At 43.9% G+C, this 72,089-nt stretch overlaps 2 pseudogenes; one reads left to right on the top strand and one right to left on the bottom strand.

Annotated features, from left to right (window-relative positions):
- Positions 1-9,720: 9,720 nt before the first annotated feature.
- LOC132897524 (somatostatin receptor type 2-like) lies at positions 9,721-10,914 on the bottom strand (annotated as a pseudogene).
- A 17,288-nt stretch (positions 10,915-28,202) lies between these two features.
- Positions 28,203-49,148, top strand: LOC132897576 (cytosolic phospholipase A2 gamma-like; annotated as a pseudogene).
- The last annotated feature ends 22,941 nt before the right edge of the window (positions 49,149-72,089 follow it).

Here is a 72,089-nt window from a genome sequence, read left to right on the forward strand (position 1 = left end):
ATATAAACAACTTTTGGGCTTTTCCACACCATTTTCTGGCCCAACTTATTCAGATTTGATAAATGTTTTTCTGTTTACAGTTTGTACATCATATTTGTACATCATCCAAAAAATAGTTTATTAGTTGATGCCATCCAGGACTTACTGAAGAATTAATTTGTTAAACTATTTCTTTTTAGTAGTATTTTTCTTCTCTGCATTGAAATATAGTATGATTTCAATCCTCTTACTAAGGCTCACAATGTAAAACACTCATATTTCTTAAATTCTGCCACATATACACCTGCTTTGGCCAGTCAATTTAGCAAATACATGGAATAGCTGGACTACCTCTGAGAACAAAACCCATGTTCCCCTATCTATTTCACATGATCTTACATCAATAACTTACAATTAATTCCTGTTACTGATTGCTGCTTGCTGATTGTTGGTACGTTAACAAAATATTACACGAGGTGTTATTCTATTATTTGTTCAGTTGGCACTAGAACTTTCTTGTCTAGAAGTTCAGCACTTCTCGTACCTGACTTTTGCACTTGTACATCACTCTGGATAAGAGCGTCTGCTAAATGCCTGTAATGTAATGTAATGTTACTTAGAAACAGGCTTAAGATATTTGCACAATCATACATACAAATTCAATGCTTGTATGATTTATATCCAGCCATTATTTCACAGGCATGTTAATGAATTATTGTTGTTAAAGTCCTTTGATTTACCACAAGCACACAAGCTATTTGTGAGCACTTTTCCCACTGTGAGTTTCTGCATCTTCTTCAGAATTCATGTACAATATTTTCTATACTGGAAAAGTATTTAATGGTATGTCTAATTTGATGGCTTATCCAGTATACTTTTCTAAAGGAGAAATTACATGTCCAATGCTCACTTAAGCATCCTTTAGCTGTGGCCTATTCATCATGATGAATGAATTCATCATTCAAATTTTATCTATTTAAACTATGTAATTTTTTGGATGGGCGGCACGGTGGTGTAGTGGTTAGCGCTGTCGCCTCACAGCAAGAAGGTCCTGGGTTCGAGCCCCAGGGCCGGCGAGGGCCTTTCTGTGTGGAGTTTGCATGTTCTCCCTGTGTCCGCGTGGGTTTTCTCCGGGTGCTCCGGTTTCCCCCACAGTCCAAAGACATGCAGGTTAGGTTAACTGGTGACTCTAAATTGACCGTAGGTGTGAATGGTTGTCTGTGTCTATGTGTCAGCCCTGTGATGACCTGGCGACTTGTCCAGGGTGTACCCCGCCTTTCGCCCGTAGTCAGCTGGGATAGGCTCCAGCTTGCCTGCGACCCTGTAGAAGGATAAAGCGGCTAGAGATAATGAGATGAGAATGAATTTTTTGGATGTCATCAATTTTGCATAAATTCAGGACATACATTTAAGGGTAGCATTTTCTCTTGAATATTGCAGTCAGAGACTGATAAAGTATATGCTCAATTGTCTTTAGGCCACAGCCTCTGTCTTCTTCCCCAATTCCATCTCTACTTAAGTCCTCTTCTTCTTCTTCTTGTCTTTTGGCTGTTCCTCTTAGGGGTCGCAACAGGGGTTAATGTCCCTCCATCTCCTCCTGTCCTCCGTATCTTTTTGTGGAGCACCAACCATCCTCATGTCCTCCTTCACCACATCCATAAATCTCATCTTTGGTCTTCCTTTTTTCTTTCTACCTGGCAACTCCGTCTCCAGCATTCTTTTCCCCATATGTCCTGGATCTTTCCTTTGTACGTGTCCAAACCATATCAATCTTGCCTCTCTCACTTTGTGTCCAAGCCATCCTACATGTGCTGTCCCTCTAATATTCTCATTGCTAATCCTGTACAACTTTGTCACTCCCAATGAAAATCTCAGCATCTTCAGCTCTGCTCCCTCCAGTTCAGCCTCCTGTCTTTTTATCAATGCCACAGTCTCCAAACCATACAACATAGCTGGTCTTACTACTATCTTGTATACTTTCCCTTTCACTCTTGCCGGTACCCTTCTGTCACAAATCACTCCTGATACTCTCCTCCATCCAGTCCAACCTGCTTGCACTCTCTTATTCATTTCTCTTCTGCACTCACCAGTTGAGCCCGGATATTTGAACTCATCTGCTTTGACAATCTCTATTCCTTGTATATTCCGATATTATTCCACTGTCCTCACTCTCATTCATGCACATCTACTCCTTCTTACTTCTACTGACTTTCATTCCCTTTCTCTCTTGTGCATACATCCATGGCTTCAAGTTTTCTTCCTCTTGCTCCCTGTTCTCACTACAGATCACAATATAATCTGCAAACATGATTGTGCATGGGGCCTCTTGCCTGATGTCATCTGTCAACCTGTCCATTATCATTAAAAACAAGAAAGGGCTTAGGGCTGAGCCCTGGTGCAATCCAAAATCCACCTTAAATGCCTCCGTCATTCCCACTGCACATCTCACTGCTTTCACTCTGTCCTTATACATATCCTGCACCAATCTCACATACTTCTATACCACTCCTGATTTCCTCATGCAGTAGCACAACTCCTCTCTTGGCACCCTATCATATGCTTTCTCTAACCATCTGGGGTCTGAGGGTACTTTCTGGCACTAATGATTTTGGCATGCTCTGATGTTGTCAATTTCAACAAATCTAAGCAGTATTTTCAAAGTCATATGACTTTTTTTATATTCAGCACAAGTTCAGCTACAATAATATCAATGTAGTATGGATGTCATGATTATACTTTTATAAAAAAAAATAACAGCGAAATGAAGATGTAAAAAGCATTTTTCGAACTGTGTTGGAATGTATGAAAAAAACATTACTTTATCCATTGTGACAAACCATTTTGATCACTTGAGGTGATTCTGTTCAGTCTTAGGAATGTATCAAGCACAAAAACTTAAATCTGGTCCATTGATTTGGACAATTAACTGGCCATCAAAAAATGTATGTCCTATTGTTTTGGGATAAAGGGTTGGCAGTGGGAGGGGTATTCAATGAGAAGAGTAAAAAAATTCATTCCATTCAATGAGAAGAGTGACTACCCATCCCACTGTTATCTCTTAAGCCCATCAGGGCAAGTGATCAAAACGGTTCATCACAATGGGTAAGGTAATGTTTTTTTCACACATTCCAACACAGTTCTAAAACGGTTTTTTACATGTTCATTTGTCTGTTATTTTTTAAAGTACAATCATGATATACAGTGTAAATGAGTACACCCCCTTTGAAAAGTAACATTTTAAACAATATCTCAATGAACACAAACAATTTCCAAAATGTTGACAAGACAAAATGTAATATAAAATCTGTTTAACTTGTAACAGGAAAGTAAGGTTAATAATATAACTTAGATGACACTTGTTTTTCAGTTTTACTCAAATTAGGGTGGTGCAAAAATGAGTACACCCTACAACAAAAACTACTGCATCTAGTACTTTGTATGGCCTCCATGATTTTTAATGACAGCACCAAGTCTTCTAGGCATGGAATGAACAAGTTGGCGACATTTTGCAACATCAATCTTTTTCCATTCTTCAACAATGGCCTCTTTTAGTGACTGGATGCTGGATGGAGAGTGATGCTCAACTTGTCTCTTCAGGATTCTCCAAAGAAAATAATTTCTTTACACCACAAAGGTGAAGGCTACAAGAAGATCAACAAAGCTTTAGTTATCAGTCAGAATACTGTCACAAAAGTGGTACAAAAATTTAAGAAAAATGGAACTGCAATCATCTCACAGAGACGTCCAGGTCATCCACGGAAGTTAACACCTCAACAGGAGCGTCTTCTGATCAGAAGGGTTGAAGAAAATCGGCATGCAACTTCATTGCAGTTATCTAAAGAAGTAGAAAGCCAAACTGGTGTGACTATTTCCTGTGACAAAATATGGTGTACACTGCAGAGGAATGGCATGCATGGATGCTGTCCATGAAAGAAGCCTCTCCTAAAGCCCAGGCACAAAAAAGTCTGCCTAGAGTTTGCCAGGGTCCATGCTGACAAAGATGAAGACTACTGGGACTCTATACTCTGGAGTGATGAGACCAAGATAAATGTTTTTGGAACTGATGGCTTCAAAACTGTATGGCATCACAAAGGTGAGGAATACAAAGAAAAATGCATGGTGCCTACAGTGAAACATGGTGGTGACAGTGTCCTTATGTGGGGCTGCATGAGTGCTGCTGGTGTCGGGGAGCTACATTTCATTGATGGCATCATGAATTCACAGATGTATTGCTCTATACTCTGTGCCCTTGGTTGTTGTGGACTTTTCCAACATGACTAAACACACATCTAAGTCCACTGTTGGATTTCTGAAGAAGAACAGGGTGAAAGTGATTCAGTGGCCAAGTATGTCTCCTGATCTGAACCCAATCGAACAGCTACAGTATGGGGAATTCTGAAGAGACAAGTTGAGCATCACTCTCCATCCAGCATCCAGTAACTAAAAGAGGTCATTGTTGAAGAATGGAAAAAGATCGATGTTGCAAAATGTTGCCAACTTGTTCATTCCATGCCTAGAAGACTTGGTGCTGTCATTAAAAATCATGGAGGCCATACAAAGTACTAGATGTAGTAGTTTTTGTTGTGGGGTGTACTCATTTTTGCACCACCCTAATTTGAGTAAAACTGAAAAATGTGTAATCTAAGTAATATTATTAACCTTACTTTTTCCCATTATAAGTTAAACAGATGTTATATTAAACTTTGTCTTGTCAACATTTTGTAAATTGTTTGTGTTCATTGAGATATTGTTTAAAATGTTACTTTTCAAATGGGGTGTACTCATTTACACTGAGCACTGTATACTTTATAGATATTATTGTAGCTGAACTTGTGCTGAATACAAAAAAGTCATATGACTGAAAATACTGCCTAAAATTGTTGAAACTGACAACATCAGAACATGCCAAAATCATTAGCGTGCCAGAAAAAGACAAAAAGAGAGCAAACAAGTGGCAGTGTGTGTTTTATATACTCAAGAAGCATGCAAAGATTATGCACTACAGCGCACACATGTCAACCGATATGCTCATAAGAGATCTCATCTCATCTCATTATCTCTAGCTGCTTTATCCTGTTCTACAGGGTCGCAGACAAGCTGGAGCCTATCCCAGCTGACTACGGGCGAAAGGCGGGGTACACCCTGGACAAGTCGCCAGGTCATCACAGGGCTGACACATAGACACAGACAACCATTCACACTCACATTCACACCTACGGTCAATTTAGAGTCACCAGTTAACCTAACCTGCATGTCTTTGGACTGTGGGGGAAACCGGAGCACCCAGAGGAAACCCACGCGGACATGGGGAGAACATGCAAACTCCACACAGAAAGGCCCTCGCCGGCCACGGGGCTCGAACCCGGACCTTCTTGCTGTGAGGCGACGGCGCTAACCACTACACCACCGTGCCGCCCCCTCATAAGAGATAGAAGAAATATTTACATTTACTCGAGTTGATCTTCGGCTGGATCGAGTCGAAGTTCAAAATGACACTACTCATCAATAGTGTCACAATTCTCAAGATTGAATTCAATTGCTGTCCTGAATCATGAATTGAATCATGAATTGAATCACTGTCCTGAAATTGAATTGCTGCCCTGAATCATCCGATGCATCTCCTGAGCATCAAATCACCGTGCCATCTCACAACAAGTTTTTCCTCCAAACAGGTAGTCTAAACAATGGCTGACATATTTTATCCTGTTTACAGTGGCCGTTCTCACAGCAAAAGAGAAACCAATTGAAACCAAAACAGTGAAAGTGATTACCATACCTTGACCATGTGAATAGTCTTTTATGAATGCATAAGTTGGCACTCAGTGCTCCAACTCAAGTGACAAGTTTTATGTTTCTTCTAATTTAGATAATTTTAAAAACATAATATTACTTGGCAGTGGTCACATAGGAAAGTGTAAAGTATAAAGTTTCTGTCAATATGTTTATCATGCTTGTATGATAAAAACTTGCAAAGATATTTATCTAAATACATGACCTACTCACTCTAAACCTGCCGAGTTTGTCAGCAAAGCTCTCAACCCCAGCGGGCTAAATCCACAAAAACACAATGCAGCTCCTTCTGGCCTTCTCAATACTTTTCCATCAACATTCTCAGGGCAAATATTGCATCTGTAGTACTCTTTCCAGGCATGAAACCATATTGCTGCTCACATATTTCCAACTCTCCTCTTTGCCCAGCTTCCACTACTGTTTCTCATAACTTCATGCTGTGGCTGGCCAACTTTTTTTTGCCTCTATAGTTACTGCAGAACTGAACATCGCCCTTGTTTGTGAATATTGGTACCAGTATACCATACGACTTCTCCACTACTCAGGCATCCTCCCACTTTCCAAGATCTTGTTAAACAATCTGTTCAAAAAGTCAATTGCCATCTCTCCTAAGCATCTCCATGCCTTCACTGGTATATCATCTGGGCTGACTGCCTTACCACTTTTCATTCTCTTCATAGCTCTCTTTACTTCCTCCTTGCTAATCTGCTGTACTTCCTGATTCACTATCTCCACCTTGGCCAACCTTCTCTCGCTTTTATTTTCTTCATTCATCAGCTTCTCAAAATACTCCATCCACCTTCTCAACACACTTTCTTCACTTGTCAGCACATTTCCATCTGCATCCTTTATCAGCCTAATCTGCTGCACATCCTTCCTGGCTTGATCTTGTTGTCTTGCTAATAGGTATAGGTCCTTTTCTCTATCCTTAGTTTCTAACCTTTCATAAAGTTCATTATATGCCTTTTCCTTTGCCACTGCTCTCTTTGCTTTTCTTCACATCTCCTTGTATTCTTGTCTGCTCTCTTCATCTCTCTTTTTATCTAAGTTTTGTTTGGCCAACTTCTTCCTCCATTATACTCTCCTGGACTTCCTCATTCCACCACCAAGTCTTCTTGTCTTCCTTTCTTTGTCCTGATGTCACTCCTAGCTGTTTCCCTCACCAATTTTGCCATAGCTGTCCAATCATCTAATCCCTCTTCACCCAATGTCTGTTTCACCATATCCCTAAATTCTGACTTACAGTCTTCCTCCTTCAAATTCCACCATCTGATTTTTGGTTTAGCTTTCTCTTTCTTCCTCTTTTTTACCTCCAAGATCATCCTCCCAACCACCATCCGATGCTGCTTAGCTACGCTCTCCCCTGCTATCACTTTGCATTCTCCAATCTCCTTCAGACTGCATCTCATCTCATCTCATCTCATTATCTCTAGCCGCTTTATCCTTCTACAGGGTCGCAGGCAAGCTGGAGCCTATCCCAGCTGACTACGGGCGAAAGGCGGGGTACACCCTGGACAAGTCGCCAGGTCATCACAGGGCTGACACATAGACACAGACAACCATTCACACTCACACCTACGGTCAATTTAGAGTCACCAGTTAACCTAACCTGCATGTCTTTGGACTGTGGGGGAAACCGGAGCACCCGGAGGAAACCCACGCGGACACGGGGAGAACATGCAAACTCCACACAGAAAGGCCCTCGCCGGCCCCGGGGCTCGAACCCAGGACCTTCTTGCTGTGAGGCGACAGCGCTAACCACTACACCACCGTGCCACCCCAGACTGCATCTCCGACATAAAATATCGTCCACCTGAGAACACTTTCCTCCACTCTTATACATATGTTACTCCATGCTCTTCTTTCTTCTTCAAGTATGTATTCACCACAGCCATTTCCATCCTCTTTGTGAAATCCACCTCCATCTCTACTTAAGTATGGCTCAAAAAGGTGGCCAAGTGTCTGAAGACATTTACAGGACATGTAATCTATTTGACTCATTGGTCACAAGTTATCTGCCATGTTCAAAAACTATCAAGTAGCTTGCTAAATAAAAACATCATGGAAATTGTCTTTTTCTGCATCACTGATCACCCAAATATCAATCATTTTCTCTCTTTTATTGTCTCTAATTCAGGAAACCCTGACTACACAAACAACATATCAGCATCTAGACACTAATGACTGAGAGAGATTTTAAAAGTACCGTACATAAAATGTAAAATAAATATAACTGAAACTCACAACCATGTGTTGTCAGAAAATGATTTGCCATATACACTCACTAGCCACTTTATTAGGTACACTCATACACCAGCTGTTTTATGCAGTAATCTAGTCAGCCAATCCCTTGACAGCAGCATAATGCATAAAATCATGCAGTTAGAAATCAAGAGTTTCAGTTAATGATCACCTCAAACATCAGAATGGGAAAAATTGTGATCTCTGTGACTTTCACTGTGGCATGGGTGTTGGTGGCAGATGGACTGGTTTGAATATTTCAGAAACTGCTGATCTCAGGTTTTCACACACAACAGTCTCTAGAGTTTACACAGAATGGTGCAAAAAAAAAACCTTGAGTGAGCAACAGTTCTGTGGGTGGAAACACCTTGTTGATAATAAGAGAGATCAGAGGAAAATGTCCAGATTGGTTTGAGCTGCCAAGAATGATATAGCAACTCATAGCAACTCTTGACAACTGTGATGAGCAGAAAAGCACCTCTGCATGCAACAGCAGAAGACCACATTGGGTTCCACTCCTCCAGCCAAGAACAGGAATCTTAGAATCCAGAACAAGTTCCTATTAAGGTGGCCAGTGAGTGTAATATACACATGAAAAATTGTTTGATAAAAAACTAATATTATTTTGCCTATTGGCTGTTTTGCTACTGCAGTCTTTAAATTTTCATGAGTTCTATAATTTATTGGTGCCTTTTGCCAAATGTTTGTTATAATGAGCTCATCTCATCTCATCTCATCTCATCTCATTATCTCTAGCCGCTTTATCCTGTTCTACAGGGTCGCAGGCAAGCTGGAGCCTATCCCAGCTGACTACGGGTGAAAGGTGGGATATACCCTGGACAATTCGCCAGGACATCACAGGGCTGACACATAGACACAGACAACCATTCACACTCACATTTGCACCTACGGTCAATTTAGAGTCACCAGTTAACCTAACCTGCATGTCTTTGGACTGTGGGGGAAACCCTGAGGAAACCCATGCAGACACAGGGAGAATGTTATAATGAGCTGAGAAGAGTAATAGATTTTTCATTTTATTATTCAGGCTTATTACACATTATTAAGATTACATGTGTAATTATGAAACATATTACATATGTTTCAACAACATTATTCTTGATTTTAGACTTCTGTCTCTTTGGTGTTCCTTCTATCGTGAAGTATTAACATCATAACTAAGAGTTTTTGTCAGCCAAAATTGTGCCCATTTAAAGCTAATTTCTGGTTACCTTATGAGAATAATGACCTTTTTCAGCAATAGATATGAATAAACAGTAACAGTTATGGATGTTTTGCACAGAAATACAATACATACAAATGTGGTTACCTACAGTGGTTGAGTGGCATTCTAAATGTATCTTCATGATTGTAATTTAAAACTCAGTCTCACAACCTAAACTAGTCACTTCTCTGAGACCTAGAACATTCAGGTCTCATCAAAATATGTTCACAAATATGTTCAGAAAAAGAGTAGCAGTCCTTTTCAAACTGAATATCATCCCTCTTCATAGTCAATATTGTAAATGGATTTTGGGCATTTGAACAGATTTAAACATGTTACTTATGGGTTAACCATTCCTGTACATTTTATTGGGTCTCTCGAAATCAAGTACGGTGAAATTTCTGAGACTGAAGTATTGTGATCTTCTATCCTTTATAGTAGTCATGGTTATCATTTGGATGTAACTCCAGATCTCCTGACCATTCCTAGATGCCTGTCTGCAGATCACCATTAAGCAGGGCAGCATTTTGAGTCTCTGTGATGATAATAATAATAATAAGTTCAACTTATATAGCGCCTTTCAAGAAACCCAAGGATGTCATTGACCATCCGTGTCCTGTCCTGCCAGCTGTCACTATGTTCAATTTCATCCAGGCCGCCCACTCTCCTGAGGCACAGAACATTTTGGAAACTCTTCTTGAAATTATCCGACAAAAATGCATAGAGAATGGGGTCGGCACAGCTGTTGGCGTATCCCAGTACCACGATGAAATCAAAGGTGCTTTTCAGCACTGGTGTAGGGATGAGTGTGCCAGTTACAGATGCTACATTAAACATGTAGAACGGTAGCCAGCAGAGCACAAACACAACCACCACAATGGATACCATGCAGGTCACTTTGCACTCAGAGCGCTTTCGCTTGCTGGAGCAAACCCTCACACCTGAGGACTTCACCTTGATCACAATGAACAGGTAGCACAGGCAAATAACAATAAGCAGCAGCAAGAAGCCCAAGAGAAATGTACAGAAGATGAATGCAGTTTCGTAGGTATTTTGAGGTTCTGGCCACAGCATAGTACACGTCCGTGCTTCATTCTTATTAGTGTTCAGACCACTGAAAATCATAATGGGCAAATTAACCAGCAGTGATACCCCCCACATTGCAAGGTTGATAGTTTTGGCTACTCGTGGCTTGCGCCATTTAGTGGACTTGATTGGATGTACCACTGCAAGATACCGGTCAATACTCATCACAGTCAGGAAGAAAATGCTGGTGAACTGGTTTAATGAGTCCATGGTTAGGACAATTCGGCAAATGGCAGCACCAAAACGCCAGTGAATCAATGCTAGCTGAATTGCAATAAAGGGCAAGCTAAGCATGCACAAGACATCAGCAACAGCCAGATTAAGGATATAGATGTTGGTGACAGTCTTCATCTTAGCGTACCGAAGGATTATATACTGTACATGACCAGTGCATTGCCACAGAGTCCAACAGCACACACCACAAAGTACACAAAGGTGATAACCACAGAACTTGTCTGATCAAAGGCATCATGAGAGATGTTTCGAGGATAATCATCTGAGTCAGACTCATTGAATGGAAAGAAGCTGTCATACAGAAGGGGCTTAAGAAAGGAATGGTTTGGGGAAGCAGGAAATAATGTCCATGACTCCATTTTTACCATCTATCAGTTTGGAAGAGCTTTTTCATTTACGATATAGAAGTCCATACCATCTTGTCAAACCTGTAGGTAGGGGTAAGAAAAAAAAAGATTTGTGAATAATAAAAATAAATTATCATGAAAACTTCTAACTGCCATTGGTTAACATTTAACAGGAGGGAATGATTGAGTACAGAATCTCAATTTAGCTAAACTGGGGGGAAAAAAATGCTGAATCATATGGGGGGGTGGGAGGAATTGTCACTCTTGATTTGTTTGTTAGGACCTTTTTTAAATAGCTTAATACCAAAAGCAATGTTTTATTTTGGACAGTTAATCAAAGGGAATTGTACTGTAACTCAGTCCAAAATTAGGATTAATCACTCATCTCATCTCATCATCTCTAGCCGCTTTATCCTTCTACAGGGTCGCAGGCAAGCTGGAGCCTATCCCAGCTGACTACGGGCGAAAGGCGGGGTACACCCTGGACAAGTCGCCAGGTCATCACAGGGCTGACACATAGACACAGACAACCATTCACACTCACTTTAGAGTCACCAGTTAACCTAACCTGCATGTCTTTGGACTGTGGGGGAAACTGGAGCACCCGGAGGAAACCCACACGGACACGGGGAGAACATGCAAACTCCACACAGAAAGGCCCTCGCCGGCCCCGGGGCTCGAACCCAGGACCTTCTTGCTATGAGGCGACAGCGCTAACCACTACACCACCATGCCGCCCGGATTAATCACTATTTAAAAAAAAAAAAAAAAAACTGTCCTGAATGATTAAATATTCAGGGCAGCTAGAGAGCCCATTTGAAAGTATATTTATTCTCGGGTAACTTGATACTTTGGACATGTAGGACTTTACCCAGAGTGTCTGACCTTTTCAGCAGTGTGGCAGCTTGCCTACAATGCTGTGTCAAACGTTGGTTTAATCGATCTGCATTTAGCAAACGAGTCAGAGTGCCCCTGAATATGCTTTTATGTAAATGTGTGGCCAAAAATGCTGAGGCAGAATAAAATTTCATAACCACATTGCATATTTTGACACAGTTTGTGTTTCAGTTACAACCCTGATTCCAAAAAAGTTGGGACAAACTACAAATTGTAAATAAAAACGGAATGCAATGATGTGGAAGTTTCAAAATTCCATATTTTATTCAGAATAGAACATAGATGACATATCAAATGTTTAAACTGAGAAAATGTATCATTTAAAGAGAAAAATTAGGTGATTTTAAATTTCATGACAACACCACATCTCAAAAAAGTTGGGACAAGGCCATGTTTACCACTGTGAGACATCCCCTTTTCTCTTTACAACAGTCTGTAAACATCTGGGGACTGAGGAGACAAGTTGCTCAAGTTTAGGGATAGGAATGTTAACCCATTCTTGTCTAATGTAGGATTCTAGTTGCTCAACTGTCTTAGGTCTTTTTTGTCGTATCTTCCATTTTGTGATGCGCCAAATGTTTTCTATGGGTGAAAGATCTGGACTGCAGGCTGGCCAGTTCAGTACCTGGACCCTTCTTCTACGCAGCCATGATGCTGTAATTGATGCAGTATGTGGTTTGGCATTGTCATGTTGGAAAATGCAAGGTCTTCCCTGAAAGAGACGTCGTGTGGATGGGAGTAGGGTTGGGCGGTATCCAAATTTTGATACCTTTAAACCGTCTCTGTGTTTTCCCGGGGTATACGGTATTACCGAGAAAAAAATAATATTTTGTTTCGGCCTACTGTGTAACGTGCGCCTATGCCTCAAATGTACTATTTAAAAGCAGCATAGCGAATTGTGTGCATTGTGGTATGGATTAAGCAGCAAAGCGAATTTTGTGCATTGATGAATGGATTAAGAGATATTTCAAAGCATCACGCAACTCTTCCTTCATCTTGAAAATAGCATTCAACTGTCGTTTACACATGTCTGCGTTGAAACGCCATTTGCAGCACTATTTCACCTGCTCCATCAAAAAAAAGTACACGATGAGCAGGATCATACCCTTTCAAGCATGGGAAATAAAAAAAGAAAAAGAATCAACCAACACCCAAGTCCGTTTAGACTGCGCGATAAACCATATTCTTCAGCGCAAATGAGGCGAACCTAATTCAAATGCGCGGTAGCTGCACAAGGCAAAATCATATGGGCCCACGTCATGCCATGGCGGGGAAATTAATAATCAAATGGCCTTACCTTGCTTAAAACGTTGTCTTGATCACATAACTCCTTACAATTATTCCACTTAAATCCATACGGTTTAACACACCCAACAAAGATAGCAAGCGCATTGCTAATTCCCACCAGAAACCTAACAGTTTACGCTACGATGTTTTCTTCCGTTTCTTCAGTAGATGACATTTCAAATGTTTATTACCCACATCCCGAATGTCATACGTTATATTATTTTACCTTGTTGTTACTCATGTAACCTACTCAAAACACAACTCATTGGAGAGATCTCGTGGAAGTGGAGTACCCCAGGCTATGGTGTGCCTTAGGGGACATATTAGATTTTTCGTTTGGTTTGAAACCAAAATACTGCCACACTGCTGATGTTGTATTTTTTTTTGCCACTAACTCGTTATCTTGACTTGCCATCTTTCAACCGCAGTCTCAGTCTCTTTTTTTTTTTTAGATAGGACAGTATAGAGAGACAGGAAATGAGCGGGGGAGAAAGAGACGGGATCGGGAAATAACCTCGGGTCGGAATCGAACCCGGGTCCCCGGATTTATGGTATGGTGCCTTAGCCATCTGAGCCATGACACCCCTGCTCTCAGTCTCTTGCGAAGCTTTCTGTCAGACTCCAAAATGTCACGCAGGGTTGCCATGGTAACGACATAAACAACCCTGCACGCGATGAAAACTTCTTTAGGAAATTGATAGAATTAGTGAAAATACGATCACACAGTTATTCGGAATGATCTTCAATTTATTATTTTATATTATGACCTCATGTACTCCATATTTATTTAGATATTATATATTTTTTTAAAATGACGGTAATGAGACCGATACCGTTGGTACTTTTGGATACCTCGGGATACCTTCTTACCGTAATACCGCCCAACCCTAGATGGGAGCATATGTTGCTCTAGAACCTGGATATACCTTTCAGCATTGATGGTGTCTTTCCAGATGTGTAAGCTGCCCATGCCACACGCACTAATGCAACCCCATACCATCAGAGATGCAGGCTTCTGAACTGAGCGCTGATAACAACTTGGGTCGTCCTCTTTAGTCCGAATGACACGGCGTCCCTGATTTCCATAAAGAACTTCAAATTTTGATTCGTCTGACCACAGAACAGTTTTCCAATTTGCCACAGTCCATTTTAAATGAGCCTTGGCCCAGAGAAGACGTCTGCGCTTCTGGATCATGTTTAGATATGGCTTCTTTGAACTATAGAGTTTTAGCCGGCAATGGTGGATGTCACGGTGAATTGTGTTCACAGATAATGTTCTCTGGAAATATTCCTGAGCCCATTTTGTGATTTTCAATACAGAAGCATGCCTGTATGTGATGCAGTGCCGTCTAAGGGCCCAAAGATCACAGGCACCCAGTATGGTTTTCCAGCCTTGACTCTTATGCACAGAGATTCTTCCAGATTCTCTGAATCTTTTGATGATATTATGCACTGTAGATGATAATATGTTCAAACACTTTGCAATTTCACACTGTCGAACTCCTTTCTGATATTGCTCCACTATTTGTCGGCACAGAATTAGGGGGATTGGTGATCCTCTTCCCATCTTTACTTCTGAGAGCTGCTGCCACTCCAAGATGCTCTTTTTATACCCAGTCATGTTAATGACCTATTACCAATTGACCTAATGAGTTGCAATTTGGTCCTCCAGCTGTTCCTTTTTTGTACCTTTAACTTTTCCAGCCTCTTCTTGCCCCTGTCCCAACCTTTTTGAGATGTGTTGCTATCATGAAATTTTAAATGAGCCAATATTTGGCATGAAATTTCAAAATGTCTCACTTTCTACATTTGATATGTTGTCTATGTTCTATTGTGAATACAATATCAGTTTTTGAGATTTGTAAATTATTGCATTCCGTTTTTATTTACAATTTGTACTTTGTCCCAACTTTTTTGGAATCGGGGTTGTATATAGCATTACTTATATATTACATTTGAAATGTTTCGCTGTTATGTCTATGGAGATTTAGATTTTGAGGTGGTCACACTTCAAGATGCATTTGCAGGTCTTCAAAATCTGTTGTATTGCACTTTTCAATACACAATGTTTACAAAGGTCTTACATATATAATGCATTTGTCTCTGTTTTTTAAAGGCCTGCCAGACTTGGCTGGAATGGCATAATTTATTATGCTTAACACTTAATTTCTCAAGGGAGTATGGCCAGTTTATTTGCAACTTGAAAAGCAGTCAAAATTTGAGTTTCTGAGTTGAGTTGCTTTTTGTGTTGGCCTAATTATAATGTCTTTAAATACTCAGCTGCAGGTCAAAATTAAAAAAAAAAAGGTTAATTGTAATCAGTGGTTGAACGTGTCTTTCTTAAAAGCTACAACATGAACACAAGCAAGAAGAACCTACAAAAAACTGAAGAAATTCTAATTGGAGCAACTTTTTTTTTAAATGGTTGCTACTTAAAAAGTTTTGTACATTATTTTAGTTATTAGACAACAGGTAAAAGTACTTTAAAATATGATAAAGCTAGTTGTAGCAACATAATTTTTATGAGTTATCAACTTAAAAACTTGCCTTTAGTCTAACAGCTATTAAGTAAAGAGTAATCAAAATAATCTTTGACTGAAGGGGAAAAGCTAATTCCCCCAAAGTTATGAAGTTTGTTGGTTCAATGTAATTTCAAACAATGTTGTCATAACTCAAAAAGACTAATGCAGACTGTTGCGTTGATCTTTTTTGTTGAGCCTAAACATTTCTTTTTAGAGTGTATGTTTTCTTTGTTTTATTTTGTTAACTGGAGCACCTGGAGGAAGCTCACACAGGTACGAAGAGAACATGCAAACTCCACACAGAAAGGCCCCAGCTGGCTGCCAAGTTTGAACCCAGAACCTTCCCAGAACCTTCTTGTGGTGACAGTGACCCATGCCTATTGACTGATAACTCAAAGATTCCACTGTACTACTTGTTTCTATGATGTATACAACTGACCGTACTCCTCACAGGCTCTTTAAAAATGCATTTATGTTTTATTACAGTCTACAGAGTAAAAAGAAGTGGTGTTCTTATTTCCATTATCTCCACTCATTTTTATCAAATCGTAGAAATCTGATACTATGGCCCTTGTGGCAGCAGGGTCATGGTCAAGCATCGGTCTGTGACTGGAGGGCGGAGTCAGGGAAGGTAAGTGGCAGAATCACTACACCTGATACCAATTAACCTGTGTTTGTGTGTCTTCCCAGCTACCACGCCCGATATAAGGAGAGACAGCAGAGGAAGAGAGCTCTCTCCCGCACCAGATGACTTGCGTGTGTGTGTATGCGTGTGGCTGGGAGAGTGTGTTTGCGACTGAAAAGTGCAAATAAAGAGTTTTTGGAAATTCAGTTCTGGCCTGCCGTACTTCTGTGCTCCACCCACCCGTGCAAAGTTCTACAGCCCTATTCTTGTTAAGGGGTTTTTAACACATCTGTGATGTATATTGGGATGTTACTGTTAATTATCTATAAAATAAAGAAAACTGAAACCCTGACCTTCAAAAAATGAATACACGCTCATAATGTTAGCCATACCCCTTAGCTTCAGATCTCCTCCCATATCCCCACACTATAAAAAATCTTGCATTCCAAACCACATTCACAACCTTGTGAGTGGACTTCAGCAACCAGAGGAAAAGGTGAATATAACTAATTTGTTGAATGTTTAAAGAGAATTACTGAATAGTTGATTTCTTACATGTAAGCAATGGAAAGACCATCAGCTAAGCCATATACAAACTGTGTGCACAACAGTGACATTTTCATTTTTAAACCTTTATTTTACCATGAATTATCCCATTAAGTTTGACTGGCATCCTAAAAAAGAGGCTGTTACAATCACCTGGCTCAAGGGCAATGTAACAAAAGGAAACCACACGCAGACAAAAAATGTTTAGAATATTTATTAAATAAAGAATAAAGTAACGTGTATGCAAGATCAGTTGTGTGTACATGTTGCAAAGAAGGGTGTTCAAACTAACGCAAAATCGGCCAAAGGAGGAAGGGGAGGCCCTGCCAGAATGGACCACTGGTCTTTTTATACCCTGTCCAATTATAGACACGCACCTGCCCTAGATCACCTAGTTGGACAGGGAAATAGGTTAACCAGGTAGGCAGAGCTACCGACAATAAGCAGAGCGTCACACCCTCCCCCTTAAAACAGAGCCCCACTAATGGGACTCTACACAATTACACCAAAAAACAAGCTAAACACAAAATAGATACAAATGGGCCTTACAAAAAACACTATATTCCACAACAAAATGTACACCATTTTCCAACAATACAGCCATACAATAAATGCATCCTCAAATGTATAGCCATACCCACGTACACCATCTCCCCCTGCAACCACCCCCAGTGTCCTGAACTTCAGCAACACCAGTGCCTGGGAAGCAATTTAAGAAGAACAGAGCACAGGAAAAAGCAGAAGAGTGTGAGACAGTCAGCACATGACTACAACTCACCACCCAGGGTGCGCGACAAAGCATCTGCCACTACATTATCCACACCCCAGATGTGTCGGATAACCAGACTATAAGGCTGCAAAAACAGGGCCCACCTCATCAGACGCTGGTTTGGGCTCTGCAAAGAGTGTAAAAAGGTTAGTGGGTTGTGGTCCGAATATACTACCACTGAATGTGACCCACCCCCAACATAGACATCAAAGTATTGCAGAGCCCACACCAGTGCCAGGGCCTCCTTCTCAATTGTCGAATACAAAAGTTGGTGTTTATTAAATTTTTCGCGAAAAGTAACTGACAGGCCTACCCACACCCTGGTCATCCTCCTGCAAGAGTACAGCCCCTGCACCAACATTGCTGGCATCCACCTGCAATTGAAAAGGTTTGTCCGGCCTCGGGGCAGCCAACACTGGTGCGGTGCTCAGCAACATCTTCACCTGCTCAAAAGCCTCTTGACAGGAAGGAGACCAGGTAAAAGGGACTTTGTCCTTCAGTAGGTCAGTAAGGGGAGACAACAGTAGAAAAATTAGAACAAAACCCCCTATAATAACCTACCATTCCCAAGAATTCCCATTCCTTTTTGGTACTAGGAGGAGGAAATTTATCGATGGCCAACACTTTCTCTCACAGGTCTCACCTGTCCCTGCCCCACAACCTTCCTAAGATATACAACTGTTGCCCTTGCAAACTCGCATTTTGCCAAATTTACAGTTAGATTTGCTTCAACCAAGCGAGTGAACAAGGCACGAATCCGACTGATATGCTGTTCCCAAGTGTCAGCTGCCATGATACAATCATCCAAGTACACACCGCAACCATCTAGACCTACAATAATTCATGAGTCTTTGGAAGGTAGATGGTACATTCCTAAGACCAAAACTCATGACATTATACAAATATAGGCCAGATGGTGTCACAAAAGCTGAGATCTCCTGACCCCTAGATGTTAAAGGTACCCGATAGTAACCTTTCAGGAGGTCTAATTTGGTGACGTATCGAGCAGAACCAACAAGATCAATACAGTCGTCAATCCTGGGGAGTGGAAAGGAGTCAGGTTTAGTTACCATGTTTAATTTACGATAATCAGTACAGAAACGAAACGTACCGTCTGGTTTTCCTACTAAAAGACACGGCGACGCCCAACTGGAATATGAGGGCTTTGCCAAACCGTTATCCAGGAGGTATGTTACCTCTGCGTCCATAAACCTCTATCTGGTGAGACCCGATAAAAGTGTTGCCTGATGGGCTTAATATCACCAACTAATTCAATGTCATGCTGTATCCAATGTGTGCATCTAGGTGTATCATGAAACAATGAGGGAAAAGACAAAATGACATTTCAGTTCTTCACGCTGTTCAGAAGACATGTGGATCAAAAAAAAAAAGCATCAAAACCTTTCAACATTTGGGAGTTTAAGTCTAGGTAATAGCACAGAATCATCGGGAGCACCCTCATCCTCCCCAGCTACCACCTGAGGAGACTCGCAATGCAACCCGTCTGCAATCAACGCAGATGAAACCTTACCATCAGATACCTCCGATTTCACACCCTGAGTCTAAAACGGCTTTAACATGTTAATGTGGCAAAGCTGCGAAGATTTTTTTCAATCTGGCATTGCCACCAAATAATCCAGCTCGGTGACCTGCCGAACAACGGAATAAGGACCAGAAAAACGTGCTTTAAAAGGTGAGCCCTGTAACGGCAACAGCGCCAGCACTTTATCGCCAGGGCTGAAACCGCGCTCCACCGCAGCACGATCAAACAACCTTTTCATTTTGCCCTGCGCTTTGGACAAATTTTTATTTGCCAGCTCACATGACAAACAGTTTTCGTCAGAAACCTTGGACATACTCAAGTAAATTAACTGGAGGCTCAGCCTCATTAACACAATTTTTCAAAACAGAAAGGGGACCCCGAACTTTGTGTCCAAAAACTAACTCATTAGGACTGAAACCCGTGCTTTCTTGAGTGACCTCCCTGGCTGCCAGCATCAGCCAGGGAAGGCCCTCCTCCCAGTCACGATCCAGCTCCAAACAATAGGCACGCAATAATGACTTCAAGGTGGAATGAAACCGCTCGAGTGCGCCTTGAATTTGGGGATACGCACTACTCAAACCATGTTTCATGTGTAATTCCTTCAACACCTGTGCAAACATGTTCGAGGTAAAATTACTCCCTCTGTCACTTTGAATAACTTTAGGAATACCAAAGATAGAAATGAATTGTGCTAGTGCTTTTACAATCAACCTGGTGGTAATGGATCTCAACGGGGAGGCTGCGGGATAACGTGTAGTCAGGCACATTACAGTCAACAGATAAGTGGAGCCACTTTTCGATGGAGGTAATGGGCCGACACAATCAATTAGCAAATGCTCAAAAGGGCGACCCACTGCCGGAATCGGATGGAGGGGTGCGGGCTTAATGCCCTGATTTGGCTTACCCGCTATCTGACAAATGTGGCAGACTTTAATAAATGCAGCGACATCCTTCTTCATACGATGCCAATAAAAATGCTGCAATAACCGGTTATAGGTCTTGCGAACACCAAAATGGCCAGCTACATCCCCATGAGCGGTCTTCAACGCGACAGTTTTAAGAGTCAGGTACCACAATTTGGATAATATCCACCTCTAACTCCCCATCGTGCTGCACCCATTTACACACCAGTATGCCATCTTGCATAAAGTACCCAAGGTCTGCATTTTTCATATAGTCAGATGGCAAAGCACTTGCAATTAACTCTAAGATACTCATCTTTGTTCTGAGCTGCAATCAACTCGTCACGAGTTAAACAATCAGGTAAGATAGGCAACTTTTTAACAGTATGCGTATCGACCAAACCCAGTGACATATCCACCCCAGTGGCGGCTGCTGGTTTTTAAAACAGGGGAAGCCCATTTTACGCATTCATCGTAAAACCTGTAGGCCGGATATCAAAGCATAGAAAGGTGTGCCCCATTAGCATAGTGAACTAGACAACCCTACCTAGTGGCAGAAAGTATTTTTGCTTGTACATTTCATGTTATAGTCTGGCTTGCCAGGCTAGTGCCTCATATCCTTAATCAAAAATATCAAACATCCAAAAATCACTGGCTATTCAACAAAGAGCCTTGAACATCATACCCTGATATGCAACAGAGTCTTTAACACAACACCCAGCTGTGCAACACATCCTTGAACATCTTCTGCAACACAGTCTGGAAATTCATAACCAGGTAGGCTATGCAACACACAGAACCTTGAATATTATACCCAGGTATAACCTATAACACAGAGCCCACCATTCCCTCAACATTACTGAACAATATACACACTTCAGATTCATGAACATGAACACTACACACAAATTCTGCCCTCCACTCCTTTTCCAGAAAATGGTCTGGTCTGTGACCCTGTCATACCAGCTGGTTGTGCTTTCCAGAGACTTCAATTTCTGTTAGCAGCTAGCACTGCAGATCCCAATAAGGCTCAAGCTAGCCTACAACCAGATTGAACTACAAATGAAATAAACGAGTGAATTCACGAATGATCAAACTGATAGAATGGATGAAAGTTAGCGGAGCACAACGAGTAATATTTACATTTATTTACAGAGTAATGTACAGAGACATCAGTGAGAAGAACCGTTTATATGAAAAGAAATTCGGACAGCACTTTGGCACACGACTACACTTTCTCAACATCCGCTAGGGACTGACTGATCATGCTTCCATGTTCCTCGCCGAAGTACCGCCCTCCTCATGTCTTTCAGACACTACCTCCAATGATCCTTTATCAGCCCGGCTTCTTGTCCCTCCCACTGTCTCGTTTAGTCCCAGAGAAGCCCGGCTTCCCTGGAAGTGAAGATTTTGTTGATTTTAACCAATAACTAGCCGAAATTGGCTGTACAGAGCCGTCTCGTAGACTGCAACGGATACCCGGCTGCCAGTCAGTGTTGCCAGATACTGCTGATGTTTTCCATCCCAAAATATGTTCAAAACCCACCAAAATGCACTTAAAACCACCCAATCTGGCAACACTGCTGCCAGTCCATAGAGCCCATTGAAATAAGAAAGGATACAGCCTGGCAGCAAAGGTGATTCTCGTAGCGAACTGCAAGTTTGTCAGACATCACTCAAATAAGTTACAGGATAGTTATGAACATAAATACAATCTTGGGCATACATTATGTTATGCAAGTTATTGTTTTAATGAGAATTCAACGTCGTAGACGCTGCAGTTTGGGGAGAGTATTTTAGGGGAAGCTCGGCTTCCCTTGTTGTCTGAGAAATCGCCCCTGATCCACCCCCTGTGCGCGACTTTTCACCCTTGTTACAGCGCACGCACTAAAGACATCAGGGAAATCTACAGCGCAGTCTTGCTCCTCTGTTCCAACAGGAACGGCAGCCACTACTGGCAGAGGTGGAACAGGCCACACTCGTCCACCAGCCAAGTTGTTTCCCAAAATTACATCCACCCCCTCTACAGGTAACGATGGACGCACAGCAACAACTACTTCGCCCTGTACTAGATCTGAATGTAACACTACCTTATGCAGAGGGACCAATAAAGTAGTCATGCCAATCCCCCGAATCAAAACAAGCTACAAGAAAAAGGCAAAGCAGACTGCTTAAACGTTTCAGAGGCTCCAGTATCACATAATATTTTTACAGCTACCTTCTCCGAACCATTTGAAAGAGAAACAAACCCGTCCGTCAAAAACGGACCATAGCTGTCTTCCACCCATTCATTACCAGCATCATTCTCCACAGAAGGCGGAGCATCTGCCAGCGCACCAGATACCTCACCACCTGCAGACGCACTCCTACAAGACGAGACATCAATTTCAACTTCACAAGAAACAGAACGAGCAACAGGCACCGCCAGGGGCGTGTTTAGCCTATTTTTGGGGGTGCTAAAGCACCCCCAAAAATGAGCTCAGCACCCCCTAGCTCAGCACCCTCAAAAACACTGCTTTTGGACGTAATTTTCAGAAATAAGTGCCCTTGCTCACTGCGCAATGAATGTGTGCGCGGGCATGTGTGCGTTCTTGAATTCACCTGTTACGTGATAGTTCTATGACCAGTAAAATACCTCTCCTCCTTGCGTCCCCTCTGATTGGGTTGCCTGTCCCCGCGAGTGCTTGCTACGACATGGTTTTTTTTTTTTAACTGGATTCCACGCCGATGAGGAACTCGAAGTAGCAGTATTACTGGCATAGCGAGATGTGAAGGTACGGACTGGAGTTAAGTAATTAACAATTACCACTGTTCAAAATGAATAGCTCCAACATTACAAATGCAGTAGTAGGTCTTCTCATCTCATTATCTCTAGCCGCTTTATCCTTCTACAGGGTCGCAGGCAAGCTAGAGCCTATCCCAGCTGACTACGGGCGAAAGGCGGGGTACACCCTGGACAAGTCGCCAGGTCATCACAGGGCTGACACAGACACAGACAACCATTCACACTCACATTCACACCTACGATCAATTTAGAGTCACCAGTTAACCTAACCTGCATGTATTTGGACTGTGGGGGAAACCGGAGCACCCGGAGGAAACCCACGCGGACACGGGGAGAACATGCAAACTCCACACAGAAAGGCCCTCGCCGGCCACGGGGCTCAAACCCAGGACCTTCTTGCTGTGAGGCGACAGCGCTAACCACTACACCACCGTGCCAGTAGTAGGTCTTGTTTAGTTAAAATATAACGTAAATATTGTAAATGTGTAGATATAGTTTATTGGGTCAGCTTCTGTTAAAACACTGCATAAGTCTAGTCTTGTCTAGTCTAGTCTTCTTGTCTAGTTAAGTCTAGTCTAAATGCGGAATAAACGTGGAAACACTGTCGTTCAAGCCAGGTGCCTCTGTCAGCTCTGGGGGCTAAGCACCCCCAAAGATCAGATGCTAGAATCGCTCCTGGGCACCGCACACATCGACGGTTTAGGGGAAACAAGGCGATTTTGATTTTTCTTCCTGTTACGCAACACAAGACATTCATTAATGACCAAACTCTAAACAGTAATGACATTTGTTCTGCGAATCCTTACCGCGACCTGACTGGTCCACCCTGGATAGAGGAGAACCGCCTTTGCCCCACTGATAACGACTTAATCTGTAATCAGAATTCTGTCCATACTCTTTTCTCTTGTGAATTAAAATAAACTCGTCTGCCAATGCAGCAGCATCTGCAGCCGTTTTTACCTTCTGTTCATTAATGTAGGTAGCCACTCGTTCAGGCACAATATTTTTAAATTGTTCCAACACTACAAGTTCACACAATTGTTCGAACGTTTTTACTTCTGCCGCTGCCAACCATCTATTAAAGAAACTGGTAAGTTCTCTCAACTTCCATGTGCGTTTGTCGCTCACCTTTTCTCCAGTTCCTGAAACGCTGTCTATACGCCTCGGGAACCAAGGCAAACGCACGTAACAGCTTCCTTAACAGCAGCATAATCCTTGCGCTCAGATGCGGATAACGCTATGAATGCCTCCTGGGCTTTCCCCGTAAATACACTCTGCAATAGCAGAGTGCGCTCCGCATCGGTCCAGCCCCGCTCAACAGCGACATTCTCAAACAACAACAAAAAAAATATCAGGGTCCCTTTCATTAAACTTAAGCAACAATTTGACATTTTGAGATAAATGTCCATGCCCAGACGAAGTTTCCGACTTTTCAGCAAGCCGTTTCTCATGCTCAAGCTTCTGGCGCTCCAATTCATTTACTCGTTCATTCTGACGCAATTTTTCATATTCTAATTACCTTTCCCGTTCCTGCATCTGCAACAGCTCCCTTTGCTGCTCAAAAGTCAGCGCTGCAGAGAACCCATTTTTAAGGGCATAGATGCAGCTGCCATGCCTGCACCCTCGGAAAACGGCTTAACCAATAAAATGCCCAACTCAATCAACTTATTTTTCACTGACTCTTTCAGTTCAGCTTTCCTAAGTGCCTTATGGTGATGATACACGGGGCAACTTTTTGGGCAATGTTGCCGAGCAATGTTGCTGGCAACGGGCAACTAGGTGAGACACAGGGCAACTTTTCAGGGCAACAACAGTTAGCAACAGCAATTTACAGTTAACTAAAAAAAAATTGATGTCTTAATTTTTGCTGTGACCATTTAATCGAGCTGTCTGTTGTTTTTTAGAGCTTTGGTGAGGTAAATTCCTCCATATAGAATATTAAAATAACAACTTACCGGCGTAAAAACAGATGAGGAGTCTCTCCATCTCTTCACTCCACTGACACTGAGCGGCCGCCATATTTGTTTGAAATTTCTGATCCGAACCTCACCGGAGGTCACATGACTCAATACTCGCGTTCTGATTGGCTTATCTCAAAAAGTTGCCAGAGATTATCAAAACCATTCAGAAAGAAGCAATGTTGCCCAATCTCAATAGAAAAGAGTCAAAACGCAATTGCCCAGCAACAGTGCTCGGCAACATTGCCCAAAAAGTTGCCCCGTGTATCATCACCATTAGGCAGATCCAGATCCAATTTATATTCTTCAGCAGTCTTACACAACTCATCCTTACTCATTCTATCCAAATCATCCTCAGATAAGGCCCCACGGCTCTCAGACAACGACATGTTTAACAACAACAAATCCGATTTTACCAGGACGAAGTACAATATCAGTTACCAAAATACAATTACCAATAGCTATTATCACCAAAAAAAAAGGAAAATTTGTGGAGTCCAAACGCACGGTGCAGGTAATCTCAGCATGCAACAGGAGAAACAAAACACACTTGAGCTGCCCCGCATCTACCTACAGGACAGAAAAAGAGGCCCTACTTATTTTAACCTAGTCTTCGTGTGCCCTCATACGATTGAACTGAAACAGTCCCCCCGCGTTCGACACACCAGAATAACAAAATAAAGGCAAAATAACAACCCGGGTTAAGCGCGCTTACCTGCGGCGGGGGTTCACGTTAGCTCTGGCGGATCTAAACCCGCCTTAATTACTCCAGTGCACAGAGACACCTGCAACCTGCTCTGACTTCCACCACAACAAAAATAGCGGCCCAATAGTGTCCCCCCCTCTCCTTGGCGAACAAAAAACGCACCGAATCAAAACAAAATCTTAATATGCCACGCCAAAACAAAAATCTGCGCACGGCTTCCAATTAAAAATGTACTTCATCTAAAAAGGTAAGTACATCCCGCGGGTTTAAAAACACTTCCCGGACGAGCCTCTAATTATGTTACAATCACCTGGCTCAAGGGCAATGTAACATAAAAGGAAACCACACGCAGACAAAAAACGTTTAGAATATTTATTAAATAAAGAATAAAGTAACGTGTATGCAAGATCAGTTGTGTGTATGTTGCAAAGACTGTCTAAGGGTGTTCAAACTAACGCAAAATCGGCCAAAGAAGGAAGGGGAGGCCCTGCCAGAATGGACCACTGGTCTTTTTATACCCTGTCCAATTATAGACGCGCACCTGCGCTAGATCACCTAGTTGGACAGGGAAATAGGTTAACCAGGTAGGCGGAGCTACCAACAATAAGCAGATCGTCACACTGTCCATAAGTCATAGTATGGACAGTTGAGTAGAACTGCATAGTTGGACTAGATTTGTGCAGCATATTTAAAAGAGGAATGCCTGTATCTTATTCATAATGTGTCCACATGTCCATATGCTAGACTATACACAACTAAAGACACTTTAGAGTTATATGTTTGTACTTGTGTGTCTTGTATTGATCATTTATGGCTATATTTCTACCTTTACAGATGTCTCAGAGCAAACCTATCCAACGGTAAATGCTCTAATGTTCTATCTCTTTTTACGTGTTCACAAATGAGAATATATTCTGGTGACCTTTTTTTCATTTGAAAAAAACCTTTTTCATTTTTCATTTGAATCATTTTTGTTACGTGTATCTATCTTTTGTTATCCCCCACTGGCCGAAAGGCCCGAAGGGGGATTATGTCGTGGCGATGTCCATCCTTCCGTCCATTCCGGGAAGGGTGTTCACCTTCTGAAATCAAGTCCTCTCATAATTTTTGGAGGAATTTCATGAAACTTAACAGGATTCTTTGTTATATGTCAGTACTATGCATATTGTAATTTTGTTAAATTCAGTCATATTTTACCAGAGTTACAGCCCCTGATTAAAAAATTATAACTTCACAGTTTCATGAGTGTGTTTTCCTTTTGAAATTAACTTCTCTCACAATTTTTGGAGGAATTTCACAAAACTTGACAAGAGGCATTGTTATATGTTGGTAGTATGCATATTGTAATTTTGTTCAATTCAGTCGTATTTTACCAGAGTTACAGCCCTTGATTAACAAAATTATACTTTGACAAATTCATGAGAGTATGTTCATCTCATTTCATCTCATTATCTCTAACCACTTTATCCTGTTCTACAGAGGTGACGTGAGGACCCAAGAGCAGACTCAAGACAGGCAGTGTACATAAGGAAACTTTTTTAATGAAGTACAGGCAGAGGTACAATAGGGCTCAGGCAAAAATCGGTGGTCAAAGAATGGGTCAAGAGGTCAAAACACAGAAGAGCAGGCAGGCACGGTCAGGGACAAAAACAGGACAGAAAAATCTTCACAAAAACTGAAGAAAACAGGGACAAGGGAAACCCAGGCAGAGAAAGCAAAAAACATAGTCCAAAGGAACGGGCAGGTACAACAGGGGCAAAAAACTGGACAGGAAACTAGACAAGAAAAAACAAGGAACAACACAAGCAGGGAGAATCTGGAGGTCACAATATTAAAAGGCTGTAGCGAGGCGAGGAAAGTCTACAGGAGACAGTTTGGCAACAGGAGTAGCTCCAAACAGTTCTTAAAAAGGCCCTGGCTGATGGGAGAGGAGTGGTAGCAGGTGTGGAAATTGGCCTTCAGCAAGGCAGGACTGAATTCCTGTCCCGTATCCCGCCTGGAGCCGGCTTGGAAGTTCCACAAACTCAGGCATGGATGAACTGGACCAGACTGTGACAAATTTTTTATCCCCCACTGGACGAAAGGCCTGAAGGGGGATTATGTTGTGGCGATGTCTGTCTGTCCATCCGTCCCGGGAAGGGTACTCACATTCTGAAATCAACTCCTCTCACAATTTTTGGAGAAATTTCATGAAACTTGACAGGATTCTTTGTTATATGTCAGTACTACGCATATTGCAATTTCATTCAATTCAGTCTCATTATACCAGCAGGGGATAATGTGCTCTGAGAGCACTCTTGTTTTATGTTCATGTTTTATGTTCATTTCCATGAGGTGTGTGTGTATACAGTATGTGTGTGTATATAGATAGATAGATAGATAGATAGATAGATAGATAGATAGATAGATAGATAGATAGATAGGTGTGTGTGTTTATTTTACTGTTTGTGCTTGCATTATTGTCATAGTACTGAAGTCAACCAACCATACTGATGCCATTCTGTGGTTCAGCCTAATGTTCCTTTCACTTAATCATCACTTGCATACAGAGGAGACGGACTGAAAAAGCATAATGTATACATTTTTAATATGCAGATTTCACATTGAGTTGCTTGTATTCAAATCACTTAAACCACCTTATTTTGCAAGAAATCACAAACTAATGATTTTTCCATTTGTGTATCATTTGCGGAATAAGGTACACTAAGTTTCGACTCAGTAGAATCCTTGCATGTCACAAATGTTTCCTCATAGGCTACAATGCCCAACATTGCACTGCTGGGCTCTGGGGGAGGTGAGCAAGCCATGCTGGGGTTACTGGGATCACTGGTTCAACTAAAGAACTGTGATCTCCTGGACAGCATAATGTACCTGAGTGGAGTCTCAGGATCCACATGGTACTATCCACACACAAATAGACATGAACAATATAAACTGGTGGACATCAATCAGTGTGTCTCACATCTGTAAATCAGTGAAATACATACAGTATGCTGAAAATCTATGCTAAGTGTACTTCATGGGCTGTGTACTGATGCACTCTACAGAGAACATGTTTATACAGGTATTCCAAGTATCACACAATAGAATAAATCAGTATTATTAGAAATAGATAAATGGATTTGTGACTTATATAAATGAGTTAATATTTGACTTTGAATATTTGAACAATAACTGACTCTTTTGTGTGTGTGGTGTACAGGTGCATGGCATCCTTATATAAAGAGTCAGACTGGTCCAACAAACTGGCTGCTGTGAAGGAGAATATCATTAAAAGGCTTGATGGGTCTGCAGTCAGCTGATCGGATGCTTGGAAAAAACTGAACAAATACTATGACCAGAATGACAACTTCTCCCTGACAGACGTCTGGGCTGTAATGTTTGTCACTATGATCATGAAAGAGGCAAGTGTGTTCAGTAATGAGGTCAGAGAGTCAAGTACATAGACTGAAGAAACCACAATCCGTCTGCCATTGTTTTTGTAGTGTTTATTTAATGTATATATTTGGCCTTATACAGACAAATAAGCATTATCCTGCAGCTTTCTGAAATAAACTGAGAAGTAAAGCCAGATATCACATTAGAAAACTGCACTGCAAGAAAGCACAAAGTAAATGCTCCATGAAAATACCAGCCTGTATTTTTGTGAAGTATATGCTTCACACTTATGACACTGGTTTGAAAACACACTACAAATGATACTGTGCCCAGATTTTCTGTGAAATGATAATTAATATTCACAAATAAAATTCATCTGTGAGTCAATATAAATTGTGCATATTTTCATGTGTAGATTGATGAAAACACTATAAGCGGTCAGAGAGAGAATCACAGCAAAGACCCATATCCCATCTACACTGTGATTGACAAGCAGTGCAAAAAGAAGAAACTGAACCGAGGTTTGTTCTGTGTCCATGTGTGTACCTGTATATGGGGGTAATGTAAGGCCTGTTTGTGTGTGCTTATAAAGTAATTAGTAAGTATAAGGCTGAAATTCTGACAGCATTTTCTGTGCAGATGTCTGGTTTGAGGTTGCGCCTCATGAAGCTGGCTACTCCCTCACTGGTGCATTTGTGGACTCTGCCTATTTTGGGAGTCAGTTTGAAGAAGGACTGTGGCAGTTTGGAGTAGGTGGGTGGAGCACAGAGGACGGCAGGACAGAGATCAGGTTCCAATTTAGCATTTATTGTCACACTTTTCAGTCTAACAGTCACTCAAACAGACACACACGACGGGTGTCTGTTCAGGGAAGAGCCCCTCTGCTGTCTGCTCTCCCTCCTTATATAGAGCGCGGTCACTGGGAAGACACACAAACACAGGTTAATTGCTCTCAGGTGTAGTGATTCTGCCACTCACCTTCCCTGACTCCGCCCTCCTGTCACAGACCAGCGCTTGACCACGCCCCCGCTGCCACATACCCCCACCGGCCGACTCAGGCCGGGTGGCTGTCCGGCCTGCAGCCGACTCCCCCCCCCCTTGACGGGAGAGGAAGTCCGCCATGACCATCTGCGCCCCCGGCCTGTGGACCACCTTGAAATTGAAGGGTTGGAGTGCCAGATACCAATGGGTGATCTGGGCGTTGGCATCCTTCATGCAGTGGAGCCACTGGAGGGGGCGCGTGGTCCGAACAGAGGGTGAAAGGGCGCCCCAGCAGGTAGTAACGGAGGGCGAGGACCACCCACTTGATCGCTAGACACTCTTTCAATTGTGCTGTAGCGCCCCTCACGCACTGACAGCTTCCTGCTAATGTACAGGATGGGGCGGTCCTCCCCCTCCACCTCCTGGGACAAAACCGCCCCCAGCCCTCTGTCCGACGCGTCGGTCTGCAACACAAAAGGGAGAGAAAAGTCAGGGGAGTGTAATAGTGGCCCCCCACACAATGCAGCCTTTACCTCAGAAAAAGCCCGCTGGCATTGCTCCGTCCACTGGACCAGATCTGGTGCCCCCTTTTTAGTGAGATCAGTCAGCGGGCTGGTGACGTCCGAATAATTAGGTATAAACCTACGATAATAGCCAGCCAGCCCCAGGAACTGTCTCACCCCCTTTTTGGTCTTGGGCCTTGGGCAGGCCGCAATTGCTGCGGTCTTGCTAATTTGGGGACGCACCTGCCCGTTGCCCAAGTGGAAGCCCAGATACCGTACTTCCACCCGCCCAATCGCACACTTCTTTGGGTTGGCTGTGAGACCCGCTCGCCTCAGCGACCTAAGGACGGCCCTTTTCCAGGTGCCTCGGCCAGTCATTACTATATATGATGATGTCATCAAGATAGGCGGCCGCATAGGTGGCATGGGGGCGGAGGACCCGGTCCATCAGCCGCTGAAACGTAGCAGGTGCCCCAAACAGCCCAAACGGAAGTGTGACGAATTGGTGTAACCCAAACGGTGTGGAAAAGGCCGTTTTTTCTTGGGATAGTGGAGTCAAGGGGATCTGCCAATATCCCTTCGTCAAATCCAGTGTCGAATAAAAGCGAGCCGTGCCTAGTCGATCGAGCAATTCATCAATACGACGCATTGGGTACGTGTCGAATTTAGACACAGCGTTGACTTTTCTGTAGTCCACACAGAACCGGACCGACCCGTCGGCCTTGGGTACCAAGACCACCGGGCTGCTCCAGTCACTGTGGGACTCCTCGACGATGCCCATTTCGAGCATGGTCTGAAGTTCTACCCGAACCACCTTTTTTTTGTGTTCGGGTAGCCTGTAAGGGCGGCTACGCACTACCACCCCCGGGGGCTTCTCTATGTGGTGCTCTATGAGGTTAGTGCAACTGGGCAGGGGCGAGAACACCTCCGAAAACTCGGTCTGCAACTGGGCGACCTCCGTGAGTTGGGTCGGGGAGAGGTGGTCTCCACAGGGGACCGGAGAGGTACGTGATGCCAATGTCCCTTTTTGAACCTCCGGCCCCAGCTCCGCCTTCTCCGGAACCACCAACGCCACGGGGACCTCCTCATTCCAGAGTTTAAGCAGATTGAGGTGGTAAATCTGTAGCGCCCCACCCCTTTCCGTTCGCCTCACCTCATAGTCGACGTCCCCAACTCGCCGTGTGACCTCAAAGGGTCCTTGCCACTTGGCGATCAATTTGGAGCTCGACGTGGGCAACAGCACGAGTACCTTATCTCCTGGTGTGAACTCTCTAAGGCGCGTACCCTTGTTGTACAGGCGGGCTTGCCGTTCCTGGGCCTGGCGCAAATTCTCCTGAGTTAGGTGGGTAAGCGTGTGGAGTTTTGCGCGCAGGTCCATAACGTACTGAAATTCGTTCTTGCTTTGTGAAGGTCCCTCCTCCCAATTTTCCCGCAGCACGTCCAGGATGCCGCGCGGCTTACGCCCATATAATAATTCGAATGGGGAGAACCCCGTGGAGGCTTGGGGGACCTCTTGCACTGAAAACAACAAGGGTTCGAGCCACTTATCCCAATTACGTGCGTCCTCACTTACGAATTTTTTAATAATATTTTTGAGGGTGCGGTTGAACCGTTCCACTAAACCATCTGTTTGTGAGTGATACACACTGGTGCGGATCGGCTTAATCCCCAATAACCCATACAGTTCGCGCAATGTTCGTAACATAAACGTAGTGCCTTGATCAGTCAGAATCTCTTTCGGGATTCCAACTTGGGAGATGACGCGGAAGAGCGCCTCTGCAATACTGCATGCTGAGATATTGCGCAGAGGCACTGCTTCCGGGTATCGCGTTGCATAGTCCACCAGAACTAATATAAAGCGGTAGCCTCGTGCTGACCGATCTAATGGCCCGACGAGATCCATCCTTATTCTCTCAAATGGGGTCTCGATTAATGGAAGAGGGCGCAAAGGTGCTTTTGGAATGGCCACTGGATTTACTAACTGGCATTCGCGGCATGCTGTACACCACCTACGGACATCGCCGCGAATCCCCGGCCAATAGAATCGGGCCATTATTCGGGCTAGTGTTTTATCCTACCCCAAGTGTACAGCCATGGGATTAAAGTGAGCCGCCTGGAATACCAATTCTCGGTGGCTCTTCGGAATTTAAAGCTGCATGACTCGCTCTTTAGTTTGAGTGTCCTGCGTCACTCGGTATAATCTATCCTTCATAATCGCGAAGTAGGGTAAGGACGGGGTGGCATTCGGCTGGAGCGTTTGACCATCGATTACTCTCACTTGGTCAAATGCATGCCGCAGAGTCTCGTCTCGCGACTGCTCTAATGGGAAATCCGCGAGGGATTCCCCAAGAGAGAGAGGAGGAGCCGACGGCTCCTCACCCTGACGTGGAGATGACATAGACGGCTCTGTGACAGCTGCTCCCACCAAAGTGACACCGGGACCTCCCCCTGTCAAATGGCAGGACCCACTCTTTACTAGGCGTGTCATTAAACCCCGAAATCCCGGCCAATCAGTCCCCAAAATTAAAGAGTGGGTAAGGCGAGGATTAACCGCCGCCTTCACTATAAATTTTTCCCCTCTGAAAATAATGTGGACTGACACCAAAGGGTAGCAGTGAACATCCCCATACACACACAACACCTTCACCAATTGTGCTCCCCCCAATGCCTCGTTTTGAACCAGGCTTTGGCGAATTGAGGTCTGATTACAACCAGAATCCACCAACGCCTGATATGTAGCCCCTTGGATACTCACCGGTATGCGATACACTCCAGCCCGATCGAGGGCGGCCTCTGGCGCGTCGGGGATCCGAACCACCACGCCCACTTCCATTGCTGTGCACTGCTGTTGAAGGTAGCCCGGCTCCCCACAGCGCCAGCAAACCGGCCCGGGCTTTCCCTCTGCACCGGTGATCTGGGGCTCACTCACCTGAGGTGGGGGAGAGACAGACACAGAAAGGAGAAATGGGAGGGCACCGTGGGTGCGGCGGGCCGGCTGGGGTGGTGCCGGCCCCCGCCTCCACGGTGGGGGAATGGGGCGAGGACGGGACACAGGAGGAGGGAGAGAGAGAGAGAGAGAGAGAGAGAGAGAGAGAGAAAAGGAGAGAAGAGAAGATGCCATCTGCTGTCCTGCCGTTGGGACAGCCGCCAAATGGTCCTCCGCCAGCTCGACTGCCTGATCCAGCGATGCCGGGCGGTGGCACCGGACCCACTCCGCAGTTCCTGCTGGCAAGCGAGCGATGAACTGTTCCAGCACCACCTGGTCGATGATTCCTTCGGCGTCGTGGTTGTTGGCCCTCAGCCACCGCCAGCAGGCGTCCCGGAGCTGCTGGCCAAACGCGAACGGCCAGCCGACTTCCTCCAAGTGCAGCGCGTGGAAGCGCTGGCGCTGCTGTTCTGGAGTGTGCCCCACGCACTGGAGGACGGCCCGGCGGAGGTCCGCGTAGGCCAGCTGGCGGTCGGCGGGGAGCTGTAGCGCGGCCAGCTGTGCTTCTCCCGTGAGCAGGGGGAGGAGGCGCGCCACGCGCTGCTCCATCGGCCACCCCGAGGCTTCGGCGACTTGCTCAAAGAGCGTGATGAACACCTCGGGGTCGTCCTGCGGGCCCATCTTGGTTACGGTGAGGGGAGACGGGCCCGCGGTAGGAGCGCTGGTGGACCCCGCCAACGCGAGGAGGTGCCGGAACGCCTGTCGATCTTCTTGCTGGGCCAACACCAGGGCCTTGAACCGCTGTGCCTGCTCCTTTCGGAGGGTGAGTAGCGCCTGGTGCTGGCTTTGCTGGGCCGTGGCGAGGGCGTGGACCAGTTCAGCGAATGGGGAGGACTCCATGGGGCTGTGAGGCTGCTGTGCTCCAGATCCCGGGTTTCGGCACCACTGTGGCAGTTCGGAGTAGGTGGGTGGAGCACAGAGGACGGCAGGACAGAGATCAGGTTCCAATTTAGCATTTATTGTCACACTTTTCAGTCTAACAGTCACTCAAACAGACACACACGACGGGTGTCTGTTCAGGGAAGAGCCCCTCTGCTGTCTGCTCTCCCTCCTTATATAGGGCGCGGTCACTGGGAAGACACACAAACACAGGTTAATTGCTCTCAGGTGTAGTGATTCTGCCACTCACCTTCCCTGACTCCGCCCTCCTGTCACAGACCGGTGCTTGACCACGCCCCCGCTGCCACAAGGACGTTTAGTGAAAAAACAACCTGAGATTGACATGCTGTATCTGCAAGGTATCTGTTACTTCCAGACAACAGAGACTCCAATAACAGAGTCCATTGTTATCACAACACAATATACTATATCCTCAGAATGATTATTTCTCAGTAGTAATTTGCCTCCAAATACCTTAAAATCTAGTGTAGATTTTTTTTCTTTTTTATTTGACTCTAATCCACTGTTCACTGGTTTGATACAGTGAAATGTATTTTAGAGTCACAGAAAAGGAGTTTTAAGTTAACACATAAGTGAAGCCTCTGGCCGAAAGTTTAGAGACATAGAACTGTGACTGAAAGGATGCTGGATTGATTCCCTGGACCAGCAGGAAACATCCTGTTTGAGGATGATGATAGTATTATTTAATAATACTTAGTATTATTTACTATTAACTGCGGTGTGAATGTGAGTGTGAATGGTTGTCTGTGTCTATGTGTCAGCCCTGCGATGACCTGGCGACTTGTCCAGGGTGTACCCCGCCTTTCACCCGTAGTCAGCTGGGATAGGCTCCAGCTTGCCTACGACCCTGTAGAAGGATAAAGCGGCTAGAGATAATGAGATGAGACTATTAACTGCTCCCTGGGTGTTATTGCTGTCCACTGCTCCTTGCTCACTACAGCATGGGTTAAATGCAGAGGATGACATTTGCAGTGGTGATCTGCTCATTATTTTTGTGCAAAAATCAGTACTTTTTTGTTGAAATGTTTTTGCCAGTGTTTCTCTCTGTATATTTGGAACAGACTAAATTCAGACATGAAGACACACATACAACACATGAAAAATACCAAACAAGTAAAAGAAAAAAAAATTCCTCTCGAGTAAACTACAGAGCTGTGCTACTGAGCATTATCTCTTCTTCCAGTTGCTTTTACTCACATTAATATTCATAAATGCACGGCCAACTCTTAATGCAGTCCCATGTCCATTTCCCCTCAAATCTAAGAGAACCAACTGCACAGAGGCTGATGTAAACTTACACACAATGAAAAGAGAGAACTGAATAGAAAATAAATTTATTTTACCCAGTTGTCAGTTTTTGACCAAAAAAAAAAGGTAATAAAATCATGTCTATGAAGGTTCTCTGTTTTCTTCAGGTTCTTCATAAGGTCCTGTGCAGGTTCTCAAGGTTCTTAAAAAATAATTTGACCAGTAACGCATGTCAACAAATTATTGAGTAATATGTATTCTATGAGGGGGCAGCACGGTGGTGTAGTGATTAGCACTGTCGCCTCACGGCAAGAAGGTCCTGGGTTTGAGCCCAGCGGCCGACGAGGGCCTTTCTGTGTGGAGTTTGCATGTGTCTGTGTGGGTTTCCTCCAGGTGCTTCGTTTTCCCCCACAGTCCAAAGACATGCAGGTTAGGTTAATTGGTGGCTCTAAATTGACCGTAGGTGTGAATGTGAGTGTGAATGGATGTTTGTCTCTATGTGTCAGCCCTGCGATGATCTGGCGACTTGTCCAGGGTGTACCCCACCTCTCGCCCATAGTCAGCTGGGACAGGCTCCAGCTTGCCTATAACCCTGTAGAACAGGATAAGCAGCTACAGATAATGGATGGATGGGCATTATATGAGCATGTTAAACACAGAAATGTTATATACAGCCAAGTAAATAAATGATCAAAATTAACCAGAAACCACTAACTGTTTATCCTTCTGATATTTTTACACAGGACTCTGTGGCAGTGCCCTCGCTGATAGACAAGATATACTGAAATGGTTATGGGAACATAAAGGTATTAATGCCTTTTGATTAATATTTCACTCATCTGTTTTATTTATTTTTCCATTTAATGAGTCCGTCTGGACAACTAGACATCTTCAATCTGTAATATTGCAAAATTAACTGCTGTAAGTGCTCAGTTTAATGTATATGTTTTGAATTTCTCTCTCTCTCTTTTACACACGCACACACACACACACAAACACACACACACACACAGAATTACTTCCATTTGCGCAATACTCACACCAGGGCCAAAAGGTGCTCTTAACTCTCGTGGAGCTGAACAAATGTGTTCTGAACAAGGAAGACCCCACAAGCCTAATCATAGAAATGACTGTGCAGCTAGAAGGTACGCTGCTTAGAAATGTTTGTGGCAGCGGGGGCGTGGTCAAGCGCCGGTCTGTGACAGGAGGGCGGAGTCAGGGGAGGTAAGTGGCAGAATCACTACACCTGATGCCAATTAACCTGTTTGTGTGTGTCTTCCCAGTGACCGCGCCCTATTTAAAGAGGGAGAACAGAGAGCAGAGGAACTCGTCCCCAAGCTAGACACCAGTTGCATGTGTGTGTCTGTTGGGTTAAGATATTGTTAGATTGAAAAGTGTGGCAATAAAGCCTTATTATAAACCTGATCTCTGTCCTGCCGTCCTCTGTGCTCCACCCACTCATACCGAACTGCTATAGTGGTGCTGAAACCCGGGAACGTAGTGGAGCACAGCAGCCGATCAGCCCCATGGAGTCCTCCCCGTTCACCGACCTGGTCCACGCCCTCGCCACGGCCCAGCAAAGCCAGCACAAGGCACTAGTCACCCTCCAAAAGGAACAAGAACGGCGCTTCGAGGCCCTGGTGCTGGCCCAGCAAGAAGATCGAGAGGCGTTCCGGCACCTCCTCGCGTCGGCGGGGTCCACCAGCGTTCCCACCGCAGGCCTGTCCCCCCTCACCGTAAGCAAGATGGGTCCGCAGGATGACCCCGAGGCTTTTATCACGCTCTTCGAGCAAGTTGCAGAGGCCTCGGGGTGGCCGATGGAGCAGCGCGCGGTGCGCCTCCTCCCCCTGCTAACGAGAGAGGCACAGCTGGTCGTGCTACAGCTCCCCATCAACCGCCGGCTGGCCTATGCAGACCTACGCCGGGCCGTCCTCCAGTGCGTGGGGCGCACCCCAGAGCAGCAGCGCCAGCGCTCCCGCGCTTTGCGGTTGGAGGAAGTCGGCCGGCCGTTCGCGTTTTGCCAGCAGCTCCGGGACGCCTGCTGGCGGTGGCTGAGGGCCAACAACCGCGACGCCGAGGAGATCGTCGATCAGGTGGTGCTGTAGCAGTTCATCGCGCGCTTGCTGACAGGAACCGCGGAGTGGGTCCAGTGCCACCGCCCGGCGTCGCTGGATCAGGCCATCGGGTTGGCGGAGGACCATTTGGTGGCTGTTCCGGTGGCAGGACAGCAGACAGCCTCTTCTCTTCTCTCCTCTTCTCTCTCCCCCTCCTCCTGTGTCCCGTCCTCGCCCCATTCCCCCACCGCGGAGGCGGGGGCCGGCACCACCCCAGCCAGCCCGCCGCACCCGCGGTGCCCTCCAGTTTCTCCCTTCTGTGTCTGTCTCTCCCCCCCTCAGGTGAGTGAGCCCCCGAACACCGGTGCAGAGAGGAAGACCGGGCCGGTTTGCTGGCCTATGCAATGCGATACCCGGAAGCAGTGCCTCTGCGCAATATCTCAGCACGCAGTATTGCTGAGGCGCTCTTCCGCGTTATCTCCCGAGTTGGAATCCCGAAAGAGATTCTGACTGATCAAGGCACCACATTTATGTCACGGACACTGTGCGAACTGTATGGGTTATTGGGGATTAAGCTGATCCGCACCAGCGTGTATCACCCACAAACGGACGGTTTAGTGGAACGGTTCAATCGCACCCTCAAGAATATCATTAAAAAAATTCCTAAGTGAGGACGCACATAATTGGGATAAGTGGCTCGAGCCCTTGTTGTTTTCAGTGCAAGAGGTTCCCCAAGCCTCCACGGGGTTCTCCCCATTCGAATTATTATATGGGCGTAAGCCACGCAGCATTCTAGACGTGCTGTGGGAAAATTGGGAGGAGGAACCTTCACAAAGTAAGAATGAAATTCAATACATTATGGACCTGCGTACAAAACTCCACACGCTCACCCACCTAACCCAGGAGAATTTGCGGCAGGCCCAAGAACGGCAAGCCCGCCTGTACAACAAGGGTACGCGCCTTAGGGAGTTCACAACGGGAGATAAGGTACTCGTACTGTTGCCCACATCGAGCTCCAAATTGATCGCCAAGTGGCAAGGACCCTTTGAGGTTACACGGCGAGTCAGGGACGTCGACTATGAGGTGAGGCGAACAGACAGGGGTGGGGCACTACAGATTTACTACCTCAATCTGCTCAAACTCTGGAATGAGGAGGTCCCCGTGGCGTTGGTGTCGGTGGTTCCAGAGAAGGCGGAGCTGGGGCCGGAGGTTCAAAAAGGGACATTGGCATCACGTACCTCTCCGGTCCCCTGTGGAGACCACCTCTCCCCGACCCAACTCACGGAGGTCGCCCAGTTGCAGACCGAGTTTTCGGAGGTGTTCTCGCCCCTGCCCAGTTGCACTTACCTCATAGAGCACCACATAGAGACGCCCCTGGGGGTGGTAGTGCGTAGCCGCCCTTACCTGCTACCTGAACACAAAAAAAAGGTGGTTCGGAAAGAACTTGAGACCATGCTCAAAATGGGCATCGTCGAGGAGTCCCACAGTGACTGGAGCAGCCCGGTGGTCTTGGTACCCAAGGCCGACGGGTCGGTCCGGTTCTGTGTGGACTACAGAAAAGTCAATCTGGTGTCTAAATTCAAGGCGTACCCAATGCCTCGTATTGATGAGTTGCTCAATCGACTCGGCACAGCTCACTTTTATTCAGCACTGGATTTGATGAAGGGATATTGGCGGATCCCCTTGACTCCACTATCCCGAGAAAAAACGGTCTTTTCCACACCGTTTGGTTTACACCAATTCTTCACACTTCCGTTTGGGCTCTTTGGGGTGCCCGCTACGTTTCAGCGGCTGATGGACAGGGTCCTCCGCCCCCACGCCACCTATGCGGCAGCCTGTCTCGACGACATCATCGTCTATAGTAATGACTGGCCGAGGCACCTCGAACATCTGAGGGCCGTCCTTAGGTCGCTGAGGCGAGCGGGTCTCACAGCCAACCCGAAGAAGTGTGCGATTGGGCGGGTGGAAGTATGGTTTCTGGGCTTCCACTTGGGCAACGGGCAGGTGCGTCCCCAAATTAACAAGACCGCAGCAATTGCGGCCTGCCCAAGGACCAAGACCAAAAAGGGGGTGAGACACTTCCTGGGGCTGGCTGGCTATTATCGTAGGTTTATACCTAATTATTCGGACATCACCAGCCCGCTGACTGATCTCACTAAAAAGGGGGCACCAGATCCGGTCCAGTGGATGGAGCAATGCCAGCGGGCTTTTTCTGAGGTAAAGGCTGCACTGTGTGGGGAGCCACTTTTACACTCCCCTGACTTTTCTCTCCCCTTTATGTTGCAGACCGATGCGTCGGACAGAGGGCTGAGGGCGGTTTTGTCCCAGTAGGTGGAGGGGGAGGACCGCCCAGTCTTGTACATCAGCAGGAAGCTGTCGGTGCGTGAGGGGCGCTACAGCACCATAGAGAGTGTCTAGCCATCAAGTGGGCGGTCCTCGCCCTCCGGTACTACCTGCTGGGGCGCCCTTTCACCCTCTGTTCAGACCACACGCCCCTCCAGTGGCTCCACCACATGAAGGATGCCAACGCGCGGATCACCCATTGGTATCTGGCACTCCAACCCTTTAATTTCAAGGTGGTCCACAGGCCGGGGGCGCAGATGGTCGTGGCGGACTTCCTCTCCCGTCAAGGGGGGGGGGGGTCGGCTGCAGGCCGGACTGTGCAGCTAGAAGGTACGCTGCTCAGAAATGTTTGTGGCAGCGGGGGCGTGGTCAAGCGCCGGTCTGTGACAGGAGGGCGGAGTCAGGGGAGGTAAGTGGCAGAATCACTACACCTGATGCCAATTCACCTGTTTGTGTGTGTCTTCCCAGTAACCGCGCCCTATTTAAAGAGGGAGAGCAGAGGAGCTCATCCCCAAGCTAGACGCCGGTTGCGTGTGTGTGTCTGTTGGGTTAAGATATTGTTAGACTGAAAAGTGTGGCAATAAAGCCTTATTATAAACCTGATCTCTGTCCTGCCGTCCTCTGTGCTCCACCCACTCATACCGAACTGCTACAATGTTCTATACTGTTAAAAATACATTTCTGTTCTCTAGAAGAGTTAATTTAGATCACAAAAACATTCAGAAATAAAGTCATGAATGAATGGTGCATGAGAGAAGTCTGTAAGTTTATCATAAAACTTGGTAAATGCTTCTTTACTAAGATATGTTTTCCACCACAGGAAAGCTGGATAAACGTGGGAGAGCAATGTTCATCTCTAAAGAAGAGTTACTATATGACCAGAAGCATCAGATACTGAAGGAATACACACTGATTATATGTAAAAATTTCCAAGATTGGTTTGAGGACTCTGAGAGGAGTGAGTTTGTCGAAATCCTCAGTTCTCCAATATTCGGTTCAAGTATTTTGTGAAATATTATATAGATCCATCACCATACCTTTAGATACATGGTTTATTGAAAATAGCTTTTTAATGATAACTTTTTTAAAAATAAATATTTCCTTTTGTTTTTGTTAAAAGTTAAATACCATGAGGGGCGGCATGGTGGTGTAGTGGTTAGCACTGTCGCCTCACAGCAAGAAGGTTCTGGGCTCAAGCCAGGTGGCTGATGGGGGCCTTTCTGTGTGGTGCTTGCATGTTCTACTCGTGAGTGTGTGGGGTTCTTCTGGGTGCTCTGGTTTCCCCCACAGTCCAAAGACATGTAAGTTAGGTTAATTGGTGGTTCAAAATTGACCGTAGGTGTGAGTGTGAATTGTTGTTTGTCTGTGTGTCAGCCCTGCAATTATCTGGTGACTTGTCCAGGGTATATCTCGCCTCTCGCCCACAGTCAACTGGGATAGGCTCCAGCTTGCCTGCGACCCTGTACAGGATAAGCGGCTACAAATAATGGATGGATGTTATACATGATTAATCAGTTGAGAAAGAGTTGATATATCTGACTTAATTACTGAAGTAGATAGGTCCATCCATTATTCATAACCACTTATCCTGTGCAGGGTCAGAGGCAAGCTGGTGCCTATCCCAGCTGACTATGGGCGAGAGGCAGGATACACCTTGGACAAGTCGCCAGATAATTGCAAGGCTGACACACATAGACAAACAACAGTTAACACTCACACCTATGGTCAATTTTGAACCACCAATTAACCTACCGTAACTTGCATGTCTTTGGACAGTGGGGGAAACCAGAGCACTCAGAAGAACCCCACACACTCACAGGTAGAACATGCAAGCACCACACAGAAAGGCCCCCATCAGCCACCTGGCTTGAGCCCAGAACCTTCTTGCTGTGAGGCAACAGTGCTAACCACTACACCACTGTGCCGCCCAAGAAGAGAAGTATCAACTTTTTTTTTACTATAACATTAAAACTAGTATGCTGTGATACTATACTATCATCAAACCATAATATTTTTATAAACAGTTCCAATAAATATTTTAGAAAATGCATGAAGAAAATTAATTTGTGACAACATTAATCCCAGAGTAGGGGAACACTCTATGGGAATTAAATTTTTATTGTCATTTACACAATGTGCAAATGTGCAGGTGCAAGTGTAAATGAAAAGAGGGCTGCGGCCTCACCAAACAGCGAAGTGGTGAGAACATGGCTATCAACAAAAACACGAGTAACAGGGAAGGAAAAAATATCAATAAGAACACAAGAGAACAAAAGACCATCACATATGTGCAAATTTGCATTGACTGAGGTAGTGTATGTAAAGTAGCACTGTACACATTAAGCAGTCGAGCAAAATATAAACTTCTGCATGATAAACATGGCAGGCCTGCAGTGGCAGCAGTGCAAAGCAGAGTCATTTAAAGTGCAGAGATAGGAGAAGGAGGAGGTGGGGTGATAAGAAGTGAGTGGGTAGAGTTCAGTGGTAGCCAGGTTCAGATGTATAACACGTTGGTGGGGGAAGTTGTTTCTGAGCCTGGTAGTGCAGGCTCATTGATGTGAAGTCCAAAAAATTTAAAGCTGAGCACATGTTCCACTTTGAATTCAGTGATGGGGAGTGGCTGCAGCTTTTGGACTTCCTGAAGTCCACAATCAGCTCCTTTGTCTTCTGCACATTTGAGGATGAATTTGTTGGCGGTGCACCATGAGGTGAGGTGCAGGAGCTCGTCCCTGTAGGCTGTCTCTTCATTGTTATTGATTTGGCCTACAATTGTGGTGTTGACCACAAACTTTATTAGTGAGTTTGAGTGCTGGCTTGGCAGGCAGTCATAGGCAAAGAGAGAATAGAGGAAGGTGCTCAGGACACAACCTTGGAGGGCACTTGTACTGAGGGTCAGGTTGGAGGATGTGTACTGAGGGGACAATGGTATTGAAGGCAGAGCTAAAATCAATGAACAGTATCCAAATATGTGGTGTTATATTCCAGATGGGTCAGAGCAAAGCACAGGGCAGTAACAATGGCATCCTCCCTTGACCTTTTGGGATGGTAGGCAAATTGTGTGTTGGTCAAGTATGGGAGGGATGGGGTCTTTTGATGTGGGCCACGACCAGTTTGGGGGTGAATGCTATGTGTTGGAAGTCATTCAGACATGAGGGTGATGATTTCATGGGGATGGAGAAAGTTGAGGTGGTTCTGAGGCATGTGACGACTATGGATTGGGAAAGTGAGAGGTTGAATATTGTGGTGAAGACCTCAGCCAGCTGTTCTTTTATTGTGATGGCCTCAATGCAGAAGGTAATATAAAATTGCACAGTGGATGTACAACCCCGATTCCAAAAAAGTTGGGACAAAGTACAAATTGTAAATAAAAACGGAATGCAATAATTTACAAATCTCAAAAACTGATATTGTATTCACAATAGAACATAGACAACATATCAAATGTCAAAAGTGAGACATTTTGAAATTTCATGCCAAATATTGGCTCATTTGAAATTTCATCACAGCAACACATCTCAAAAAAGTTGGGACAGGAGCAATAAGAGGCTGGAAAAGTTAAAGGTACAAAAAAGGAACAGCTGGAGGACCAAATTGCAACTCATTAGGTCAATTGACAATAGGTCATTAACATGACTGGGTATAAAAAGAGCATCTTGGAGTGGCAGCGGCTCTCAGAAGTAAAGATGGGAAGAGGATCACCAATCCCCCTAATTCTGTGCCGACAAATAGTGGAGCAATATCAGAAAGGAGTTCGACAGTGTGAAATTGCAAAGAGTTTGAACATATCATCATCTACAGTGCATAATATCATCAAAAGATTCAGAGAATCTGGAAGAATCTCTGTGCATAAGGGTCAAGGCCGGAAAACCATACTGGGTGCCCGTGATCTTCGGGCCCTTAGACGGCACTGCATCACATACAGGCATGCTTCTGTATTGGAAATCACAAAATGGGCTCAGGAATATTTCCAGAGAACATCATCTGTGAACACAATTCACCGTGCCATCCGCCGTTGCCAGCTAAAACTCTATAGTTCAAAGAAGAAGCCGTATCTAAACATGTCTGCGCTTCTGGATCGTCTTCTCTGGGCCAAGGCTCATTTAAAATGGACTGTGGAAAAGTGGAAAACTGTTCTGTGGTCAGACAAATCAAAATTTGAAGTTCTTTATGGAAATCAGGGACGCCGTGTCATTCGGACTAAAGAGGAGAAGGATGACCCAAGTTGTTATCAGTGCTCAGTTCAGAAGCCTGCATCTCTGATGGTATGGGGTTGCATTAGTGCGTGTGGCATGGGCAGCTTACACATCTGGAAAGACACCATCAATGCTGAAAGGTATATCCAAGGTTCTAGAGGAACATATGCTCCCATCCAGACGACGTCTCTTTCAGGGAAGACCTTGCATTTTCCAGCATGACAATGCCAAACCACATACTGCATCAATTACAGCATCATGGCTGCATAGAAGAAGGGTCTGGGTACTGAACTGGCCAGGCTTCAGTCCAGATCTTTCACCCATAGAAAACATTTGGCACATTATAAAACGGAAGATATGACAAAAAAGACCTAAGACAGTTGAGCAACTAGAATCCTACATTAGACAAGAATGGGTTAACATTCCTATCCCTAAACTTGAGCAACTTGTCTCCTCAGTCCCCAGACGTTTACAGACTGTTGTAAAGAGAAAAGGGGATGTCTCACAGTGGTAAACATGGCCTTGTCCCAACTTTTTTGAGATGTGTTGTTGTCATGAAATTTAAAATCACCTAATTTTTCTCTTTAAATGATACATTTTCTCAGTTTAAAAATTTGATATGTCATCTATGTTCTATTCTGAATAAAATATGGAATTTTGAAATTTCCAGTTCATTGCATTCCATGATAAATGGAATTTAATTATTTACAATTTGTACTTTGTCCCAACTTTTTTGGAATTGGGGTTGTATAATGGCTGTATGAGAGCCATAAGGGGCTGTGTTATCAAAGCCCCTCATGGGCTTTGTATCATAATTTTGTCTCATAGATTTCTTTGTGGGCGGCACGGTGGTGTAGTGGTTAGCGCTGTCGCCTCACAGCAAGAAGGTTGTGGGTTCAAGCCCCGTGGCCGGCGAGGGCCTTTCTGTGTGGAGTTTGCATGTTCTCCCCGTGTCCGCGTAGGTTTCCTCCGGGTGCTCCGGTTTCCCCCACAATCCAAAGACATGCAGGTTAGGTTAACTGGTGACTCTAAATTGACCGTAGGTGTGAATGTGAGTGTGAATGGTTGTCTGTGTCTATGTGTCAGCCCTGTGATGACCTGGCGACTTGTCCAGGGTGTACCCCGCCTTTTGCCCGTAGTCAGTTGGGATAGGCTCCAGCTTGCCTGCGACCCTGTAGAACAGGATAAAGCGGCTACAGATAATGAGATGAGATGAGAGAGATTTCTTTGTATCATAATTTATCATAAATGAATAGAATAGAATAGAGCACTATACTGGGAGTCACAAAAACCACTGCATCCTGTGTGCTGCCAAACCAGAACCAGAAACCGGACAATCAAGGATCCCATAATATTAATTTAGGGATCATGAGGTATCATTAAGGCCAATTTATGGTGACAACCTAGTCCTCGCAGATGGCCTCGCGGACAGCGTCTGCGTAGCCCCCCCCCACCTTCGCAGACGCTCTGCGCGCACTTCCCAAAAATTGTGACCACCGCAGAAGCCTCGCAGACAGCATCGCAGACAAGAGGGCTCTGATTGGTCCACTCTACATCTGCTGTACACGCACTTCCGCGTCCCTATTTTCCCGGTTTGTTTTGTTTTCACGACCGCCATTTTTAAAAAAACGAGCGAAGATGGAGCAGCACGAAGAGCGGTTGATCGAGGAAGTGAGGAAGTGCGTACATCTATACAACTCCAGTTCTAGTTATTATAAGTAACCAGAGGATAAACACTCCACTAACCACACCCACCAACAACTCCTAGCGATTTCGCGACTTCGTGCCCCCTTGCATTGTGGCGGTGAATAACATCGCGCACGCCCATTACTCCCCGCTCAACGATAAATCACAACTGTCTGCGAAAAGCTATCTGCGAAAGCCTTGTCGCAAGAGCATGCAGAGGCCCTTAAAGGGTGTTGAGATGTAATATTACAAACTGGACAAGGGGCCGCAGCACGGTGGTGTAGTGGTTAGCGCTGTTGCCTCACAGCAAGAAGGTCCGGGTTCGAGCCCCGTGGCCGGTGAGGGCCTTTCTGTGTGGAGTTTGCATGTTGTCCACGTGGGTTTCCTCCGGGTGCTCTGGTTTCCCCCACAGTCCAAAGACATGCAGGTTAGGTTAACTGGTGACTCTAAATTGACCATAGGTATGAGTGTGAATGGTTGTCTGTGTCAGCCCTGTGATGACCTGGTGACTTGTCCCAGGTGTACCCTGCCTTTCGCCTGTAGTCAGCTGGGATAGGCTCTGGCTTGCCTGCGACCCTGTAGAACAGGATAAAGCGGCTAGAGATAATGAGATGAGACAAGGGGCCGGAGAGGAAACCTGAGCAGGATAGGGGAAAATAACTGTTCACATACTCAAGAAAAAAAGAGACAGTTGGAGATGCTGATGTAGCTTGAGCTAGGTAGCCCACAGTATGGTTAACACAGGGCAGCGAGGAGTTGTGAGAGATGGTAGAGGTCCTTGACTTCCAGTAGAATGGCAGGTTTTTAGCACTTTTCAGACCAAGACATCGGAACAGGACATCCTTTTTATAGAATAAGTTTAGATGTACCTTCTCTTAGTGCTGTGGGGACTCAAACCAACTGTGTCCATCGAGCTGCTGAAGATGGAAGTTGTTGTACAGATGATGGACTTGTAGTGAGAGGTTGAAATACTGTGAAAACTTTAAGCGCTTAAACAGCAACTTTGAGAAGTAGAAGAGAAAAATGTCAGTTTAGTGAAGAAATGTTACCATATTTTAACATAAGACGTTGGATCAGCTTGCGGTGGGATGAAGAAAATAGTTTAAAGTCTAAACCAGGGGTTTTCAAAGTGTGGGAGAGTCAGCCCCCCCTCAGAGAGCAAACAACCAACAGCACCCCCCCCCCCCTACAATTTTTGTTGTTGCTATACTTAATATTCCATTTGTATTTAAAAAAAAATGGTTGTTGTACACATTTAAATTTTTTTTCTTTTACACATTTTAAATATCTGTGCTTTTTGAAAACATCTTTTTACACATTTAAAACACGAGCTTTATTAAAACTTTTTTTACACATTTTAAACATCTGTGCTTTTTAAACATCTTTTTTTTTTACACATTTTAAACATCTGTACTTTTTTTAAACATCTTGTTTTACACATTTTAAACATCTGTGCTTTTTTAAAACCTCTTTTTTTTACACATTTTAAACATCTGTGCTTTTTTTAAAACCTCTTTTTTACACATTTTAAACATCTGTGCTTTTTAAAAAACATCTTGTTTTACACATTTTAAACATCTCATAGTATCGTTAGCTAGCACCTCTTGGCAGACAACACACTGTGGCAGTGGAGCATCTTCAGATCCAGTCCATGAAAATCCAAACTTTAAAAAATCATGGTCATACTTCCTTCTTTTTTTGCTTGGCCCAGACTCTGTCTCCTCACTCACTGTAGCTTTAGGTACTAAAAATCGATCCATTTTGTCTCTGGCAAAGGCTAGCTGAAGTTTGCTAAATGTCCGCAATAGTAACTTATTCTGGTTTATTTTTCCTCACGTTGCGCCCCCCCCCCCCCCCCCCCGAAGAACTCTGGCGCCCCCTAGGGGAGGCGCACCCCACACTTTGAAAAGCCCTGGTCTAAACAATTCTGAACCTCCCTTGTACCTATTGACTTGCTGAATGAGAGGAAGGTGGAGATAAAGGCCCGGTCCCACTGCACTTACGGATGCAAAGAGGATGTAAAACGTAAAAAAATCTTTGCCATCCGTTGGAAAACGCTATGCATCCGTTGTGTACTCATTGCATACGTGCTTCATACGCTCTATCCATTGAGCATCCGTCCACTGTGATTTCATCCGCGCAAAAAGTTTTGAGCTGCACAAAACTTTTAGAACGGATGAACTTTCCGCCGTGTACGATGTAAATCCGCGACATATACGAGCAACAAACGTTCTATGTCCGTTATCATCCGTTAAACGTCTGCTGTATCCTCTCTGCATCCTCTGGGCATCCTTGCAACTCACATCCGCTGCAGCTGAAAACGGAAAGAGGGAGGAAAGATAAGGTACATGAAACGTCTATTCATCGTTAGTAGCACGGAAATAGAAAGGATGTAAGCGTATGCATCTCGTATATAAAGTATTCAAAACGGACATCCGCGCAACATCCCCTTTGTTTCCGTTAGGCGTACGTGATGCATCCCCTTCATCCGCTATGCATCCGCTCTTTCTGCTGTGCGTCCGCTTCTCAGTTATCACCGGTAACCCCTTCGGAGCTGTCATCCACTTCCATCCGCTTTCATCCGCTAGGCTTCCTATGAACATGCGTTTAACATCCCCGCTATATAACTACCCACGTCCGTTCTTTTCCGTACTGTTTTCGCAAATTTTCGCCAATTTTGTCCATTTCTGGAGTGGATGAAAACGGATAGAGCCACCCCCGAAATTTTGCTCATCCGCTGTGTCCTTTTTGCATACGTTTTGTGTCCATCGGCCAGTAGGACCGGGCCTTAAGAGAAGAAAAAAAAACACAGTGAAAACTTAATTTAGCAAAAGTTTATTTTGGTATTCATCAATTTCAGGAAGTTATTCATACAACTTGCACATATTTTTATGCTACTGTCAGTGCATCAAAGGTTGATGTATTGCATATTGCTCATTTAAATATCCATTACATTTTCACATTTTTATTAGACTGTGTTCAAACTGAATAACTGGTAATTTACTTTTAAAGAGGCATGGATCCCGTGGATTATACCAAAGATCTTTGAGCTTCTTACAAACTGGACATGGGGAACAACATACAATTTCCTCTACCAAATGAAAGGTAGGCACAAAGGCTTAACTGCAATGGGTGAACCCATTGACAGTAAGTGTAGAAAACAAATTTTGATGTAACTGAATAGCCTTTGCCTTGACCATATAAAAATGTTATTTGTTATTTCCTGTGATTGTTAATATCAGTGGAAGATGTGGACCCCTCTGTTCTGAGTGAGGAAGAGAGAAATTATATGGATGCTTCGCTGCTGAACAACTCTCCTTATTTCCCAATGCTGAGAAAAGAGACACATCGATCTCTTCATCTTCCTTGATTTCAGTTCTGGAGACCCCATGGAGGTAATGCAAACAGAAATGAGCGTACAAGCATACGTTTGAGCACATACACATTTGCATGGTTTAAATGAGTGACCATGTATACAGTGTAGGTCCTCACACGGGGCACCAAAATTATGTAGGTGCAATTGCACTATTAAATCAGTCTCATAAAATATCAGTTCATTAATTTTACTCATCAGTATTTCTATTAATTATTAAATTAATGAATTAATTACTCTAATGATACACTAGATTAGTGAAAGCAATGTGAATTCTTTGATGGCAGAGGAATACTGCAGCAAACCAGACAAGACACAGTTTCTTATAAAATATTTAATGTTTTAAAATGACAAAACCAAGTGAGGATAATACTGATCAGGTACATTCAATAATACGAACAGCAATTTAACAATCATTAGCTTTACCGGATAAAACAGCCTGCCGGCGACGGCCGGGTATGGGCCCGACGCTCCAGTGCCATCCATTTTCAGGGCTAGTTGATTCAGCAGGTGAGTTGTTACACACTCCTTAGCGGATTCTGATTTTGGGGGGGTGGCATGGTGGCGTAGTGGTTAGTACAGTCGCCTCACAACGAGAAGGTTTCGGGTTCAAACCTAGCGACTGTCGAGAGTCAAGTTTATTTGTATAGCGCTTTTAACAATAAACATTGTCGCAAAGCAGCTTTACAGAATTTGAACGACTTAAAACATGAGCTAATTTTATCCCTAATCTATCCCAATGAGCAAGCCTGTGGTGACGGTGGCAAGGAAAAACTCCCTCAGACGACACGAGGAAGAAACCTCGAGAGGAACCAGACTCAAAAGGGAACCCATCCTCATTTGGGCAACAACAGACAGCATGACTATAAATGTTAACAGTTTTAACATGAAGACAGTTTCGTTGATGTTGTAACTCTTCATCGATGGACACTTGAGTGCAAAACTGTTCATGACAACTGCAGTCCGAAAGTTAGCAAGTCAACTGTAGTCCTCAGCCATAAAAGCATTACTGTAAGAGTCCAGAGCATCCTCCAGGTGTAACTTTCAACTGTCCTCATGGGGCCATCCTCCACAAGAGCAATGCGATGAGACTCCAACCAGACACAGGGCACCAGGATGGATCAAGCAGGTCTGAGGAGCAGAAGAGGTCAGCATCTCGATCCCAGGACCGACATGTAACTCAGAGGGACAGATTTGGGGGGGGGGGGGGGGAGAGAAAACACAGGTTGTTAGGTATGCCCTAAAAATGACAAGTATTAATTCTGTGTGGTAGGCTCGCAGAGACGAGAGTCTTGACATCAGGCATAATATGGTACACAACAATGGCATGTAAAAATGGTTAAAAAAATAGCATGACCTGCTCTGACTGGACGCTTGATTGGGTGATGGGAGCACACTCCTCAGCAATGATGGGATGCAGATGGGACCCTTAGGGCTGGCCAAGACAATTCAGTTACATTTCACCGGGTCTGGGACATGCGACAGAATGTATGACGGCAGATTCCCTGCAGGCTACGAGAGCCTTTCTGTGTGGAGTTTGCATGTTCTCCCCGTGTCTGCGTGGGTTTCCTCCGGGAGCTCCGGTTTCCTCCACAATCCAAAGACATGTAGTTAGGTCGACATGGGGCGGCCTTGGGCTGAAGTGCCCTTGAGCAAGGTACCTGACACCTGACTGCTCCCCGGGTGCTCTGGTGTGGCTGCCCACTGCTCTGAGTGTGTGTGTGTGTGTGTGTGTTCACTGCTTCAGATGGGTTAAATGCAGAGGATGAATTTCACTGTGCTTGAAGTGTGCATGTGACAAAGGTTTCTTCTTCTTCTTAACAATCAAGGCACAAAATGATGATATGAAGGAGTAATATTGTGTGTGTATGTTTGCAGGTAAGTGAAATCGTGCGAAAAAGGTGCGGGAGGGGACCGTAGGCACTCTGTGTGACTGATTAGACAAAGGATTTTAACAAAAGGCGCATAAATAATCATTGGCCCGCACAGGGCTCAAACCCACAATCTTGGTATAATCAGCACCATGCTCTAATGAGCTGAGCTAACTGGCCCTTAGTTTAGCCATGTCTGAATGCTCAGATGTGTAAAAATGGTGCATGGTAAGCAAGTGTAAGAGAAATAGAGGTAAAGAGAGATAGGGCAATGCAAAATCTATCAACCAGAGTGACACTGAGAAATAAAATAACATAGATCAAACCAAAAGTTTGATCATCTGTTGACCTAAGGTTGACCTTAGATTTAAATAGAACTTTTCATATAAACTAATCAAACTAAGACTAACATTGCCCAAATGCCAGCCTTACTTGGGACCACTCTCACATGGCAGCATGAAGGAGTTCATCAGTGATCCTCCATTTTGGTGTATTCTCCTGAAGAGTGGAGCACAGCTTCAATTCAGTTTAATGCAGATCTCCTATGCTGCAAAAGTCCTTCCTTGGCAGGATCTCATTGATCCAAAAGGTCCTTGGTCAAAAGTTTGTTGGCTGAAGACGTGGAGGGAATCGTTCGCCTCCAATCTTCATTAGCATTATTACAGTGTAGTAATAACAGTAGCCAGTTTCAAACACAACAAAAGCGAAACAATGCGACTGAGGTCTATTTTTTTTTTTTAAACAGTGGTCAGTGGTCCGTACAGCAACGCATGTTTATCCCTTTGTTTCTTCGCTTCCGCCTGCAGGCCATAGTGTCTCTTTTTACCAACGGTGAATTGGTCGGAGAGTGTCGGTCAGAGCGAGCTGAGGCGCATCTGGTTTTGGTAGGACGGCAGAGGAAAAAGATGGGATCCCTGTTCTTTAAATAAAACAGGGTGCCCACTCACACCTGATTGTCATCCCATTGATTGAAAACACCTGACTCTAATTTCACCTTCAAATTAACTACTAATCCTAGAGGTTCACATACTTTTGCCACTCGCAGATATGTAATATTGGATAATTTTCCTCGATAAATAAATGACCAAGTATAATATTTTTGTCTCATTTGTTTAACTGGGTTCTCTTTATCTACTTTTAGGACTTGTGTGAAAATCTGATGTTGTTTTAGGTCATATTTATGCAGAAATATAGAAAATTCTAAAAAGGTTCACAAACTTTCAAGCACCACTGTACCTCGACCTTGATGACACCCTTTCATGAAAGTGCCTTACAAGTAAGCGAGATACATGATGGCCCTTTGGAAGGATGGCAGTATGTTTGACATGAGGATGCAGTGTTGCTTGTGTGAGTCTACCTCCCACCCTCAAGGTACCATGAGCATCAACAAATGGACTGAGCTTATATAACCTGGACGATCGTTTGGCTTTAACCTCTTTGTTTTGTTTTAGAGACTTTATTTCCTCCTTGAAGACTTCTTCCTGCACCTTCTGAATGATGAACATCTCAGTATCCTTTCTCTCCTCAAGCATTGTAGAGCCATTGGGTGTTTTTTCCAGACCTTTGGCACTCCTTGCACAACGTTTGAGTCTTGCTATGGCCTGCAGAGCTCTGCTCCAATCAGAGAACTTCAAGTGGTCTAAGAGAGATTTTTGCTCCTTGACCTTGGTTGTGTGGACTTGTGCCCTTCTGACCTCTGGATCTTTGTCAATTTCTGCCACCATAACTTCATCTTCTTCTGGAAGCTCTTGCTGCCAGAGGAAATTTGGTCCTGCAAACCAGTTGGATTCTACAAGCTCCTTTGCAGTGAGCCTGCGAGAAGCGTGATCAACTGGGCTGAGCTCTGATGCAACATATCTCCACTGATTAGGCTGAGTACTTGACTTTATCTGCTGAATTCGATTTGCCACGAATACATGGAACCGTCTCGCTTCATTATTAATGTAACCAAGCACAACCTTGGAGTCGGTCCAATAGTATTCACAGATCTCTTGCACCTCCAACTCTTTTTTTCAGCAGATTTCCAATTCTTGTAGCCACAACCGCAGCAGACAGCTCCAATCTTGGAATTGTTGTGACTTTAGTCAGGGCAACCCTGGCTTTTCCCATAACAAGAATGCAGTATACTTCACCTGACATGGACACGGCTCTCAAGTATGAGCATACGCCATAGCCCGTTAGGCTCGCATCAGGAAAATTGTGCAGCTCATATTGCTGGACCTCTTGAAATGATGATGGCAGATAGCAACGGGGTACCTTCATGGCAGACAGGTCTGGGAGGTCTTGAAGCCAAGCTTCCCAATGCAGCCTGAGGTCATCGGGAAGTGGATCATCCCACCCTACCTTGTCACGGCACATGCTTTGCAGTATCTTCTTCCCAACTAAGATGAAGGGTCACACAAACCCAAAAGGATCAAAAATTGAAGCCACTGTTGACAAAATTCCTCTTCTGGTAAAGGGATTCTGCTTCACAATCACTCTGAATTGGAACGTATCAGAGATAATGCACCACTGTATCCCCAGGGCACGTTCGATTTTCGGCTCTCCTAACGCAAGGTCAAAGTCAGCTGCACCTTCTGCACATTCAGTCTTTGGAATAGTAGCAACTACCTTCTTATTGTTCGAGATGAACTTGTGCAATCGTAGCTTCCCAGAAAGGCAGAGGTCTCTGGCCTCTCTCACAAGCTCAATAGCCTCTGCTTCTGTCTTCACACTCGTCAACCCATCGTCTACACAGAAGTTGCGCTGAACAAAGTTTACTGCAGCTTGACTGAACTTGTCTTGACCTTGGGCAGCCAGATGTTTCAAGCAGTGATGGGAATAACGGCGTTAGAAATAAACGGCGTTACTAACGGCGTTACTTTTTTTAGTAACGAGTAATCTAACTAATTACTTTTTACATCGTTATAACGCCGTTCCCGTTACTTACAATAAAATACTATGCGTTACTTTATTAAAGCTGTTCTCATCTGGCACGCTGCTCGTTCAGCCTTTCTTTACTCTGCTTTAGTGTGGGGCGGGGAGACACGAGACAACGGCACAGTAAGCCAATCAGAGTAGATTTGGACAACATACGTGGGTAGGCCACGCCTACTGCACTACTGCGCGCTCTTTCAATCAGAAGACACAGCGATGGTGAGCGGTCAGCCCAGCACTGCGCTTTCACATTGGAAATACAGCCATTACTTTTCATTACTTGAAATAAAAGGCAAGAGTGTTTACGTGCAATGCACATTATGTCGAGGAACAAAGCGTTTGTCCTCGTCAGTGGCCAGTAATTAGTAACAATTTTAATAACTACAAAAATATATTACATTTGATAGATGTCTTATCTCACATTGTCCCACAAAAATATTAATATAGTGTAGATAACATTACTAATTGGTTCTGTTAAGTGTCCATTTCAGTCATTAAACACATTTAACATTCACTTTTATTATGATTACACTAATTTAATTTTTTTTTGAGGGGGAACAAAATGTAACGGAATAATTACTTTCTCTGGTAATTAGTTACTTTTATGACAAAGTAACTCCGTTAGTAACTCAGTTACTTTTTGGGAAAAGTAACTAGTAACTATAACTAATTACTTTTTGAAAGTAACGTGCCCAACACTGGTTTCAAGCCAAAGTTTGCACATCCTGGAGAGGAAGCAGCTCCGAACAAATGGACTCTCATTTGGTACACAGCTGGTGGAGTGTCCAATTCACCATCTGTCCACCACAAGAAGCAGAGGTAGTCTTGGTTTTCCTGTGCGACATGAAACTGATGGAACATATGCTCCACATCACACATGATTGCTACTTGACCCTTCCGGAACCAGCACAAGACACCTACAAGAGTATTTGGGAGGTTGGGTCCTGTCAAGAGATGTTCATTCAAGTAAGTTCCTTGGAATCTTGCAGAACAATCAAAGACTACCCTGATCCTTCCGGGCTTGTGGGGATGATAAACCCCATGATGAGGGATATACCAGGCTGGCTGTTTGCTGAGCTCTTGCTTAGGAACCCTTACTGCATCGCCTCTTTCAATAATATCACTCATAAAGGTCATGTAGTCCTTGTAATAATGCTCATCTTTCTTAAAGCATTTCTTAAGACAGTTGAGTCTATGTTCTGCACATGCCTTATTATCTGGCAGCATTGGCCTCTTCACTTTGAATGGCAGTGGCATCTCATAATGTCCATCTTTGTTTTGCTTGATGCCTTCCTTCAGCCTAATCAGAAACATCACATCTTCTTGTGACATAGGGTCTTCTCCATCGGTCCTCTCTGCAAAATCAGACTCGAACACCTTCACTATGTCCACCGGGCTAAGCATCTCCTTTACCTTGCACCTGTGCACATAGTGGACTTCAAACTTGAGTTCAGACTTGGAATTCCTGGTCAGGGAACCATGAGTGGGTTTAATGACAGGTAGCACTTGCTGGGTGATGATGCAACGACTAACACCAATCTCATCCTCAAGGTCCATGGCAAGGTTGTTGTAGCCGATGATGCTCCAACCCAGGACAGACTTCTGCGTGAATGGCTGGCCTTCTTCACCACTCAGCACATCTCTAGGGAGCAAATCCTGAGGGCAGTTATAGCCAATTAACAATCCCACTTCACAGTCTAGGTGAGGAGGCATTTCATCAGCCAGGTGTTGTAAATGAGGCCAATTCCTTGCAGTTGTACAGGTAGGTATGTGAGATCTATTAGCAGGTATGCACTCTCTGGTGTATGTTATGGGGAGTTTAACTCTTTCTCTGGACATCATACCTCTTATTTGCAAACCTTGCAACTTAAAGCTGGAGACGACCTTTGTTTTTGATGTTATTGTGGAGATTTTAAGTCTGACTGGTTCTTGGTTAATATGCAGTCCATCCGCTATATCCTTTAAAATAAAAGTGGTGTCACTTTGAGTGTCAAGTAAAGCATACACCAGAATCTCTTCATGCGGATTAGCTTGAGTGGAGACAAACACTGGAAGGATGGATGATGTACAGTATGACTGCTTCTCCCTTCTTGGATGACCCTATTAGATGTAACCTCTGCTACCTCTTGCCGTGTCTTGGATGGAGCCAACTTGTCAACGACTTGTGTGATCTGTGGCTGTACTTGGTTACCTTTATACCCTTGCTCTTTCTTTGCACGATCTGCATGCAAACAAGTTGGATGATGTTTTCCACACTTATCGCAGATACTCCTAGCATTACAATTTCTGGAATTATGGCCAGGCTTGAGGCAACCAAAGCACAACTTCTCAGACTGCACAAACTTCACTCTTTCTTCAACTGCCTTTTCCATAATCTTCCAGCACTTATGAAGAGTATGGCCATACCTTTTACAGAATGCACAGGTGTTGGTAGAACTTGCACTACAGCTAGTAGTGAATGTCTTGGCAGTTGAGCTACGACTTCTTTGGATCTTATGACTGTGGTCATACTGCTTGGATTGCTCATGTTCTATTGACTTTATTGCTTGGAGTGACGCGATAGGGTTGCAGGCAATTCTAGCCTCCTTGTTTAAAAACTGAACAAAATATTTAAAATCAGGGAAAGCCTTATGCTTTTCTTGGAACATGGTGACTTCTCTGTTCCAACGTGAACTCAGCCACTCTGGCAACTTGGCCACTATTCTTTGATTTTCAATGCAGTCATTTAAAGCTTGTAAGCCTTGCACATGTGGCATGGCTGTCTCAACACTGCTCAGGAAGTCCACAAATTCATGGAGGTCTTTGCTGTCTTTGGTAGCAATCTTGTGCCATGACTGTATTTTGTCACGATATGCTTTTCCCACAACAAAGGCATTTCCAAAGCGGTCTTCCAATATCTGCCAGGCAGCATGGTAAGCACTTTCAGTTCCAAGTAAAGAATACCCTTCAATGGCCTTCTTCACTGAGCCCCCTACATATTTGCGTAGAAAGAAAAGTTTTTCTTGAACTGGGAGATTCTTATGGTCAATCAAGGTCTGAAAAGACAACTTCCAATCTGTGTACTGCAGGGGATCTCCAAAGAAAACAGCAGGCTCTGGGATCAGAATCCTACTGGCAGTTATTGCTTCAGCGAGAGTTTTCATGAGATCGTTAGCAGCTCCATAAGAAGACATTGCTGCACCTACTTGAGGTACACTGGCTTGAACAGTCTGCATTTGTTGAGGAGAGGAAGGAGAGCTGTTTAAAGAGGCTTTGCCCTGAGTGTAAATTAAAGGAACATGACTGCTTTGGTTTTCTTGAGGAGCGGTAGTAACTTCACCACCACTGATGCTCTCATTATAAACTTTTAGCTTAGCTTGTGCTGCATTATGTTCTTTCAATCCCTCCAATCGTTCCACTTCCTTTTCTTTCTCCTGGATTTTAATTTTCCTTGCTACACTTCCTGACACAAACAGCTCTTTTTCTTGCAATCTCTGCTTCCAGTTCCTTTTCTTCAACCTCTCTTTCAGCAGTCTTTCTCTTCTCCTCTGCCTCAAGCTCTCATATCTCCTCCTCATACTGATGCTGTGTCTTCATTATTTTGAGCACTTCTTGTGTTGCCGCTACTTCAGCTGCTGCTTGTTGTTTTCTCAGTGACGACTTGCATGACGATCTTCCTGATGTCCTTGAAGTAGACATTGACGGCACAGAGACAACACTGGATTCAGTAGCGTCAAACACAGAATTTGAGTCAGGCCAAGGGATGTCTTCCACATCACCTTCTAAATTGATAAAGCATTGAGCTTTTTCGTTGGCTGTTTGAGTGACTGCATGACATAAATCATTTTTCCTGCGTATCTCATGTTCAGGAATCGCAGTTGACCTAATTTTCTCATAAGTGTTGCTTACATCTGCTTGACTAGCATTTATGGCATTCACAATTTCTTTAATAAAATCTGCGTCTTCTTTGTTTTTGAGAGACCTTTTTAGACCATTCATATGATATTTCCAATGCCTGTAAATTCGCTCAAAGGCTTTGTACAATTGATTTAACTTAGCATCTTGCAACGCTTTCCCCTTTTCAGTAAGAGTTCGTGTGCGCCCACTTCTTCTTATGTCTGGGATATTTGCACCCACTAGAGATTGAGGTTGACCTTGTATAGCCCCCTCATCTTGTTCATATACTTCAGTTTGCTCTACTGTATTGGGACTTGTATTACTAACCCTTGTGGAAAGCAATGTACTTTCATTTGAGTCTGACATGATCGACTAAAATAGGTGATGGCAGTATACTAAGGTACCTTTTTTTAGCAATCTAGACACATTTAACCTTCTAAAAGAGATTCATTTAAAATGAAGTGCTTGCAACAACAGTAAACATCAAATCATCAATTTTCAAACATTGTTAATAAATTCAACCTTTAAAACATTGTTTGACAACCTTAAACTCTTTGTGCAAATATAGCATTTGATACAAAGTAATTGTCATATCAAACAAAAACTTCAGCAATCAAACCATTTAAGAAAAGTGCATGTCCATTGTTTCATTTCCTTTTAGTTTGCTTTGTCTGTCTTTAGGGCGGCACGGTGGTGTAGTGGTTAGTGCTGTCGCCTCACAGCAAGAAGGTCCTGGGTTAGAGCCCCGGGGCCGGCGAGGGCCTTTCTGTGTGGAGTTTGCATGTTCTCCCCGTGTCCGCGTGGGTTTCCTCCGGGTGCTCCGGTTTCCCCCACAGTCCAAAGACATGCAGGTTAGGTTAACTGGTGACTCTGAATTGACCGTAGGTGTGAATGTGAGTGTGAATGGTTGTCTGTGTCTATGTGTCAGCCCTGTGATGACCTGGCGACTTGTCCAGGGTGTACCCCGCCTTTCGCCCGTCGTCAGCTGGGATAGGCTCCAGCTTGCCTGCGACCCTGTAGAAGGATAAAGCGGCTAGAGATAATGTGATGCGATGTGTCTGTCTTTAAAGTCACCTTTGTATCCAGTACGCGTTGTTTAAGTGAAATGTCCACGATTATCCAAATACATAAGAAGAGAAAAACAGCCTTGTTTTTACCTCGGAGTAGATCAAATACTCACGTCACTTCAAAGACGCGAATACAACTTGCTTGCTTGATGGCGCCGTAATTACCCACTTGCTGTTTCTGTCCTTCGGGCAAAGTAGTTCAAAACGCAAATAGCCACCACTTCCCACGAAACAAAAGTCTCTTGCCGACTTCAGACCGCAGGTGTAGACAAATCGCCTTGTCCTCATCTTCACCGAAGCAGAGGTGTTCTACTATGCCATCCCCAGTCAACAGGCAAAGTCGAGGTTCCGTTTTACTGATGTTTATTACGCACAAACACAAGCATACCAACACCATCGTGTAGACACTGTAAACACCGTAGAACTAAAGAAACAAAGAAAACAATAGGCTAAATCATATACTCTCACACACAAAAATCTTAAGATGTAAACAAAATCATAATTCCACAAAGACATAACACATACCACTTTTCCCGCTTGTTGACTAAGGAAGGGTTCGCTGACTTGGTTGAGGTCGCCCGTCTTAATGTTACAATGTTACAGTTGTCTTGACTTAAAACCTTCCAACTTTAGTCTGGATACTTAGAAAGGTGACAATCGTAACGCTTCGTAAGCTCGTGTGGGCTAACTCACTTGTAGAATACCGCTTCCATTCACAAACTTTTCTTACAAAACAGGAAGTGACATATACGACAGGACGCAACACAAAAGACAGGACCATGTCAAAATAATTGCACCATCAATGAATATCGTGACAGGAAATGTATACATAAATATTAAATACAGTACAAAAATAGAAACTCTTTATGCAATTAAATGTTAAATATGACTAAGTGTACAAAATAAATGTTTTACTTTATTCACCTGCTTTGACCATAACCCTTTGTGAATACAAACACAAAGTGACTTCATGAGATTATTAAGAGTGGGTACAGATTTTAAAAGTGGGGCTGGTTTCGAAGAAGACCTGTCAATCTGAGGGTCTAGATAACAGTTGAAGTCTCCACCTATGATAATATTGTGAGTGCTATGGTTGGCCACAAGACTGAAAATTTTGCAGAAGAAATCAGGGCAATCAAAGTTAGGGGCATATATGTTTAAGAAAGCTACTGGAACAGAGTTAATTGTACCTGTGACGGACATATCTCCCAGCTGGATCAGTGGACATGGACTTGAAACTAAATGGAATAGTTTTGCGAATAAGAATAGCAACCCCCCTTGCCTTAGAAGAAAAAGAAGACTGGTAAATGTGGGATATCCATAAAGATCGTAATTGCCCTTGCTCAGTTGGCCAAATATGGGTCTCTTGCAAAAAAAATAATATCTGCTGACAGGGATTTAAGGTGTGAAAAAACTTTCCCTTGCTTTAATGCTCCACCAAGGCCTCTACAATTCCAAGATATGATAGTAATAGGACCTTGTCCTGACCTTATTGAACAATTATCCTACATCTAAGTAAACGCATTGTAGAGATTGACATATAGACTGACTGAAGAACTCCATATCTGGCAGATTGACATAGAACAAACACAAACCCCCCAAAAATAAACCCAAAGCCGCAGTGGAGAACTATGCGGCTTACCATACTTCCTATAAGGAGACTGCCGGGTAACAGAGCCAGCTGAACTACACACCAAAAACTAGCCTAAGCCAACAGCTCCGTGAGAACCTCCGATACAGTGAAATAAACCAACGTATTACTGCACAGATAATATAGCCTACTGTATATTGCCTCGCTGAATTACCATATTCATGAATAATGCATAACATGCAAAGAAGTTAGACCGGGCAACTAAACTCAGTAAATCACTATTTGAATGAAAAGTCCCGCTTCCTTTGCAAGCAACTTATTGCCCATAAAACAAAAAAACCTTGGCTGCAAAGATTAAATACTTACTGAACATCGAGCTTTCTATGAAAACGTTAAGCTTTATCTGTTAGAGTTTCGGTAAATCGTTCTGTAGCTGCTGCTGTCTCAAAGACATTCACCGTGTTGTCGTAGACCACATGAAGTTTGGCTGGATAGCGAAGAGAGCACTTGACTCCTGCCTCAGTGAGCCTATACCTTACGGTGTTGAAGGACTGTCGCTGGGCTGCCACCTCCGCTGTATAGTCGGGGAATATCGACAGCTTCTCTCCGTTGTAGTTGAGTGGTGCCAGCTGACGACTTAGCTGCAAGATGTCTCGCACGTCTCTGTCATTATGGATTTTAGCGATGATGGGTCTTGGCCGCTCGTTTTCTTTGGGCTTGGGTTTCAAGCTGCGATGTGCTCTGTCCACCTTCACTGGTTTGCTGAAGTTGTCCTGACCAAGTAACTCTGGGATAAACTTGGAGATGAATTCGGTAGGTCGACTCTTCTCTTCTCCCTTTTTGATACCAACAATCTGTATGTTTTGCCTATGAGAGCGCCCCTCTAAATCATTGAGCTTGGCACTGAGGCAGCCATTAGCCACCTGCAGCTCGTTGCATGTGGCCTCCAGTGTCGTAAGGCGTTGGTCAGCAGTTAAAAGAGCCTCATCCATATCACCCATACGACATTCAACTTCGTGATGTTTGTGCTGAAGAGTAGACAGGCATGACTCTATTGAATCAAGATGCTCTTCCATTGATTTCTTAAGACCATCCACTGGTTTAGAAACTTTGGCTAGCTCCGCACCTTGTTTAGTGATAGCAGCTAATATCGCTTCGTTGCTAGCAGCATTGGAAGATGAACCTTTCCCTCTTTGAGTTTCTTTTTCCTTATTGGGCATCTTGGCGTAAAACTGAGTTTGATAGACGTAAGAAGAACTTAAACAGCAGGCAGTTTCAGAAAAACGTTGGTATGCCGTAAATATAAACTTTTAAAAGGAGGTAACAACACGGAGCTCAAGAGATGAATGTCTTACTCCATTACTGCACACTAGCGCCCCCCCCCCCACTTCACTGTTTGGTGAGGCCGCAGCCCTCTTTTCATTTACACTTGCGCCTGCACATTGTGTTAATGACAATAAAAACTGAATTCCCACAGAGTGTTCCGTTACTCTGGGATTAATGTTGTCACAAATTAATTCTCTTCATGCATTTTCTAAAATATTTATTGGAACCGTTTATAAAAATATTATAGTTTGATGATAGTATAGTGTAACAGCATACTAGTTTTAATGTTATAGTATAACAAGTTTATACTTCTCTACTTGGGCGGCACAATGGTGTAGTGGTTAGCACTGCTGCCTCACAGTAAGAAAGTTCTGGGTTTGAGCCCAGTGGCTGACAGGGGCCTTTGTGTGTGAAGTTTGCATGTTCTCCTCATATCTGTCCAGGTTTCCTCTGGGTGCTCTGGTTTCCCCCATAGTCCAAAGACATGCAGGTGAAGTTAATTGGTGGCTCTAAATTGACCATAGGTGTGAATTGTTGTTTGTCTCTATGTGTCAGCCCTGTGATGATCTAGTGACTTGTCCAGGGTGTACCCTGCCTCTCACCCATAGCCAGCTGGGATAGGCACCAGCTTGCCTCTGACCCTGCACAGGATACGTGGTTATGAATAATGGATGGACCTATCTACTTCAATAATTAAGTCAGATATATTAACTCTTTCTCAATTGATTAAGCATGTATAACATCCATTCATTATTTGTAGCTGCTTATCCTGTACAGGGTCGCAGGCAAGCTGGAGCCTATCCCAGCTGACTATGGGCGAGAGGCAGGATACACCTTGGACAAGTCGCCAGATAATTGCAAGGCTGACACACATAGACAAACAACAGTTAACACTCACACCTATGGTCAATTTTGAACCACCAATTAACCTACCGTAACTTGCATGTCTTTGGACAGTGGGGGAAACCAGAGCACTCAGAAGAACCCCACACACTCACAGGTAGAACATGCAAGCACCACACAGAAAGGCCCCCATCAGCCACCTGGCTTGAGCCCAGAACCTTCTTGCTGTGAGGCAACAGTGCTAACCACTACACCACCATGCCACCCCTCATGGTATTTAAATTTTAACAGAAAAAGGAAATATTTATTTTTAAAAATGTTATCATTAAAAAGCTATTTTCAATAAACCATGTATCTAAAGGTGACGGATCTATATAATATCTCATCTCATCTCATCATCTCTAGCCGCTTTATCCTGTTCTACAGGGTCGCAGGCAAGCTGGAGCCTATTCCAGCTGACTATGGGCGAAAGGTGGGGTACACCCTGGACAAGTCGCCAGGTCATCACAGGGCTGACATATAGACACAGACAACCATTCACACTCACATTCACACCTATGGTCAATTTAGAGTCACCAGTGAACCTAACCTGCATGTCTTTGGACTGTGGGGGAAACCAGAGCACCCAGAGGAAACCCACGCAGACACGAGGAGAACATGCAAACTCCACACAGAAAGGCCCTCGCCAGCCACGAAGCTCAAACCCGGACCTTCTTGCTGTGAGGCGACAGTGCTAACCACTACACCACCATGCTGCACTCTATATAATATTTCACAAAATAAATGAACTGAATATTGGAGAACTGAGGATTCCGATAAACTCACTCCCCTCAGAGTCATCAAACCAATCTTGGAAATTTTCACATATCATCAGTGTGTATTCCTTCAGTGTCTGATGCTTCTGGTCATATAGTAACTCTTCTTTAGAGATGAACATTGCTCTCCCATGTTTATCCAGCTTTCCTGTGGTGGAAAACATATCTTAGTAAAGAAGCATTTACCAAGTTTTTTGATAAACCTACAGACTTCTCTCATACACCATTCATTCATGACTTTATTTCTGAATGTTTTTGTGATCTAAATTAACTCTTCTAGAGAACAGAAATGTATTTTTAACAGTATAGAACATTTCTGAGCAGCGTACCTTCTAGCAGCACAGTCATTTCTGTGATTAGACTTGCGGGGTCTTCCTTGTTCAGAACACATATGTTCAGCTCCACGAGAGTTAAAAGCATCTTTTGGCCCTGGAGTGAGTCCTGCGCATGTGGAATTAATTCTGTGTGTGTGTGTGTGTGTGTGTGTGTGTGTGTGTGTGTGTGTAAAAGAGAAATTCAAAACATATACATTAAACTGAGCACTTGCAGCAGTTAATTTTGCAATATTACAGATTGAAGATGTCCAGTTGTCCAGACTGACTCATTAAATGGAAAAATAAAACAGAAGAGTGAAATATTAATCAAAAGGCATGAATACTTTTGATCTGTTTCAATAACCATTTCCATATCTTTTGTCCATCAGCGAGGGCACTGCCACAGTGTCCTGTGTAAAAATATCAGAAGGATAAACAGTTAGTGGTTTCTGGTTAATTATGATCATTTATTTACTTGGCTGTACACAGTATAACATTTCTGCGTTTAACATGCTCATATAATGCCCATCCATTATCTGCAGCCGTTTATCCTGTTCTACAGGGTTGTAGGCAAGCTGGAGCCTGTCCCAGCTGACTATGGGCGAGAGGCGGGGTACACCCTGGACAAGTCGCCAGATAATCGCAGGGCTGACACATAGAGACAAACATCCATTCACACTCACATTCACACCTACGGTCAATTAATGGCCCTTTTCCACTACCCTTTTTCAGCTCACTTCAGCTCGCTTCATCTCACTTCAGCCCGACACGGCTCGCGTTTCGACTACCTTAGAACAGCACGACTCAGCTCGCTTCAGCCCTGCTTAGCACCCAAAACTCGCACGGTTTTGGAGTGGGGCTGAAGCGAGCCAAACCAAGCTGAGTGAGGCTGGGGGCGTGAGCAGACACTCCCCTGTGCACTGATTGGTGAGGAGGAGTGTCCTCACATGCCCACACACGCCCCGCGAGCACGCTGGGATCTGTAAACACCGTAAACCCGGAAGAAGGAGAATTACGAATTACGAGAATTTCTGAAGCCTTATGCGCCTCGCCTCATCTATACGCTCTTGCCAGTATCTGTTGGCGTTGTCGGTGACAACAAGCCACAGCACCAAGACCAGCAACACTAACGACTTCATGTCCTCCATGTTTATTGTTTACTATCCGGGTCGTGAGACTACCGCTTAAAAGATCACTGATGTCACTGTTTGCGCCGCTTAACGACATCACGTGACGTCCACCCACTTTTGCTAACTCCACCCAATGTGTCCACCCACTTCCAGCCAGCACGGTTCAGCGCGGTTGTAGTCGAAATGCAACTCCAACAGCCCCACTCAGCCCAACTCAGCACGGCACGGCTCAGCCCGACTCAGCCGCGTTTGTAGTGGAAAAGCGGCATTAGAGTCACCAGTTAACCTAACCTGCATGTCTTTGGACTGTGGGGGAAACCGGAGCACCCGGAGGAAACCCACACAGACACATGCAAACTCCACATAGAAAGGCCCTCGCCGGCTGCTGCGCTCAAACCCAGGACCTTCTTGCTGTGAGGCGACAGTGCTAATCACTACGCTACTGTGCTGCCCCCTCATAGAATGCATATTACTCAATAATTTGTTGACATGCATTACTGGTCAAATATTTTTCTAAGAACCTTGAGAACCTGCACAGGACCTTATGAAGAACCTGAAGAAAACAGAGAACCTTCACAGACATGATTTTATTACCTTTTTTTTTTTTTGTCAGAAAGTGACCAAAAGAAATTTATAAAAGAAATTTATTTTCTATTCAGTTCTCTGGCGGCATGGTGGTGTAGTGGTTGGCGCTGTCGCCTCACAGCAAGAAGGTCCGGGTTCGAGCCCCGTGGCCAGCGAGGGCCTTTCTGTGCGGAGTTTGCATGTTTGCGTGGGTTTCCTCTGGGTGCTCCGGTTTCCCCCACAGTCCAAAGACATGCAGGTTAGTAGGTTAACTGGTGACTCTAAATTGACCGTAGGTGTGAATGGTTGTCTGTGTTTACCGTATGTGTCAGCACTGTGATGACCTGGCGACTTGTCCAGGGTGTACCCCGCCTTTCGCCCGTAGTCAGCTGGGATAGGCTCCAGCTTGCCTGCGACCCTGCAGAACAGAATAAAGTGACTAGAGATGATGAGATGAGATTCCGTTCTCTCTTTTCATTGTGTGTTAGTTTACATCAGCCTCTGTGCTGTTGCTTCTCTTAGATTTGAGGGGAAATGGACATGGGAGTGCATTAAGTGTTGACCGTGCATTTATGAATATTAATGTGAGTAAAAACAACTGGAGGAAGAGATAATGCTCAGTAGCACAGGTCTGTAGTTTACTCGAGAGGATTTTTTTTTTTTACTTGTTTGGTATTTTTCATGTGTTGTGTGTGGATCTTCATGTCTGAATTTAGTCTGTTCCAAATATACAGACAGAAACACTGGCAAAAACATTTCAACAAAAAAGTACTGATTTTTGCACACCATAATGAGCAGATCACCACTGCAAATGTCATCCTCTGCATTTAACCCATGTTGTAGTGAGCAAGGAGCAGTGGACAGCAATAATACCCAGGGAGCAGTTAATAGTAAATAATACTAAGTATTATTAAATAATACTATCATCATCCTCAAACAGGATGTTTCCTGCTGGTCCAGGGAATCAATCCAGCATCCTTTCAGTCACAGTTCTATGTCTCTAAACTTTTGGCCATAGGCTTCACTTATGCTTTAACTTAAAACTCCTTTTCTGTGACTCTAAAATACATTTCACTGTATCAAACCAGTGAAAAGTGGATTAGAGTCAAATAAAAAAGAAAAAAAAAATCTACGCTAGATTTTAAGGTATTTGGAGGCAAATTACTACTGAGAAATAATCATTCTGAGGATATAGTATATCGTCTTGTAACAATGGACTGTTATTGGAGTCTCTGTTGTCTGGAAATGACAGATACCTTGCAGATACAGCATGTCAATCTCAGGTTGTTTTTTCACTAAACGTCCTTCTTCAAACCGACTCCCAAAATAGACAGAGTCCACAAACGCACCAGTGAGGGAGTAGCCAGTTTCATGAGGCGCAACCTCAAACCAGACATCTGCACAAACCTCAGTTCAGTTTCTTCTTTTTGCACTGCTTGTCAATCACAGTGTAGATGGGATATGGGTCTTTGCTGTGATTCTCTCTCTGACCGCTTATATGTTTTCATCAATCTACACATTAAAATATGCACAATTTATATTGACTCTCAGATTAATTTTAGTTGTGAATATTAATTAGCATCTCACAGAAAATCTGGGCACAGTATCATTTGTAGTGTGTTTTCAAACCAGTGTCATAAGTGTGAAGCATATACTTAACAAAAGTACAGGCTGGTATTTTCATGGAGTATTTACTTTATGCCTTCTTGTAGTGCAGTTTTCTAATGTGATATCTGGCTTTACTTCTCAGTTTATTTCAGAAAGCTGCAGGATATTGCTTATTTGTCTGTATAAGGCCAAATATATACAGTAAACAAACACTACAGAAACAATGGCAGATGGATTGTGGTTTCTTCAGTCTGTGAACTTGACTCTCTGACCTCATTACTGAACACACTTACCTCTTTCATGATCATAGTGACAAACATTACAGCCCAGACGTCTGTCACGGAGAAGTTGTCCTTCTGGTCATAGTATTTGTTCAGTTTTTTCCAAGCATCTGACCAGCTGACTGCAGGCCCATCAAGCCTTTTAATGATATTCTCCTTCACAGCAGCCAGTTTGGTGGACCAGTCTGACTCTTAGTATAAGGATGCCATGCACCTGTACGCCATATGCACACACACACACACACACACACACACACACACACACAAAAGAGTCAGTTATTGTTCAAATATTCATATTCAAAATCAAATATTAACTCATTTATATAAGTCACAAATTCATCTATTTCTAATAATACTGATTTATTCTATTGTGTGATACTTGTAATACCTGTATAAACATATTCTCTGTCGAGTGCATCAGTACACAGCCCATGAAGTACACTTAGCATAGATTTTCAGTCTACTGTATGTATTTCACTGATTTACAGATGTGAGACACACTGATTGATGTCCACCAGTTTATATTGTTCACGTCTATTTGTGTGTGGGTAGTACCATGTGGATCCTGAGACTCCACTCAGGTACATTATGCTGTCCAGGAGATCACAGTTCTTTAGTTGAATCAGTGATCCCAGTAAACCCAGCATGGCTCGCTCACCTCCCCCTGAGCCCAGCAGTGCAATGTTGGGCATTGTATCCTATGAGGAAACATTTGTGACATGCAAGGATTCTACTGAGTTAACTTAGTGTACCTTATTCCTCAAATGATACACAAATGGAAAAATCATTAGTTTGTGATTTCTTGCAAAATAAGGTGGTTTAAGTGATCTGAATACAAGCAACTCAATGTAAAATCTGCATATTAAAAATGTATACATCATGCTTTTTCAGTCTGTCTCCTCTGTATGCAAGTGATGATTAAGTGAAAGGAACATTAGGCTGAACCACAGAATGGCACCAGTATGGTTGTTCACATAATATTCATCCATGTAAAACATTTAATGATGAAAGGGAAAAATAGAGTCCATACCGGAGGGCAGGTGATGCCATGTCTCTAAGCACTGCAGAACAGTCTCTCTCCTCCTGGAAACATGGTCCTGCTCTCCTTCATTCAGAGAATGACCAATCCTGACTTCAGTACTATGACAATAATGCAAGCACAAACAATAAAACACACACACACACACACACACACACACACACACACTATTATATATATATATATATATATATATATATATATATATATATATTAGTGCTGTCAAAAATGTCGCATTATTATCGCGTTAACTTGACTCAATTTTAACGGCGATAATTTTTTTAATCGCGAGATTAACGCTCTGTGACATGATGTAGGTTTTTCATAAGCTTTTGAAACTGCCAGGAACTTGGAACAGAGACTTTGCTTAGAAAAACGATAGCAGCTAGACTGTAATGCCACGCCCCGCACAGCCAGAGTCCTCTGCCCTCCCCCCAAAGAACCAGCGCGGGCAGGGCGCGCTAGCCCCGCACCTCGGGACGAAAAGCCACGGTGCTCGGCTTAGGTTTCGTTTTCCCATCAGCGGCTCCAGCCCGACTTTGCAGTGGCTGTGACAAGACGTGTTATGCTCTGCAATAAAATAAAAAACATTGGTACAAAGCAAGCCCATTCACTTTTTTATGCTGATAAGAGAATTACAATGGTTTTTCATGTGACAAAAATGTGCGATTAAATTGCGATTAATCGCGAGTTAACTATGACAGTTGCAACATTAATCGCGATTAAATATTTTAATCGCTTGACAGCACTAATATATATATATATATATATATATATATATATATATATATATATATATATATATATATATATATATACATACACACACATATATATACACACACACACACACAGTTAGGTCCATAGATATTTGGACAAAGACAACATTTTTCTAATTTTGGTTCTGTACATTACCAAAATGAATTTTGAACAAAACAATTCAGATGCAGTTGAAGTTCAGACTTTCAGCTTTAATTCAGTGGGTTGAACAAAATGATTACATAAAAATGTGAGGAACCAAAGCATTTTTTAAAACACAATCCCTTCATTTCAGGGGCTCAAAAGTAATTGGACAAATTTAATAATTGTAAATAAAATGTTCATTTCTAATACTTGGTTGAAAACCCTTTGTTGGCAATGACTGCCTGAAGTCTTGAATTCATGGACATCACCAGACGCTGTGTTTCCTCCTTTTTAATGCTCTGCCAGGCCTTTACTGCAGCGATTTTCGGTTGCTGTTTGTTTTTGGGCCTTTCTGTCTGAAGTTTAGTCTTTAACAAGTCAAATGAATGCTCAATTAGGTTGAGATCAGGTGACTGACTTGGCCATTCAAGAATATTCCACTTCTTTGCTTTAATAAACTCCTGGGTTGCTTTGGCTTTATGTTTTGGGTCATTGTCCATCTGTATTATGAAACGCCAACCAATCAGTTTGGCTACATTTGGCTGGATTTGAGAACACAGTATGTCTCTGAATACCTCAGAATTCATCCGGCTGCTTCTGCCCTGTGTCACATCATCAATAAACACTAGTGATCCAGTGCCACTGGCAGCCATACATGCCCAAGCCATCACACTGTCTCCGCCGTGTTTTACAGATAATGTGGTATGCTTTGGATCATGAGCTGTACCACACCTTTGCCATACTTTTTTCTTTCCATCATTCTGGTAGAGGTTGATCTTGGTTTCATCTGTCCAAAGAATGTTCTTCCAGAACTGTGCTGGCTTTTTTAGATGTTTTTTAGCAAAGTCCAATCTAGCCTTTTTATTCTTGAGGCTTATGAGTGGCTTGCACCGTGCAGTGAACCCTCTGTATTTACTTTCATGCAGGCTTCTCTTTATGGTAGATTTGGATATTGATACGCCTACCTCCTGGAGAGTGTTGTTCACTTGGTTGGCTGTTGTGAAGGGGTTTCTCTTCACCATGGAAATTATTCTGCGATCATCCACCACTGTTGTCTTCTGTGGGCGTCCAGATCTTTTTGCACTGATGAGTTCACCAGTGCTTTCTTTCTTTCTCAGGATGTACCAAACTGTAGATTTTGCCACTCTTAATATTGTAGCAATTTCTCGGATGTTTTTTTTCTGTTTTCACAGCTTAAGGATGGCTTGTTTCACCTGCATGGAGAGCTCCTTTAACCGCATGTTTTCTTCACAGCAAAATCTTCCAAATGCAAGCACCACACCTCAAATCAACTCCAGGCCTTTTATCTGCTTAATTGAGAATGACATAATGAAGGAATTGCCCACACCTGCCCATGAAATAGCCTTTGAGTCAACTGTCCAATTACTTTTGGTCCCTTTAAAAACAGGGTGGCACATGTTAAGGAGCTGAAACTCCTAAACCCTTCATCCAATTTTAATGTGGATACCCTCAAATGAAAACTGAAAGTCTGGACTTTATGTCCATGTCCATTATATAACTATAACTTGAATATGTTTCAGTAAACAGGTAAAAAAAAAAAAAATTGTGTCAGTGTCCAAATATATATGGACCCAACTGTGTGTATGTGTGTGTGTATCAGGGCTTTGAACCAGAATTTTTTTCCTATTGGTTCGTTCCGAACAGAAACGGAATTTTAACGTTTCCGGTTTTGGGTTCCACCATTAAATAGACGTCCCCGAACCGGTTAGAACAAAAAAATTTCGTTCCCGGAACGGTTAATTACGTTCCCTGTCAGCTGTTTAACAAATGGCTATAAAATTATGTCTCTGTCTCATCCAGCTTAAGCCAAATGTAGGCTAATTCTATTACAACCTTCATTAAATAAGACAAGAAATAATTCAAAACAATTATTATTTCAAATGTTGGCAATTTGGATTCCCAGTATGTCTTCCCATCTACACAAACAGGAAAAAGTGCCAAAAATGAAAGATAATTCGTTTAGTGTGTTACCAAAGGCTAGTCAGGCCCTATAGAGGGCTACCGCATGACGTCACCGCGCCGCGAGATTTTGTTAGGCGCCATATTGGAAGACCAAGTACATACATACATAAAACAAACTACACCTGAAATGTAGCAAGGGCCGGTTCTGCCCTAATCTGGACCCGGGTGCAACATCACGCAGCCCCCCCCCCAAAAAAAAAAAACAAAACAGTCTAAATCAGGACAACCATCATATAACTATAACTATAAACATTTTATATCAACTATTTTAACTAAATGGGCTATAATAAATAAGCCTGCAGGCAGCCATGGCGGGCTGCCTCAGAAAAGTAACCATTCAATGACAACTGAAAGCCTGCAGCCACGGCGGGCTGCCTTAAAAAGTAACCATTTGTCCTACCTTAAAACTCGTTTTGCTTTTTCTGCCTCCTTTTTTGTATTTTCGACCCTCCGTTTATTTTCTTTCCTTTTCTGAAAACCCGATTTGTGTCCAGACATTTTGTTCTGCTACCAACGAACTAACTCATCAGGTCTCGTCTCTCGAGCCCGCGATGATTCCCGTGGGAAGGGCAACAATTGATACATTTTTACAAACAGCCAATAGGGAGGTTGCAACGTGCAGGCTCTTCTTTGCTCAGACACTCAGTAATGCACTTACTGAGTAATGCACTTACTCACTTATTATCACATGGAGACGTGATAGTAGTCCACCTTCCCGCTCTCTCCATTCAGTCAGCGAACGTCACACAGGAAGTGAACCCCAGCGGGTCATAGAAACTTGCGCAGGAGAAGAATGACTTTTTTATTTGTAGGCTACGGAAACTTTGAGGAACGAAATAAAAACCGGTATTAACCGGTTACCATTATTTTTTAAT

Source organism: Neoarius graeffei, chromosome 14 (assembly GCF_027579695.1).
Source record: "Neoarius graeffei isolate fNeoGra1 chromosome 14, fNeoGra1.pri, whole genome shotgun sequence".
Taxonomy (NCBI): domain Eukaryota; kingdom Metazoa; phylum Chordata; class Actinopteri; order Siluriformes; family Ariidae; genus Neoarius; species Neoarius graeffei.